The sequence below is a fragment of the Solanum stenotomum genome, chromosome 6 (assembly GCF_019186545.1).
Source record: "Solanum stenotomum isolate F172 chromosome 6, ASM1918654v1, whole genome shotgun sequence".
NCBI lineage: Eukaryota > Viridiplantae > Streptophyta > Magnoliopsida > Solanales > Solanaceae > Solanum > Solanum stenotomum.
This window is the reverse complement of record NC_064287.1, coordinates 1,787,127-1,859,215: the sequence shown is the minus strand read 5'-3', so window position 1 is coordinate 1,859,215 and position 72,089 is coordinate 1,787,127. Positions and strand designations below refer to the sequence as shown.

At 31.6% G+C, this 72,089-nt stretch overlaps 7 protein-coding genes across 9 annotated transcripts; 4 read left to right on the top strand and 3 right to left on the bottom strand.

Annotated features, from left to right (window-relative positions):
* The first annotated feature begins 14,663 nt into the window (after window positions 1–14,663).
* Window positions 14,664–16,727, top strand: LOC125867473 (uncharacterized). Its single transcript, XM_049547987.1, has 4 exons — window positions 14,664–14,912; window positions 15,378–15,547; window positions 15,878–16,065; window positions 16,404–16,727. Exons 1-4 carry the CDS (start codon window positions 14,772–14,774, stop codon window positions 16,688–16,690), a joined length of 786 nt encoding a protein of 261 aa, XP_049403944.1. The 5' UTR covers window positions 14,664–14,771; the 3' UTR covers window positions 16,691–16,727.
* Window positions 16,728–19,404: 2,677 nt separating this feature from the next.
* On the bottom strand, window positions 19,405–20,657 carry LOC125867468 (probable transcription factor At5g28040). The gene has a single exon (XM_049547983.1). The coding sequence runs from the start codon at window positions 20,577–20,579 to the stop codon at window positions 19,548–19,550; it is 1,032 nt and encodes a 343-aa protein (XP_049403940.1). The 5' UTR covers window positions 20,580–20,657; the 3' UTR covers window positions 19,405–19,547.
* Window positions 20,658–23,808: 3,151 nt separating this feature from the next.
* On the top strand, window positions 23,809–28,781 carry LOC125867462 (pentatricopeptide repeat-containing protein At1g66345, mitochondrial). 2 transcript variants are annotated; one of them, XR_007446650.1, is made up of 4 exons: window positions 23,809–24,317; window positions 25,877–26,037; window positions 27,138–27,257; window positions 27,961–28,781. XR_007446650.1 is itself a non-coding variant. In XM_049547972.1 (4 exons), the coding sequence occupies exon 1, from the start codon at window positions 24,013–24,015 to the stop codon at window positions 25,669–25,671; it is 1,659 nt and encodes a 552-aa protein (XP_049403929.1). In that variant the 5' UTR covers window positions 23,832–24,012; the 3' UTR covers window positions 25,672–25,786; window positions 25,877–26,037; window positions 27,138–27,257; window positions 27,961–28,781. The 2 variants fall into 2 exon arrangements, 1 of the variants encoding a protein (XP_049403929.1); XM_049547972.1 differs by having other exon boundaries at window positions 23,832–25,786.
* A 2,756-nt stretch (window positions 28,782–31,537) lies between these two features.
* Window positions 31,538–39,792, top strand: LOC125867461 (uncharacterized). Its single transcript, XM_049547971.1, has 16 exons — window positions 31,538–31,654; window positions 33,080–33,152; window positions 33,912–34,033; window positions 34,145–34,198; window positions 34,503–34,628; window positions 34,735–34,854; window positions 35,512–35,647; window positions 35,759–35,929; window positions 36,179–36,331; window positions 36,994–37,100; window positions 37,198–37,288; window positions 37,493–37,634; window positions 37,828–37,984; window positions 38,090–38,206; window positions 38,910–39,036; window positions 39,400–39,792. The coding sequence occupies exons 1-16, from the start codon at window positions 31,542–31,544 to the stop codon at window positions 39,640–39,642; spliced, it is 2,052 nt and encodes a 683-aa protein (XP_049403928.1). The 5' UTR covers window positions 31,538–31,541; the 3' UTR covers window positions 39,643–39,792.
* Window positions 39,793–42,428: 2,636 nt separating this feature from the next.
* LOC125867225 (putative UDP-rhamnose:rhamnosyltransferase 1) lies at window positions 42,429–43,867 on the top strand. Its single transcript, XM_049547650.1, has one exon. The coding sequence runs from the start codon at window positions 42,452–42,454 to the stop codon at window positions 43,865–43,867; it is 1,416 nt and encodes a 471-aa protein (XP_049403607.1). The 5' UTR covers window positions 42,429–42,451.
* A 62-nt stretch (window positions 43,868–43,929) lies between these two features.
* LOC125867460 (uncharacterized) lies at window positions 43,930–50,877 on the bottom strand. Of its 2 annotated transcripts, XM_049547970.1 has the most exons (7): window positions 50,460–50,877; window positions 50,265–50,371; window positions 48,778–49,574; window positions 47,480–47,612; window positions 44,362–44,969; window positions 44,139–44,276; window positions 43,930–44,035 (listed from the first exon to the last, which is right to left on the bottom strand). In XM_049547970.1, exons 1-6 carry the CDS (start codon window positions 50,761–50,763, stop codon window positions 44,156–44,158), a joined length of 2,070 nt encoding a protein of 689 aa, XP_049403927.1. In that variant the 5' UTR covers window positions 50,764–50,877; the 3' UTR covers window positions 43,930–44,035; window positions 44,139–44,155. The 2 variants fall into 2 exon arrangements, with proteins under 2 accessions (XP_049403927.1, XP_049403925.1); XM_049547968.1 differs by having other exon boundaries at window positions 43,930–44,276.
* Window positions 50,878–63,940: 13,063 nt separating this feature from the next.
* Window positions 63,941–65,619, bottom strand: LOC125867224 (uncharacterized). The gene is made up of 5 exons (XM_049547649.1): window positions 65,435–65,619; window positions 65,073–65,350; window positions 64,801–64,920; window positions 64,179–64,709; window positions 63,941–64,023 (listed from the first exon to the last, which is right to left on the bottom strand). The coding sequence occupies exons 1-5, from the start codon at window positions 65,617–65,619 to the stop codon at window positions 63,941–63,943; spliced, it is 1,197 nt and encodes a 398-aa protein (XP_049403606.1).
* Between the last annotated feature and the right edge of the window lie 6,470 nt (window positions 65,620–72,089).

The window sequence follows — 72,089 nt, the reverse complement described above, 5'->3', positions numbered from 1 at the left end:
AAATCTCTCTAAAACTCATCCTCTCTTCTTTCTTTCTTCTTTTTGTTTTTTTTTGGCTATTATATGAGGTTATGAATGACACAAAATAATGTAACTTAATATATCAACCCGACAATTCAGTTGATATATATTTTATGTTGAGTTCTTAGAAATTTGCCCGTTTTGGTCACTGTCGCTTTAGTAGTTGCTGCCGTTGGCATAAGCGCGTTGATAGATAAAGTTGACAATCAAATGCTACTCGATTTGACTGACTCTCTTTTTTTTTAGCAAAGAAGAATTTTATACATGGATATGTCAATGGAAGAGGATGAGTATCGTTTTTGATGGAAAGTTAGAATAGTAATTCTCCAAATTGGAGAAAACTATTGTTCATATTCTTATTTTAATTTTTTATTATTATTTTGTAATTAACATATTATTTTTCATATAAGGATATTAATTAAATCTTTAATATTCATAATTATTTTTAAATATAACGTAACGTTTTAAAAAATATATTATTTAATATATACTACTTTCATCCCGAATTAATAGTATTTCAAATATTTTTTAAAAAAAAAATCGTCAATTTAAGTGAATGTAATTTGATATTATTATTAATTTTCACTGTAAAGAATGCACAATGAAATTTGATATTATTATTAATTTCATTGGGCACTTATGAAATTGTGCAATGGATGGGTAGTTGGGTGAGAAATATGGATAGATAGGTACATATGTGTCCAGGGGGTTCAATGAATAATAATATAAACAAATAGGAGATAATAATTAATATTGTTTAATGAAATTTATTTGAATATCTTCCTACGGCTTTACTTGAGAATATATTGGTAAGAATTTTTGTTTTTTGTATTTTTTGCAAGAAAATCCTCAAGTAATTTACATGTGGAATTTAAATTCCTAGGTAAATTAGTTGGGGATTTTGAAATTCGCAGAAAATAATTACCTACGATGATTTTACCTTCGGATTAATTTTTATAGAAAATCCTGCAGGAAACTTATTTTCCTGCGAATTTTGATACGTAATCCCCAGTAAAATTCTCATGTAATTCACACTTTTATTGTAGTGTTTAATTTCCTTCCATTCCCATTACATGTTATCTTGAACCCATTATAACACCAGTGACAAAATTGAGATTTTTAATAAGGGAGTTCAAAATTTGAAGAAGTAAACACATGAACTAACCGAAGGGGGTTCAGCATCTACTATATATATACATACAAATAATTTTAACCATATATAAATAATAATATTTCTCGTCGAAGGATAAACCCCCTAACCATATGCTAGCGTCGCCCCTGTCCAGGACGACTCAAATATTCATTTTTTGCATTATTATTTATATATCATCGTAGTAATATTTATGTAATTTTCAGAATTACTATTTTACAAAATAATAAATTATATTATTATTATTATTATTGTGATATTTTTCATTGTTCCCCAACAAGTTATTCTTGGTGCATATTTATTTTGCACCTATTTATAACTCAACTAAGAAGAAAATGTGTATATCCTTCCTTAAATTTTTGGCTTCACAACTACAAAGAATGCGTGCTGACTTCATTTTGTACGTGTCTTAATTGTTCAGATTATGCAAATTAATTTGATCAAAAGATTTAGATTATTAACAATATTACATATAAAAGAGTCAAAATATTCTTAAACTATAAGAAATTAAATATGAATATCTTTTAGCCAAATTCGGATTCCTTTTGTTCTAGTAAAGAAATTCTGAGAATTCAGGGTAACTGTACATTAACAACACAAACTAATTCAGGCAGGGGAGGAGTAAGTGCAAGGGAAGGGAAGGGGTTCAGTTGAATCTCATTCATCGAAAAATTATACTTAGCAAATAGGGTAAAATAATCTTTTTGGTTCAGAAGTTAGAAGAACAAATCAAGAGACCAGGTCCTTGACAATATTGAGAACAGTAAAGAACATAAAGCTAAAAGTAATGAACAATGATGTTTACGTGGAAACCTCCTTGATAGGGGGATTGGAGAAAATCATGAGCTATCACATCAACAACTTCCACTAACTTCAAGCAACTTGTGACTACAAACTCCGGTAATCACAAAGGATTGAACTCTTAATCCCAATTTCCCACGCCTTGTAACACCTCTATCACAAGACTCAAATCAATAACTCTATTATCCACTATATTAACTAGACTTCGACACAACACAACACATCTAACTCTTTCCATGAACTCAATTTCACAAAGATTACAACTGAAATGATCTATGTTCCTTTATAGACTAGGAATGGATCTTACAATCAGAGCCGGCTCTATGCTTTTAAAAATAAGGCCTTTGCCTTAGGCCCCCAAATTTCGGGGGCCCCAAATTTTTGTCAAGAATAAATTATGTGTTAAAATTTTTATAGAAAAATTAATTATTTATGATAAAAAGTATAATTTTTTTAAAAATAAATTATTTTATCCACTTTAACATCTTTTGTACTTGTTAAAAATAAGAATTAACAGTGAAAAGTGTTGAACAAATGAATTACAAATTCTTTTTTATTTCTTTTTAAATTTTAGTTTCAAGCATTACTCTAAGAATATTAAAATGAGGTATACCAAGTCATCAACTTTTTGAGTCAAATTCTATGATTCTAAACTTCTAACTCTTATCTTTATTTAATATTTATCAACTTATTACTTATATCATTATGTTAACAATCATATAATAATTGTCTCACTTAAATGATGTTTTTCAATGTTCTGTTGATAAAATCTTACCTAAAACTAGTAACTCAAAAAACAATATGAAGTACTAATAATTTTCATCTTAATAGTGTAATTTTTCTTTTTTGAATAAATACGTATATGAAGTGTATTTATATTTTAGGCCGCGAATTGAAATTTCGCTTTAGGCCCCCAATTACGTTGAGCCGCCCTTGCTTACAATGTTAAGATACAAGACACTAAACTCAACCATAACAACTTAAGACTTTAGTAGATCACTCGATCAGTTCCCTTGCTATAAGTATGAGTGTAGTTGTCTTTTAGAGAGAATGACTTGTTTTTTATCTTCCTGATTGCAAAAACTAGGTTGTTTCATGTCAAAATATTCAATATAAGATGGACAAATATGTTGAAAAAGTATTACAAAAAGCGAATATAACTTATTTGTGAGAGTATTTAAGTCCAATTTTCTACTCCATCTCATCCTCTCAGAACAACAATCTCAACTTGCATTCCCTACTGAAATATCAGCACTGCCAAAGATGAGTGCATCATCTGTATTAGAATCACCATTTTCCATCCTCTCTTCTTTCTTTTTTTATTTTTTATTTTATCGTTCCTTATGTATTTTGCAGGCTATTACATGAGTGGAATGACAATCGATTGGACACAAATATTTTATCTTAATATATCAACCTGTTTAACGCTGACAATTCACTTGATATTTTATGTTGTGTAATATATTTCTTAGAAATTTCCGTTTCTATTTTGTATTGGGATCGCTTTACTAGTTTTTGGCGTTGGCATAAGCGCCTTGATATATTGAAGTTGACGATGTCTTTTTTTTTTTTTTTAGCAAAAGGGAATTTTATAGATGGATATGTCAATGGAAGAGGATGAGTATTCCTTTGATTCGTTTCTGATACAGAGTTGAATAGTAGTTCTCCAAAATGAAAAACTATTATTCATATTCTCTATTTTAATTTTTGATTATTATATTATTATTTTTATTATTTTATAATTAACATATTATTTTTTTATATAAGGATATTAATTAAATCTCTAATATTCATAATTATTTTTAAATGTAATATAAATAATTTTTTATTCGATTGCAGACTCACTTTTAAGCTTGAAGCTTTGTTCATCAATTAGGGATGACAATGAGGCGGGGGCGGGGCTGATTCAGCTTAACCCGCGAAATTTTTAATCTGCCTCGCCCCCNCCCCCCCCCCCCTCATAACAATTTTTTTCATTTTCAATCCGTCCCACCCCGTCCCGCATGAATTCATCCTGCATAATTCTTTTAATATTTTCTTTTTCTAGTTAAGTTTGATACTAAAAAATAAAATTCATAAAATAAATTCAATTTTTAAGTAGTATTAATATAATAGATGATGACTTAAAATTTCATTTTTTTTAGAGGTCAATTGGAAACATGTAAAAAATTGTGTTATATTTTATTGAACCATTTTCATTTATTATCTTGAATATTTTAGTAGCTTTAAAGAAATAATTATCTTAACGAATAATACTCTATCAGTACTCTTATAACTGTAAAAAGTTAAAATTGAGTTTGAATCCACATAAAATCACATATACCTGCAACCCGCCCCACATTAGTTTTAAAAAAATCTCACTTCAACCCGCTCCGCATCCCTCCAGCTCCACCCCGCATAGCTTTATGCCCACCCCGCTCCATTGCTATCCCTGCATCTACGGTGATGGTATTTTCAACCTCTTTCAATAACAATAAATTGATTTGAACAATAAAATGAATTAATGAGGCTCTTTATTTTCATTGAGAGGACATGGTCGTGTGTTTTTGTTTAGGGTATGTTTGGAAAGCCACGTAGTAATTGGAATTGGTGTTATTTCTAGGGTAGTAATTACCAGCCTAGTAATTATACTGTCTAGTAATTACGCTGACATGTTTGGTTGTCGCAGTGTAATTATACACATGTCATGTTTGGATCCACAGTGTAATTACACATGTTCTGTTTTGATGCACAATTGCAATCATAAAATTATATTAAATTTTAAAAATAAAAATTAATATTTAAAATTTATACTAGACAAATAAGAAACTTTATAAATGACATTGAATTAAATATTTAAGATATATATTCTTTTTTGAAAATATATTCATTAATAAACATATATTCTTTAACTAATATTATGAAAAAATATTTGATTTATATTTTTTTCAAATTAATATATTTCAATTGAATTGATCATAAAAACTAAAAATATGAAGTTTCTACGAACATCGTGAAATGCATGTGTTTTACTTAAAAAATATAATTTGGACCGGTTTAGAGTCGCCACTTAATTTTTAAGGAAAATTAAGAAAACTATTCATTTTCAATAGATTAAAACAGGAATCTAGTGAAAATCTTAAAAAGGGTTCGGGGTTCCTATTAATATTTTAGGAAGGTTTTTAAGGCACCTGGAATATCCACTAATGTGGTTATCCGACAATTAATTATTTGGCTAAAGTATTGTAACTTAACTTGATTTGAACAATTTTTTAGTTAAGACCATTTTAGGGAAAAAGGAAAAATATTAAAATATTATCTAAGTGAAGTATTATTTCTTTTTGTGAAAATTATTATTTTAAGTTCGTTTAAAGATGACTGATTTAGTTGAATCATGAAAAAACAAGATATGCATCGTTTGGGGGTTTGAATTTTTTTAACCTTAAGATTAACGGCAAACAGTGACAAGCAAATAAACATAGTAAGACGAAGAGGGAAAGAGATTTGGGCCCAAATCTGGTTTTCCTGTCCGCCTAGGCCAGTATTTGGGCCCTTTTCCGTTTTGAGCTTTTGGCTCATTTGCATTACCTGTACCTGTCCTAAGCTAACATAAAATAGCTAACAAGTGGGCTATTAGGCCCAAAGATACAATTTTTTGAAGTAAGAATGGGCCTTTGGCCCAAATTTTCAATTTTTCTCGATCTGTTGCTTCTTTCAACTTCGGGACCTGTTCGTCGATTTGGCACTTGTTCTTCCATTTCATTGACCCGGTTGACTCGATAAAAAAAAGGGAGCATTGAGCTTCAACCCAACTCGAGATGCAAGGAGTAAAAGAGAGGGTCTGATAGACCCAAATCGAAGAAGATCACGCATGAAACAAATAAATAATAAGGATTAGTAATTAATCAAAAATTGGACACTCACCTAAAATAATTAAATATATAAAATAGCAGTAGGATCAAATTTTCCTCACAATAAACTAACAGACACTGACAACCACGACAACATTTACTTTGGCATACATTTAATATTTATTTTGGCATACATCTAATAGTCAATCAGGTGGAGTTATGCATTAAGAATATTATTCAAAATGAAGATATGGAAGCAAAACATGTACCAAATTAATAGAATGAGCACGCTTGACATTAAGTCGATATATTTCATGCAATTAAATCTTAATAAAGCATGTAAAACCTTCCAGTTCGAGGGGAGACATAATTTCACTCGAATAAGCCCAAAACCGAGTAGACAATCACACATTAAGCAGTCAATTTAAACAACATTAATCGCACGAGAAGAAACTATATTTAAACTAATCAATAGGGTATTTCTCTTACGATAAAGGCATTGCTTAACACCTTAAATTGATTTGAGCGAAAACACATAAGATTAAGGGGAGGGGGCTGGACAAGAAAATCAAAAGAACCAAAAAAAATAAATAATAAAAAAAAAACACCGCACAAATTATCAGATAATACCACGGGTTTTACATTAAAAATTTGATCAAGCTATACCAAACCAATCTGGGGGCCAAACGAAATCTAGATCAACCTATTCAACAAAGCTTGAAGACTCCAGGTATCAGCTAGCATTCGAGCACGTCAGACGGACCTATATAATAGCTAAATCGAAAGACTCATGAAAAAAATTATGCCTAAAACACTATTAAGTCAAACCAACACGAAAATATATTCCCATGATATTATAACACACCTAAAATCGCCAAGAAGTACATCAATATGAGAATAGACACATGGATAAAGGTCGACTATAACACTAAATGAAATTTCCAACTTTTGAATAACAGCACTGAAATTGGTTGAACTATACTTTTACAGAACAACGTACAACAGATTCGCAGTCACATGTTGAAATCAAAACAATTCCAACCGATAACATGAATGAATTCATTTTAGAGATGAGCCATCAAGGTCTGTGACCCAGGCAGAACAAGATTATGACAAATCATAATAACTAAAATCATGAATAGACATAAAAGCAACCTGATTGTGCAGCTAATATGCTCAAAATTGAAACTACCTAAACAAATGATCATCTAGAGTGACGCTAAATAGAGACAACTAGTTTTCACAACACAGAGAAGCCAAGGAAATTAATCCAATAGTATTTTGCTACTTCGCATACAACAGCTCACCATTCTCAATTTAAAATAAACGAGGGAAGGCGAAAGAGTAAGGGGAGAATGTACCTCTTTTGGAGCAGCAAACTCGGAACAGCGACGGGCTTAAGACGACTGACTTCCACCACACAAACACCGACACAACCAGCGACAAAGAGACCTCACGCGAAATCTGTTTCAAATCCCGACTCCGATTGAAATTTGGAGGGAGCGCCGGCAACGAAAGGGAATAGAGGGACTGGTAGTATATTTAGTACGTATGTTGAATACTTTTGCTTGAGGGGTTCTGTATACTTGCTCAAAAAAAAAAAAAAACTCCTACTATTTTCTCCCAGAAAATCCTCCAACCTCACAATGAAAAAGAGGGTGGTATTTATAGGCAAAACTAGGGTTCGGATTATTTTGGGGGGAATCCGGATGGAATTAGGGCCAACTTGAATTTCAAACTCAAAATTATTTCACCATTTTGGGGAGACAACCTTTCTCTCAAGCTTCAAACCATTCCGGAAGAGGAAAGGTAGACGGACGGATGGATCGATTTCTTCGTCCTTGAGCGACGATGTGGCGTCATCTCACGCCACAAGGCGACTCCGCGTGCTGGTACTTTCTGCCTGGACAGAGCGTGAGGAAGAAAACAAAAAAAACAGAGTACTGCCTGACTTGCTCGTTGCTTTTCCGTCTATCACCGTATCCTCCGTGAAGGCGTTAAATCGAGTAGGCGTCGTTTTGTACTTCTTGGATTGTCGTTTACGCTGTTGATTTCTCATCGTTTTGGGTCGATGTGAGACGTTATTGCTCTGTTTGACGCCTTTTCTGGGAATATTTTGGGTTCTTCTTTTGTTGATGAAGGGATTGGGCCGGGTATGGGTTGGTTGGGTTGATGAGGAGACGGTTGGGCATTGTTGAATGGATTAATGTTTGCTAGCAATTGGATTGTTGTTAAATGAGTTGGGCCTGGGAATAAGCTGCTAAAGGGTGGTCCAAACTTTGGTCTATTAAATGAGTTAAAGATAAAATCTAATTGGTTAGATTTGGACTAGGCTATGGCCATATGAATTTAAATGATGGTCAATTGGAAATTACAGATGTAGCCAAACATAATTAATTAGGACAAGTTCGACTACTAATTAAATAAGACAAATCAATATTAATTAATTAACGGGCTTCTTAATCTTAACGAAATAAAATAACTAACTCAATTATAAACTAATTAATTTAACAATATAAACGACTAAATAACTAAATATTTAAATAAAAGCTAAAATCCTTTTGAGACAATTTTCGAACATTTATAAAATATACTAATTAGACACGTAATTATATAATATTTAACTTAATTATAAACTAGTTAACTCGAAACATAAGCTATTAATTAATTTAAACCAAATAGCCAAATATTTAAATAAAACTAAAATCCTTTTGAGACAATTTTCGAATGTTCCTAAAATATATATATAGACATGTAAAATATAAGTATTGTCTAAAAGTTATAATAAGTGACATAATTTATTTAAAATAACGCGCAAACTATTTTTTTTGAAATTTATAAAACCAACTATTTTAGATCGTTTAAAATTAAAGAAGCTCGATGATTAATTTATATTGGGGACGGTCAAAATTGGGTGTCAACAACATGTTTGATAAAAAGATTAATATATAAATAAAATGTCATAAATTATTAACTATTTAACAAAAAGATAATCTATCAAGTCTAATTAAAAAATGACGTGCAAAGTGAATTCAATATTACTAAAACAAATGAAACTGAAAATATAACGTAAGTTATAAATTCAAAACAAAAAAATTAACATAATACTCTTATAGCAAATTTCAACATAGCATACATAAATATGATTTATTTTATTTTATTTTTTTAAAAAAAGAAAATGTAAGTCTATAACCTTACTTAACAATAAATTCTATTTTAATTTAAAAATTAGAATATTAATAAAATTATGCTAATGAGAAAATGAGCATGGCATAAAGAAATAGATAATACGAAAAAATTGTATAGAATCGCACGTAAAGTAAGATTGAGAACAAGAAGAAAATGAAATATAATAATATAAAATAAAAAATAAACTTTTGGAATAATAAAAATAAAAAAAGAACTTAAAATAATAGAATAAAAAAAACTAAACAAAAAAATAAAAATAGAAATTAAAAAAACGAAATTAAAAAGTAATCAGCTGGTAATTACACAATGTAATTACCAACAATTCACAGCCTCTGCCTATGAATTGTAGAGTGTAATTACCCCTCGCCAATTACATCAATTACCTATTGACCAAGTAATCACCTGTTCAACCAAACAGAACATATAGTGTAATTACACCTAATTACACCAAATCCAATTACCAGGGTGTCCTTCCAAACAGGCCCTTAGTGATATTTGAAGAATGGCTAAAAATAAAGATGAATTGAAGAATACATTTTTTTTGTTTGATTTTCAATGGAGATGAAGGTTTTTTTTTATTATTATTATTCTTTTTTAAATGTCATGGTATTTTGATATGTGTCATGTGTGAGTAAATAATGAAAATTGCCGGATTTTTTATTTTTTGAATAAAAAAATAAAATCAGGTTAATTATTTAGATGATGACACGTGTCAATTTGTAAATTTTAAGGATATATATAATTCAAAAGATTAATGGTAAAGATATATACAATCTTAAAATGTAACGGATGGTATTGACATTACCATGATAGTTTAGGGGTATATTTGTCATTTTTTCCTTTATAGAATTGTATATTTTAACTCATTGTTAGGTAATGTTGAAAGGTCGTCTTTGTTAGAAAGTGCTTTAACCCCATTGTGAGACTTTCATGCGTTTATTACTCCTGATTTTTACTTGTTTGTACTTGGCACACTAAATATAATAATAATAGTTTTACTATATTATCCCTTATATATAATAAAGTCAATATTCTAGAAAGTGCATTGAGAGACCCTTGTAACTAACTTGTTTGTCAATTGAACCTCCTAGTCACCAGTTTGTTTAATAAACACTTAAATTCGATCAAATTTTATTTTTTAAACCCTCTCACTATTGACTAAACTGACATGACATTGAAATGCCTTAGTTGGACAAATTGCGTGACAACGCAGTTATAAAGAGCATGGACCTAACAATATTTATTTAAAATTATAACTAACATAAAAAAAAAAAAAAATAGAAGAAAAGATAATTAAAAATTTAAAAGGAAAAGCATAAGCAACCCTTCTTCTTCTCATTTCCTGAAAAAACAAAGAGGCACCTGTGGCCTTTACCTCCGCCGTGACCACAACCATCATCTTCCTGGATATTAAAAATATTCATATACGTGACTAATTAAACTAAGATATACCTCCAATCTATCACATGACATAGCAAATGGTCTCAAATTCTTGTAGGAGTATGAAACTCTTAATTATAATTTGAGAGAAGTGTTAAAAACAATTCTAAACTTGGTGAGAATTTAAGAGTGTATTTTATTCATATTGAAAGATCGGGGTGTATTTAAGTTCAGTTAGTTTAAATAAAATGATATTTTTAAGACTGTCAATAGTTCGGGAATAAAACTAATAATTCGGACCAAGTTTAATTAGGAGTATTTTCAATACTTCTCTTATTACGAAATAATAAAATGCATACAACCTCCATATTCTTTGCTAGACCATTGATGCTTATTGGTTAAAAATTATGTTACTATTATTTTATTTATACTCTAAATGTATAATTGGTGAAAAGAACTGGTATGAAGAAGTCGTTTTTTTTTAAAAAAAATAATAATTAAAAACGACCTCAATTTTGTAATTTTTTTATTTTATTAAAAAAAATCTCTAGTGGTCGGTAGGCATTTTCTCGGTTTTTTGTGCTAAAATAAACTTCGGAGTTTTTTTAAAAAATATATATATTTTTTAGAAAACGACCTTGTTTTTTTAAGTAGGTTTTAGGTGTTTTTTTAATTAGTGGCAAGCCTCGTGTGATGACCTAGATCGAAAAAGCATGTAGGAAGTTTCAAATCTCTGACTCTTCATTTGAAAGATCTCTTGCTCGATCATCCTTCCGGATAATTATGATTAAGAACATGAACATCGACAAGAATAGGTTCAAGCTTCATGAACATCCAATTGATTTCCAAATGTACAATAAAATAATGCATGCCTTTAATGCAATGATTGCGAGTCATCTTCGTATGCTCAAAACATAAATCAGTTTAGGCCAATGTCTTCTCTTCAGCAATCTAGTAGAGGAAAACGTTTTGTAAGTGTTTCAAGACTTCAATTTTGTGTTGTGTGTTCATAATATCAGGCCTTTATCTTGGTGTTCTTCTTCATATAAAATTATGTCCTTGATATATATTTTTCAACATGAACTCTATCACAAAAATAGCTTTTACCGACAATAAATATACATATCAATAAATAAAGAGTGTTAAAGTTTTTACTGTCATTAGTTTAATTGCCGTTAGATTCAATGTCGTCAAACCAACAAAATCAAAGGGGGTGAAACGGCTGATGAGATTCAAAGTTGATTATGTAGAGACCTTATGCTTATTTAGCAAGCTGAAGGAAGGTAACTCCAGCAATTTACCAAAAAAAAAAAAAAAAGAGAGAGAAGAAAAGAAGATGAGTTGTAGAGATATGTCGATGGACACAACAATGGACGACGATGAATCATTTGTTTATAATACAAATGCAACCATCTATGGTGCTTCTTATATTTCAGGGCGGAGTGAAAGTTTAATCTCAGGTCCCAATATTCCTAATTCGTCTTCAACGAGTGTCACCAGTAGCAGATCTCTACTGCTGGTGGTGATGATTTGATTATATCTTCATCCAATTGGTTTACGAGGTAAAGATATTTAATGTTGATTTTAGGGCATTCAGTTTGCACAAGCAGAGATTAGTTCATTCAGAATGCTTAAATCCGATGATTATAGTAGTAATCTTCAATTATACTCTGCAAGATATAAAAAACAGAGTATAATCAATTGTATCACACGATGGTGCCAGAACAGATCCGGGTTAATCAATTTCGGTTCGATTTAAGTGCATCAATCATATACCCAGCCCCAATAAAGCCGTGGATATTTTCATTCAGATGGACTAGTTTTCTTCATGACCGGTTTGTTCTGGCTGTGGAACTTCTTGGTGGCCATGAAAGTAAACTCAAAATTTTAGTCATATTTTTGTTTATTCTTTTTAAAGGTCTAATCTTGAATTTTTAGTGGCTGACCCGCAATCAATACTGGATATCAAATATCTCAAACTTATTCACGTCAAAAATCATCTGCACGTAATTAAGGGAAATGAAAATTAAAAATAAACAATGAAATGGGAGATGAAAAAAAGCAAATACAAAAAAGTCTGAATTATTTTGTTATAAAATAAACAGTAAATTGGTCCATATGAATTTTTGGAATTTTTTAAACTTTTTTTAACAGTTAAAAATAAGTGAAATTTTCAAATTTCAAGAACATTGTTCGGACTTTTTACCCCATATTTATCACTAAAAACAAAAAAAAAAATTAGTGATGGATAAAATTTGTAGCTAACCAGGAAAGTCCGTCGCTTATTTTTTAGTGATGGTTATTGAAATCTTTTTGTATTTGATAAATAATTTTCTAAAGCTCCAAAATGATTTTTCTTTGCAGATGTATCGGCCTTTTAGAAACGATGGTGCATGGAAATTTGAAGGGACTTGAGTAGAATTTGAAATTACTAAGATTAAAAGAAGTTATGTTTTCAGAGTTGATTTGATTTTGTTACATTAATTAAGCATATTTAACGTTCAATTAAAATTAAAAGGCACGACAAGTACAAATAACGTATTAAATTTGGGAAGATAGAGTGCATACATACCTTCCTTTTACTTTATAGATAAAAAAGTTATTTTCTATAGATCCTCGATTCAAAAAAAAAAATATTCACAGCCCAAAAATCAAAATAATAAGATTGAAGACGAAAGGTAATTTTAGTAAAAGAGAAAATTGCTTCTATAAAGGGAAATTCAAATTGGGTGTTAAAAAAAAATGTAGCAAAAGAAAACTAGTTTTACTGGACAAAATAACCTACTTAAGTAGTTAAATATACAAAAGTAGTGGGTATTATTGTAATTTTTTCAAATAAAATAATTTGTTCATATTGATAATTTTACAAATAGTAATTAAAACTCAAATATCTGATTCAACAATAATAATTAGTATATTACTATATTAGTCAAAGGACAAATCCAATTTTTTCCTTTCCGTCTATATATAACTAATATACATGAATTACTCAAGATCTATTTTTTCCCCTGAATTTATGGTATTCCTCCTTTTCATAATACATTTACTAATATGCCCCAAATCAATCAATCGAATAAATAAAACTAAAGTTTTTGTGATTAAGTCATTCGCTTTTATAGTGGTTCGGAATTTCAGCTATTGTTATTGGTCACAACGTGTCTTTTTTGGATTAAAAAACGTTTTAGAAAATGCCATCAATCAGTTAAAGCCAAAACCCAATTCAATCATCCATATAGTGATTTAGATATAAATCTCAAAACATTCTAGATTTTGAGCTTCATCGTCAATAAAAATATTGTATATTTCAACATACTTTAACCCATAAAAAACATTATTTGTGAGAGTAACATGGCATCGGAGATCTCAAATTGTACCTATTAAAATAGTGATAAAATGGCAGATCTTTGTTGGGTTATTTTATTCGTATCTTTTTCTTTTCTTTTTGGAGCATTTGATGCAAGTATTGGTGATATCGATCCATTGTACAGGTAACATATTTAATTTTATTCACTTTTTGTGTTAATAACGTTGTGAATCATTTATTGCTTGAATAATTTATGTGCAATGTTGTTGGTTCTTGATCGCAACGATTTGAATTAACTTATATTCGCTGACAGTATAATGAAATTTATATTAATTCAATTCTTTTTGGGAAATTGTAAGAGTTACAATATCAGTGTTGATTATACTAATTATTATTACAGCCAAATAACCTTTTTTTGTTGTTTCTTACAATACAAAGGATAGAACATGTTTGTGACTTTTTGTTCGTTTGGTCAAACTTCTAAAATTTAATTATTTTGTAAAGTGTTTTTTTTTTGTCTTAAAGAGTATCAGTTTGTATTTAGCTAATTAATTTGAAAGAAACAACTTTTGTTACTACTCGAAAATGCTTTTCTTCTTCTTAAAAGCTTGGTCAAGCGCCTCAACTCTTTCAAATAAGTACTTCTAGATCAATTAGAGATATTCACTTTCAAATGGCAGATTCAAAATTTAAACTTTATGTGTTCTGAATTCTAGGATGACAACCCAAAGTGATAATACATAATTTGGTTCTTAAATTTAATTTTTGTACATATTTACTGAATCTTTTTACATATATACATGATTTGAATCAAAACTATTGAGTTTTATCGAATCTGTATCTTTAAAGGCTACCTCTTCCTTTTCTCACTATCAAGTTTAAACACAAATAGTCATTAATTTCAAGAATTCATTTATTTGTGTGTCATCTAGCACATTATTTAAAACATGACCACTCCTAAAATTTTGAATTTTATGAGTGTAGGGCATGCATTGTGAAATGTGAAAAGACTGGATGTGCTGGAGAAATATGCTTACAACATTGCAAATACTCTTTAGATGGCTCTTTATTAAATAGCCAAAAAGAGCCTCTATACATGCAATTGAATCAAAGGGATTGTCCAACTGATTGCAAGTACCATTGCATGGTTCAAAGAGAGAAAAAAAGATCTTCACTTGGATTTGGACCTGTCAAATATTATGGTAAATGGCCATTAAAAAGAGTATTTGGACTTCAGGTTTGTAATGTTATGAATCTTGGACCTAAGCTTTATGTGTCAGAAAAAAATATTTACACAATCATGTAACTTGTTAGATAGTTATAGATAAATTTCTATGATAAACATTAATTCACAATCTGATAAAAATAATACAACTAAAATGCAGGGGTGTAGGTAGCTACTATATTGTAGCAGTTACGCCCCTGAATGTTAGTTATGTTACGTGTTACTAGCTCTATTTAGGATGAAATTTTTAGCCTTACAATAATACACTTCTAGAAATGCAAATCCTTTCAGTGATATACTTGAATTGTGTTTTATTAATATCGAATATCATCGTTAATTTGCATATTTATTGCTTTCTTTAATACATAAAGTTTGCAGACGTAACATGTTATAACTTTTATGTATAATGTCAGTGTATATAACTTTTTTTTTTTGGATGTATGACTATTAATAAGAAATGATATCTTGACTTTTCAGGAGCCTCTCTCTGTTGCCTTCTCAGCACTAAACCTTGCAAAGAATGTCCAAGGATGTTTGTCATTTTTCAACCTAGATAAGAAGACATCTTATAATTATGCTGCTTTGTGGCATATTTATGGCTTCTTGTCTGTGAATTCATGTGTTTGGAGTGTTGTCTTCCATAGCAGGTGAGTTAATTATCTGTCATAATTAAGGTGTTAAATGAACGGGTTGAACTGAAAAAAGTTAAGACTGGTTATAATGAATGTGTGTTTATAAAGCGGCGGGTCCATTACTTGTCCAATAGGCCAACGTGTCAATGTTCGTTATATATATGTGTGTGAAAAATAAGTATAGATACATTTCAAAGCCCAGTTTTTCTACTCAAAGATCCCATTGTCCAAAATTCTGAATCCGCCACTATACTGTGTGTAAGTTGTTATTCAATTTTTTTTTTCATAATAATAGAGAATTTGATATTATGAAATTTGTATTTAATTCCTTTAATTTTGTTACAGAGGCATGGAAATTACAGAAAAGCTAGATTGCACATCTGCTGTGGCATTACTTGGATTCTCACTAATTATATCAATACTAAGAAGTTTCAACATAAAGAATGAGGCTGCAAGAGTACTGGCTTCTTCTCCACTCTTTGCCTTTACAATTACTCATATTTTGTACCTCAACAACTATCAAATGGACCATGGTAATTTCACCATCTCATTATTTTTTTCTTCTTCTTTAGTGGTGTCACACAAATATTATGTAAAGTGAGTTGCTGACGTGACTATACTTACCTCCAACCAGGGGTGGAGCTAGAGTTTTAGTTGCAGATTCGACAGAACTCAGTAGTTTTGTCCAAAACTCTTTATTTGTGTTCAAATAATTCGCTTAATATGCATAAACAATTTATCCAGATCCATAAACTCAAAATTCTGAATCCACCCCTTCTTTGTGTGCATAATAAGACTATACTCATCTATGTTTCTATGAATATTACTCTTCATATTTGATATTTGATACTTATTTTGAAACTTTTCTCAGGATGGAACACAAAAGTTTGTGTCACAATGGGTGTTGCTCAACTTCTCATTTGGGCAATTTGGGCTGGAATTAGTCAACATCCATCCAAAAGCAAAATATGGATTGTTGTTTTTGGGAGTGGAGTTGCTATGTTCTTAGAGAATTGTGACTTTCCTCCATATGCAGGACTCATAGATGCACATGCACTTTGGCATGCCACAACAATTCCTCTTACTTGTATTTGGTGGAGTTTTATCCAAGATGATGCAAAGTACCAAACATTTGACCTTAATAAGAAAGAAAAATAGTGTTTTTCAATGAGTGGTGGAACTAGAAGGTAACTTACAGTTCAGTCGGGCCCAGTAAAATTGTCCTAAATCGTGTTAAGAAATTCGTTGAATATGTACAAGTTTTGAATTTAGAGTCTAGTTTTTAGCACTTGAAGTCGTTGTGGACTTCAGAACCCGTAAAGTTCAAATTGTGGATCTATTTCTATTTTTGACAAGGTTGTTATGTCTAAATGAGGTTGATAGGTTTTGACAAATGACAACTAAGCTTGTAAGAGATGGAATTGATGCAAGCATTGGACTTAAAATTGCTATGAATTGCAAGATTTACATTACATCCTATAGTACTCCTAATTCCATTTCTGCCCAAAATTGTTCCAATGGATCTCTTTCGGATTTCGCATCGTAATAGGATTAGTAAGGTAAGACATAGCCCCGTTATTTGTACTTTTTCTTTTGAGTTTTGCTTTTATAATGACAAAGTAATAGCATTAAAAGAACCATTTTTGGTATTTTATTTTGTTTGGATTGATTGTGTCAACTAATTTTAGTATGCTTGTTAGGTCATTTTGGTTGCATTTTGGTATTACAGTTGAAAAACATAAACAATGCATTTTCTTTGCTTCTCTCATAAATCCTAATCAGCCTAAGAAAAACACAAAAACTTAACTTGTAAGATCAAACTTTTGGATATACAAAAGTGATTAGTTTAGAGAGTTAAGATGTTAGGCTAAATTTTTTGAGAAAAAATTATGTGAGTTTGAATAGTAATGGGAACTGGTTTTTAGAAGTTGAAAGATAATTTCTTTCCAGAAATACTTTTTAAAAACTCGACCAAGTACACATTCTTGTTCTAAACTTCTAATATTAACAAAAAAAATAATTAAAAATTGATTAGTCAAACACAAACTGCGACTCTACAAAACTACTTTCTCGATGAGCCTGAGTTTCACGATCTACTGAAAAGTCTGAACAAATACAAAACTTAGCTCACAGCCTTTGTATTGAAAATCTTATAGATATAGGTGTGTTCGGTATGAAGAATAATAGTTTCAATGGAAAATGATTTTTCAGGATAAGTGAGATTCATATCTATTTTCTTTTGTCGGTAGGTAAACAAAAAATATTATCCTAAGAATATTTGTATATAATCCAAATAAATATTATGGAAGGTGGGGGTGGAATAGGGGTGTGAGGTGGTGGGGATGGAGGCGGAGGCAGAGGCTATAAGGATGAGGTGAAGATGAGGTGTATTCAATGGGAGAACACAATCAATGAGGAAAGCCATTTGTCAAACATGTTTTCCCTATTTCCAGTAGGAAAGTCATTTTACTCATTTTAAAGAAAATTATCTTTTTAGAAAAAATATTTTCAAAAATTTTGACCAACCAAACTTGCCTTTGCCCCCCTTCCACTCGGCATCCGCTATTTGAATAAGGTCTTAATCCATCTAAGCATTCTGGGCAAACCATAATAAGTCGCTAGTCGGAGGTTTAGACTTTAGACCAATCGCAATTTATCACCATCTTGCCACCTTCAACTGATAACGGACTATTATATAAGTATTGATCCAAGTCCCTGCACGGGGGAGTGACTCCTGAATCGTATATGAATTGTCTCAACATGAAGAAAAAAATCGTATTGATTAAGTTGCTGCGCAGGGGCACGACTCCGGAACCGTACATGAATTGTCTCAACATGAAAATAAAAATTAAACAATATTATCTTCCATACCAGACATACCCATCATTTGCCATTTTAATTTATTTTATTTTTTTGAAAATGATAACACCTTGCGCTAAAATTCACTTGTAAAAGTTTGAATGTGTCACTAGTTACATGTCTGATCCTCCAAAGGTAATGCATTTTTTGAGGATTCATCACGGATATAACAACATTTTTCGGAGAGTCCAAGCAACATAGATTTTAGCTCAGCTTTGGAAGAAGACAAGCCATATAGTTGTAAAAAATGGCAATGTCCACTTACAGAACAGAAGATAATAACCAGAATCTGGGAAGACGGATCAAAAGTAAAGAGAAGAGAAGATTCTTGTCTTGATCATAACCATACCATTTATGAAATCGTCCCGTTGAGTTACCTATTTACCTGAGGTACAGAGACGACTTCCCAGAACCTATGTTCATACATTTCGGACCTTTTACTCTAAAACTACATAAACAGGACAACTGCATAGTTTTGTATCATAATCACAGTCCAAACGCTACGGTTGTTTTTCTGGCTACTATAACTAACACTATTGTATGTTCTATATTTTTGATGAAGCGTTGAGTTATGTTTATATGTTATCCAAAAACCTTCCATCAAGCTATACCTCACATGAACACTAACATGCTGTTAAAAGGTTTCACGGTGGAGCAGTCGGAACTCATGCCATTACAGCTTGTTGTCAAACACACTAACAGTTGCAAGTGATACACAATAGGATCCATAACCACTGTCATCCTAGCGCACTCTATCAAAACACACAACACATCAATAACGAGCCAGTAACTATGTTTTCAAATTTATGGGAATCTGTGTTTCAATCAGATAACATACCAATTCAATCAATTACATGATGACACGAAACTACACCTAAACATGGTTAGTTACTGCATTCCCTTTAAACGTGTTCCTAAACGCCTTATGAGCTCATTTTAAAGGTTTACCTTTGAAGTTGCCTATGGAGATAAAAAGATCATATGCAAGAATCAAATAGTAGCAAGCCATATGTGAAAGAAATATCTTCTTTTGCCAAAAATTTACAAAATTTCTTGAACAAAAGGTAGTAATACTACTGTATGAGCGAAAAAAACTACTACGGAAATCTAAACAAAAAGTTAGCACTAAACTCCATATACAGTTTAACACATTTACTCATAGACTTTGAAGAGAATGCTCTAGAACCAACCTCATACGACTTGCCAATACGTTCAACTCCGCGACTCTTTGTTCCTTCCACCTCTCCTCAAACTCGTCCGAACTTGCTTCCTTCAAAATACCACCAAGATTTGATCTTTCTCCAACAACACCATTTCTAAAATCTTTCAAACACTCATCAAACACATCCATCACCACTTTTGCAGCAATATCCCCTGCACCAAATCCTACTCCAACCTGAACCGGACCATTCACACGACTAAATTCAACCCGTTCATCCCCTATCTCCCCTCTATCCAATTCCACATTCACCTCACTTAATTTCCCATCTTCTTCATCAAACTCAATATTACCATCATTCTCTTCATCTTCACCATGTTCCACTTCCTCATTCATTGAAACCCCATTACAGGTCGACCCATTCCCATCTTGGTAGGGAACAATACCATATCGATCCGGGTCATAAATATTCGGCAAAAAACTAACCTTAACAACCCCAACCAAATTCGATTTCTTCGATTTCTCAGCGTTAAAAGGCGACGTATCAGAAAAATCAGGATGCCATAGCTGTTTCGATAGATCATACAAAGCACGATCATGAGGAGACAACAACGACCTATCTAACCCTTTACTCAAACGAGAAGAAATAACCCGAAACTTCTTCCGAAGCCTACGAAGCTTCTCTGAAAGCTGAGATTTCGTGTAAGGCTGCGACATAGTGTTCGAAAAACGAGTATAGAAAACATTAAGATCACGAGGGAAGAAGAGATTTTCCGATGACCCATCAAGTAGACCTTGAAGAAACCGGATCTCATCCGGTTCAGTCCATATTCGATGAAATTTGAATGGTGGGGGTTTTGGGTCCGAACCCATTTCTCCGTCTCCTCCATTGGCACCACCACCTTCGCCGGCGGCGGAGGTAAAGGGGTCGTCGGTTGCTTTGCGTTTGATAGGGAGTTTATTAGGAGAAGAGGGTAAAATGGGTTGAGTTATTTGGGGTGATTGAGAAAGGGGAAGCGTGGAGTTCATGGCAATATGATTAAGGGCTGAACCATTGAAGACGAAAACAGTGCTATTGTGTTCATGAATTTGAGATTGATTAATTTTGTGATTTGGTATTAATTTGGTTTAAGCGTTATTTTCGGTTTAGGGTTAAGACTTTGTAAAAAAGGAATTAATTTTAGTTAATCACTAATCTAATGAAAATTTATTACCAAAATAGGGAGGTTAAGTAATTGAATATTATTATTTTTTGCAAATATTGAATTTTGTTATGTAGAATAGTGTGGAGGGATGTATCATATTTTCGAGAATCAATTTGGATTACGGTTGATCTATTATAAAGGTTATTGATCTTATAAAGAGGGTGTTGGAGTAGTATATAGTGACAAGAAGGGAGACTTGGTATGAAAAAAAATACTCCTATGATAGTCCTTGGGAGATCCTTTGAAGATGTTTGGAATTTAAAGGTGTATATGTGATGCATATTAGGGCTATCATGTATATGAGTGATGAAACCAAGATCTGAGTTAAGATAGTGAGAGATGACTTAGATCACTTTCTCATCGTGATGAGATTGCACTTGGAATCAATCCTTAGTTCGTTTCTATTTATTTTAGTGTTCGGACGAATTGATGTGACATATTTAATAAGAAGTGTTGTGGTGTATGTTATTCACGGATGATATAGTATTAATTGATGAGACGTGTAGTGGAGTTAATGATAAACTGAATTTTTTAAAAAGGTCATAGAATCTAAAGGTTTCAGGTTAAGTAGGATTAAAACAAAGTATCTAAAATGCAAGTACAATGTTGATCGAGACATTAGTAATACTCAAGAAAGGAAGCTTCAAGTACCTTTGTTCCATAATCCAATGAGGCGTTGAGATTGACGATGATGTTGCGTATCATATTGGAGCGGAGTGTATGAAATTGAGGCTCTTATTTAGGGTACTTTACGATAAGAATGTGTCGTCAAAATTTAAAGATGAATTTTATAGAGTGATGTTTTGACATACTTTGTTTTATGTCATAGAGTGTTGACCAATAAAGAATGTTCACGTACAAAAAATGCTCCTGCAAAGATGAGAATACTCATATGAATGTGTAAACATACTATGAGAGACATAATTATGAACGAAATTATATGAAGCAAGATGAGAATGACCTTCGTAGCAGATAAAATGAGAGGACAAAATTAAGATGACCCAAATATATGAAGATGTGTGATGATGTGTCAATAAGGATGTGTGAGAGTTGATTATAGTAGGGGTCATAACTTATAAAGGATGGATGTATGCAAAAAAGAATTGGGAGGAAGTACTTAGATAGGAAGATATTGAGAGTTGTCACACTTTGTGTAGGCCAGGTAANCCCCCCCCCCCCCCCTTTCCTTTTTATTAGTATTTGGAGTTATCATACAATTTCTTATTTTTTAATGTGTATTACTATTTATTGCTATATTTATTTTGTACCTTATCGGATTGTTGTTTTAGTCTCTTATTTTCATGCATCAAGTACATTTCTATTAAGCCAAAGATCTATTTCAAAACTCTTTACCTCACAAAAATAGATATAAGATCTATGTATATCCTATCCTCCATAATAAAAATGCGCCATAAAAATACACAAAAAAAAAAACTATTTTATCTTAAAATGCTGAGGTAAGCCAATTCATTCAAACAGTCCAGCTCTTCCTCCCCAACTCCCCGTCTCCACCGCAACGCCACCACCCCAGTGGCGGAGGCAGGAATTCAATCAAGGGGGTTCAAAAAAAAAAGTTAAGCACGCTAATAATATCCATAAATAAACGGGTCGGATCATATATGAACGGATTGAATAACAAACGGGTTGACAAAAAAAAATCCTTAGTTCAAATAATTTCTTACAATTACAACTTATCTTAAGAAACAAATTTAAAGTACATATCTATAAAATGATAATAAAGTAGCACAACTCATTCAAAAATTTGTACAAGTTCTTCAATTCCTTTAGAATTCTCTTCGACTCCCAAAAGTGCAAATGAAGAGCAAACACAAATTTAACATTAGAAGGACTAACAATAAACACAAATCAAAGCAAATACATTTTTTCTTCAGAAAAATTCTTTTTGGCATAAAATGGCTTCATTACATTACAAATCTACACAACCTTGAAGGGAGGTTAAGAAACCATCAAAACATAATTTTACATTTGAAAATGCAACTACATACATTATTACAATTGTATTCTACGAGGTTTCATATCTTGAAATGTCTTAATAATAACATCATTAGAAATATTATCAAATACATCTTTTTCATTGAAAGAGAAGACTAGGAGGAGGAAAAATTCAAATATTGAAATCCCTAGAAAAGAGGGGTTTTTTTATTGTTGACTTTTCAATTAGTGATTTAAAATATAAAGAATTTAATCCTTGAAACGTCATCATTTGGTTTATTTACTTTAATGAAAACCCTTAAAACTTACGGCCAACAAAAACGCTTAAAAATTAGGAAACAAAAATTGCTGCTTGCTGGATTCGAACCCGTGACCAAGCCCACAAATGCAATTTCCTGAACCCAGTTTACCATTGAGCTACTCCTTTCACATATGCTCAGGGGGTTCAATTTTAATTATATACACGTAAACAAAAAAATTGATAGTGTAATTTTTTTATCGAGGGGATGATCCCCTCAGTACACTGTACATCCGCCCCTGCACCACCCTACCCACCCAACATCCGCAGCGCCACCCTGCGTCGCCGCCCCTATTCTTGATATAATTCTCCTTCTTCCATCTGCATAAATTAAGCTCTGTTGTCATCCTCTTCNAGTCATTTTCCTTAAATTTGAGGAAAATGAGTTGATTTGGAAAACATTTTCCAAAACATTTAATCCAACCAAACATGAGAAAATTGGAAAACATTTCCTTCATACCAAACACACTCTAAGCCAAAGATCTATTTCAAAACTATTTACCTCACAAAAATAGATATAAGATCTATGTATATCCTATCCTCCACAAACCTCACTTATAAAAGCATAGGAAGTTTGTCTTATTGTTGTAGAATGGTGGGATCCAATATGATTTTCTTTTTTATAATCTATAAAATATTGATAGTATTGAATATTTATCAAATAAACAAAAAATTCATTTTTAAAAATATATTTTTTATCTTTTACTCCAACACAATAAAAATACGCCATAAAAATACACAAAAAAAACTATTTTATCTTAAAATGCTGAGGTAAGCCAATTCATTCAAACAGTCCAGCTCTTCCTCCCCAACTCCCCGTCTCCACCGCGACGCCACCACCCTACCCACCCAACATCCGCAGCGCCACCCTGCATCGCCGCCCCCATTCTTGATATAATTCTCCTTCTTCCATCTGCATAAATTAAGCTCTGCTGTCATCCTCTTCAATCAACCATGAAGATAAAACTACCTCTTTGAACTTCAAATTTCATCTTATGGGAAAAAAATGAACTTATCACCTCGTATTATCTCCCATTTAGCTTCCAATTTACTCACAAAAACTTCCCATTTCTTACTTCAATTCCACCAAAATCCATATTCAACCCATTCACTCCAAACTCTTCAAGATTCCACCAATTCCAACAACCCCATCATCACTTCTATATGCAATTCACTACGTAGAGGAGAAAATTGGGAAGTCTTAACAAAAAAGTTTCAATCTTTTCACTTCACTGACCCAATTGTTCAAGAAGTGCTGTTACAGCTCAAAGAACCTCATGATGCCAAAAATGCCCTCACTTTCTTCCATTGGTCAGCAAAAAATTGTAATTCTCGACATGGGGTTTTTATATTTTGCATTACAATTCATATTCTTGCTAAATCTAAGCTTGTTAGACATGCCAATGCGTTAATTGAATCTGTTTTGAGGAAAGAATCAGGGGTTGATGAAAATGTGTTTGGTGTTCTTGATTGTTTAATTGAAAGTTATAAATTAGCTGATTCGTGTTCGTTTGTGTTTGATTTGTTTGTGCAATGTTGTGCTAAGTTGAGAATGGTAGATAAGGGTCTGGATGTTTGTAAATTGTTGGATGGAAATGGATTTATGCTTAGTGTAATTAGTTATAATACTCTGCTACATGTCGTGCAAAAGTCGGAAAAGACTTCGATGGTTTGGGGTATCTATGAGTATATGATTGAGAAAAGGATATACCCGAATGAAATGACAACTAGAATTATGATTAGTGCTTTGTGCAAAGAAGGGAGGTTACAGAGATTTTTGGATGTTGTGGAGAAAAGTCATGGAAAAAGATGTCAACCTGGGGTTGTTGTGAATACGTGTTTGATATATGGGATGATTGAGGAGGGTAGAATTGAAGACGGGTTGAGGTTGATGAGGAGAATGTTGCAAAAGAACATGATACTTGATACAATTTCTTGTTCGTTGATCGTTCTTGCAAAGGTGAAGATGAGAGATCTGGAGTCTGCTTGGGGGGTTTATGATGAAATGCTTAGACGGGGTTTTGAAGGGAATGCACTGGTGTACAATTCGTTCATTGGGGCGTATTGTGAGGAGAAGCGGATAGATGAAGCGATTAAGTTGATGGACGAAATGGATTGTTTGAATATGAAACCATTTGGTGAAACATTTAATCACCTGATTAAGGTTTGTTCAGAAGTGGGAAGATTAGAAGAAAGCTTGAAATTTTGTGATAAAATGACAGGAAATGGGCTCCTTCCTAGTTGTTTATCTTTTAACAAGCTTGTTACCAAGCTTTGTGAAAATGGAAGTGCAAAGTTTGCTGATAAGCTATTGACTACTCTGATGGATAAGGGTTTCATTCCAGATCAAAGCATCTATAGTTACCTCATTGCTGGTTATGCCAACGTAGGTGACGTTGAGGGAGCACTTAAGCTTTATTATGAAATGCAATATAGGTCGATCTCTCCTAATACTTCTATTTTTGATTATTTAATTATTGCTTTGTGTCAATGTGGGAGATTGAAAGAAGCGGACGAATTTCTCTCTTTAATGATTGGTCAATCCTTGACACCAAGCACTCATGTTTATAAGAAATTGATCGCGAGACACTTGGAGATGGGTGATGAAACAAGGGCTAATCAACTGTACAGACAAAGACGTACAGAGATTGACGACATACAATAGAATATTTCTGAGCTTTCTACTTTATTTGCAATGCTATCTAGCTGTATCAGTAAGCGGATTAAAGTTGTTTCGCACAACTTTCTTTGTGATGGCATTGGTGAATGTTTGTTGGCAGGTGGTAACATGATCAATATTTATCCATTGCACATGCATATACCTTTTACCCCTTGCCTGCTTGTTCTAAATCTCTTTTCTCTTTTTCTAGCACTGGATGGATGAGAGTGATGGTACAAGTGATTCCGTACTAAAGCATAAACCTATCTGGGCTACTTATAACCAGAAGTGGAAGAAGGAGAAGAAAAGAACAGTAGAATAGAAGAAACAAGGTGATCTGCACTGCACATATGGTACCAGAGTCATTCCAGTGTGAGCGCAACAACCTTTTATCTCACGCCTTTGTCGATTGCTTATAACTGCTGTATTGATGCCACTTCTCTCTCTCTCTCTCTCTCTCTGATGTTCAACATTGCCTTCTGATACTAAATGAACACATCAGAAATATCGCTATACAAATCGATTGTACTATTTTTCTTATAACTGAGAAATCACCGAGGAGCAGTGGTGCACCGTGCAAGGTTCAATACTCGGTGGATAATGGGCCTGCTCCTCTACCCTTCTCCATTTAAATACCAAGTTTTGTCTGTTGCAGGGTTCGAACCAGTGGCATGTGCCTACTTGGGAGCTAAATTGATAATGCAGCTTTCTTTCTTTGCTCAGTGACCAATTACTAGTTCTGCTAAAAGACTTTTCTTTGATTTTCAGGAGCTTGTGTGTATTTTATGTAAACCTTTCTACCTATTGCACTGAATGGTTAGATATGATCATCAAATGCTTCTGCATTAATCATTGTATTGGTCTTTGATATTGGACATCATGGACAACAATAATAGCATATTACACTGTGCCTGTAGTTGTTTTTTATTTATGTCATGATTAAGATTGATGAATTGAAACAAACTTGTACTGCATGTTGTTCCATTTTTACATAGTTGACCTATAGCAATATTATTGCTGAATTATTAGAGGATATATATCAGAAATGCCAAAAAAGCATCGCCTTTGATATACTTGTAAAAGAAAAGTCATTGTCTTTGATACATCTCTCTTCTATTTGGCAGTTCTGATTATTTCATGTGAAGTTTGATTTTTTTTTCTTCTGTTAGTTTGACAATGAATGGAAACAAATATAAGTAAGCCTTAATCCCAACCTAGTCGGGGTCGGCTATGTGAATCCTCACTACCACTTCCGCTCCATCTAGACATATCTCCATCCAATATTCAATAAATCAAGTTCTTAACTTAAACTTTATCAAAATTAAAAAAAAAAATCAGATTCTCTACATTTTACACCGACATAAAAATCCCCCAACAAGATCTAAAAGCCTAAATTCCAGAAGATTTTTTCTCCTACTACCGCCATTGTGAACAAGAGTGCCATGCTCTAACAATCTCCTCCTTGTTTACAGGTTTGTTCTGTCTTTAGCTGATATGGATGAACATCTTATGATGGAAGACGAAAGTCTTGTTTGGACAAATAAAGATGTAGTTGTTGTACTCCAACATCAGAATGATACGATACCTTTGAGGTAAGTGAAGTTTTTACTCAGTTTTCATTGCCTTATTTATCTTGTTTGTTTTGGTGTCCTTCAGTATGACTTTCTACTGTATACTACATTCATGGAACTTTTAATCTGTTGGGGGAAGGAGGTTGCTTTCAGTTTCCTTTGTTGGTAATATTTTAGCTGCAGCAACCTCGTCCTACTGAAGTAGCTGTAGTTCCTTGGTTCTGTCTTCCTGGCCTCAAATAAATTATAAACTCTAGTAAACTAAGTTTAGATTTTAAATAGTATTTACAATTAACATTGCGACCATTCGTATCAGAGTATGTCGACAGAAAGCTGAAAGACCCTGATAACTAATTTACTCTTACCTTATTCTATTTAACAGGAGATCACTGATTTGATATAGCGTTGAGAACCATACTCTCAAGTATATAGCGAGATTTTATTTCCTTCGCCTCCCTCATATTCTCCTGTATTCGGCCTTTAGGCATCTAAAAGATTTTGCATTCAATTTCTCTAGACTATTTCTCTGCTCATCAGAAGTGTTCTTATGATTTGGTGGTGTCTAATACATTTATGAGATATGCAAAATGTGGTATATGAAGTCAACCTCAAATTATTTCATTAGGTGAACATACAAGCCTTCCATTAAATTCTTTTGATATTTATTCTCCTTGCATGCATCTGGTTTGGTGATCTTTACTTGTTTCGTGTTGGCATTTGACAGTTATGTTTCAGAAATTGAGAGAAGGCATGCTATTTCAATGCTTGCCCAACAACATATATTGACTGGGTTGGCTTCTGTTGTGGATGGTTGAGTGCTCCATATGAAAAAGGCTTCTCATGTGCATGAAAGACCTGTTGTAAATTGGCTCTGGGCAACAGGTTGCCACTCATTTGGACCGTTCTCTAACACTTCACAAGTCAGTCACACGTGTTGATTCAGCCCTTCACCGGATCAGCGAGTCATCAGATACTTCATTCGTACCAAACACACCCTATATAGTCTTGATTTCTGCATTTTCCTTATCATCACAGTCCACAATCTTAGTTCTGGTAGTCCATGAACTCTTTCATCAAACTATCTCCAGAGCCAGCATTCTTTTGGGAATCAAAAGCTCACCTCGACTTTTGCTTCGACCTTAGTCAGTTAGTTGTTAACTCTGATATGACTAGTTTGTCACCAAGTCTTTGGATGTCTGACTTACAATCCACAGAATTATTTCAAGCTATGTGCTTGGACTCTTCAAAAGTATCAATAGGTGCGGGCTGGATCCAACACGGATGCAACAACTTTCCATCTATTTTTTTAGTGTTCTTATTCTGCAGCTATATGGAGTTCCCCTTTTAAAATGGCATGGAATCAGAAGACAGGCCACAGGGTGACAAGATGAAGTGGATTTGATGGTATCCTGGAGCTTGTCAAGCTCATTATTCTGGAGATATTCTATACGGAGTCAGCGTTTGAAGTTTATGTGTTCTACGCTTATGTGTTTTTTTAAAAATGAATTCTTCCAAATTTGATGATAAAAAGTTTATTTACCAAAATAATGTATATTTCACTATACCGGTCAATTTTTTTAAAAAATTATTTTTTCATGTTATGTTATACTATGTGTTTTCAGTATTTGAACAATTGATGCCGTTGTAAATAAGTTTAACTATATTGCGCTTCGAAAGCTAAGTATTATCAATAAATACATAATATTTGACATACGAAGCAAACACGTGACCAACTAAGGGTGGATATTGAAAATTTTGATTTTTCAAAATACTAGATCATAGTTTGTATATGGTGTGGCTCGGTTGTATTTTTGTTTAATGACAAGGGAAATTCGTAGCCACTACTCTTTGGGTATGCATAGGATAAAATTCTCGCTCCTATGCAATAGCTCGCAAACCATACAGGAGAAGTAACCCACACTAGGCAAGTCTGGTGCGACGAGCTCGACCCAGAAGGCAAACCCCTTGCTTTTGCAAGCAAGGAGTTTTGAACTTTAGACCTCCAACATGAGAGTTCCAAGCCCGAACTATTTGGCCACCCCAAAGGGTATAGTTCGCTTGTATTTTAAGGTTTGATTAATATTTTGCAATATGGTAAATTGATAATCATAGTTTATTTGGCTTCAATTTACATATACACATATAATGGGGAACTACTATAACTTTATATATTTACTGGTACTATAATAAAATATTGTAAATTGCATATATAACCATATACTTCGCTGATATTCGATATATTGATAATTTTATTAGAAAATAACAAATATTATTTTTGTTAATTAAATGCATACTAAATATCATAATATCAAAATTGCAACATTAATTTTTTTGTTTCAATATCTATCGTACCATGCATACCCCTACGTCTACATATGCATATATATGTTCATTTCTTTCTTCTTCTTCCCTTTTAAATTTTACTGAAATTTAAACTCTGATCTCCCATGATCTATTCCATTTTCAACTGATACAAGTTGTAGGAAAAGAAAAAATATTTGCACACATGTTGCCAAACAAGTCCATATATGTGCCACTTATGACCAATTAATTTATAAAATATAGTTGAAAAATACACAGTACTATTTGAGGTAATTAAACAATAGATAAAAACAAAGGAAGAAAAAATATATGAGGTACAGTATTGTTGGCTTCCCTATTATAATATTATTATTATAATAATCTGTTATGTTTTTTTTTCAAAAGTACAAGTATTAAAATTGAATTAGAACAAGTTAGTTCTCCAAATTCTTAGCCATAAATGTATATTTGTAGAATTTTTTGCGTATTTTTCATGTTTAATGAATGGAATGTTTACCAAATTAAAGTTTGGGCCAACCACCAAAACAGACTTTGACAAATCCATTAACGACTTCACTTGACCAAATTGTACAACTTCCCATACATAAATTAATATTTTAATCAGAAAAAAAAAACATAGTTCCTAATTAGAAATTAAATACAAAATTAATTTTAACAAGAGGGGTTAATTACAAGTACTTGTTGGATATAATAAAATGTATTGCCAATGATAGTATTCAGAACGGGCTCCGTGTTTCATTAATTTTCTGAATCGTAGAAGCCTTCAGAACGGCCTTTACCACTTTTCGCTCTCGAGATTCAATCTATTTGAACTTTGATTAACATTATATTATTTGTATAATTATTGAATATCCAAATCTCAAATATTTTTAAAAATATTGAGTTGATAGAATCTGATTAACAAATTGATCTGACACTCGAAAAGAAAAAGTAACACTTATTTTGGAACGAAGGGAGTATCATATATATTTTAAAGTTTACATATTTTAATTAATTTGAGTACTTAAAATTGTGAAAAATTATATAGATACTTTATAATTGTGTCAAATATTTTTGGAACTTTCCAAAAAGTGAAGAAAAACAATGTCTACTAATGCATAAATTACAATAATTCTGGTATTAATTTTTTTTGTTTTACATGTTTTAATGTTTTGTAGCAACTGCCGTGTATAGAAAAAACCCTATGTCTGCGTTTTTTGCCCAATTAAAGAAATCACATTGGTCAACTGTAAATACCTAAATACCTAATACAATTAAAAGTCAACCTTCTATTCAACATGAATTAGTATTATTTTTACTATATAATATAATAAGCAAAACACACTTTTTTGGAATAGGATTCAGCTAGATTTTTCATATACTAACTGCACTATTATATTACAATAATATTAGACCATCTAAACCTATAAGCTTCGAAGCCTATATATATATAGTTGAAGATTAGTTATAAGGAATTCATTTCTATAATTGTTCTCTCATTTCTTGTGATTATTAAGGTATGCATGCAACTTTTTTTTCTTTCTTATTTCAATTCCTTTAGCATCAAATAACATTTTTTGGTAAAAACTAATTATCAATGTCGATGTTATATCAGACTAATAGATGAACGATATGTATTTGTTTGTCCACTTCTTTATTGTATTAAATCACTTGTGAATTAATATAATTCGGTGTAAACACCTAATACATAAAAGTTTTTATCATTTTTCTTGTAGGGGTGTTTCCAATACATCCTTTGAAATGCGTTACTATTTTCTTATTAGTTAATTTTTAAAATGATATTTATACACTTGGAAATAATGTGACTTCAATTTATTTATTTTTCACTTTTTCTTTGATCAATGATATGTTTTCATAGCCATGGTAATATTTCATGGTATATATATTTAAGATCATGAGTTCTATTTTTTTTTTCTTAAATTTTGTACTCAGTCATTAACGTTGACGTTAATTGGTTCTTGTACGTATGTTGCAGAGTTAAAAATGATGAATACGATAGGGTGGAAGAGGCAACTACGACATCTTGTATTATGGTTTTTTGCAATTGTTTTCCATCTTTTCTTGCTTGTTAATGGTTCAAGAACGGACCACTTTAGGTATACTTTATGATAACTTGTTCTTGTTTTTTTTTTTTTTTTCCAATATAAAGTTATGAATTTATCATCATCTATGTTAGATAATGCATTTTTTACTTACGAAGATGAGATACACATGATACTTTAGACAAATTTCACATATGAATGTGAGAAGGGAGTGAAGAGATTTATAAGAGACAATTTAAGTTTACGTAGTTTGCGCGCTTTTGGGGCTCGATATGATGTAGCACGAAAGACAAATTCGTGTGAACCTAGGCTCATTTAAGCAAACAATACGTGTTATAGATTTGGGTAGGTTGACAAGTTTCTAAAGGTGAGGTGCACATGACATCTTATTTAATTGAGATAAGTGTCAAAAATATACTTAAACTAACCATTTTTCGAATTTCATACCTAAACTATTAAGAGTGTGAATTTCATACCTGAACCATTAAGAGTGAGTTCATACCTAAACGATCTTGCATAGATTCTACATATGATATGATTAAGCATTTCTCATTTGGTTCATAGGCATCAAACATGACAATTGATAAAAAATTCATTTTACTAATTTATTTCTTCTTTACTTTCATGCAATAATGACTATAAAGTATACTATATATCCTATAAGGTAAAAAAAAAAGTCATAATTCACAATTGAAAAAAGTTCCATCCACTTAATTAGTACTATTTTCTCTAGCTAGCATTAAATTAGTCATAAGTTTTAGTCCTTAGAATTGATTCTACCATTTCTTCTTTCACATTGTACCTAGATCTTGAACATACTTAATTAGTTTTACAAATTGTAAGAATTGGTTGAACAACCTATTTCATAGGTATGGCAAGTTAGCCAACCTTCATGACAACTTGCATGCATGTTGAAATATGTGGTAAAATGGAATGACACAAGTTGGTAATTTTCATTCCACCATTAATTAAAAGTCTCGGGGTTTAAGTCCTCGTGAAATAAAGAATTTCTCAATAAGGTGTGTTTTACCACTTCAGTACGAATTCAAATCAGTCAGAACAATGTGTTTAGAATAGTAGTGATGGAGCTAAAATTTCCACTAAAGGAAATCAAAATAGTAGAAATTAAGTAAAGAAATTTTTTAAGGAGAATTCAACATATAGTATATATAAATTTAAAGTAAGAGGCGGCATAACATAAGACTATTACTTTCACATCCCTGTCTACGTAAACTAAACATGTAGTAATGGGGATATTAATTTTCATAAGTTGACTTTTTTTTTATCTTATCAAATTCTAGTATATATGTTACACAATATTATATATCTTCTGATTTTGTTTTGAAGTGTATTATTATTAGAGAAATACTACATCTCACATTAATTATGTTCTTTTAAAAGGGTTTATAATGGTTTAGTTATTTACTTAGTTGTAAACTTATATCCAATTTTTCTTTTTTTATTAAATCCTAATTGCAGGCATACTCCACTAAGAAATAGTCAAAAGTTGGCATCAACTACTCCTGTCAAACTGCTTATCTCAAGTAATTATGTAAGTATCCACTTTCACTAATTCTTATTAGAGTTTGAATTATATATACAATTGGTACAATTAAACATTTTTTATACAATTAAGTCATATTTATTTTTGTAACATGATATTACAGTCAGGTTCATTTTAATTTATGATTTACTCAATGTTAGGCCATTATATTATATTGTCTATGCTTCAGTTAACCAGCATCATGAGAATGCAATGGTACTATATATTTCGTTTCTCCCACATCGACTATAGAGGTATTAAAAGATCTCTTTATGTGATTTTGAACAATAATTCGTCTAATAGGCAAAATTCATTTATTTTTGGGAAAACTACCTAATTAGACATATATACATACTATATAAACCAATTCTACTTTTACTTTCAAATAATTTCGTATCTTACTAGTAATTAAAAGTTTCTTATTATATATTGAAGAAGATACACCTAGATACATGCATTTTTGCTACTAAATACACGAAAATAGGGAGAGAGGCGATCGAGATAGGGAGGAAGGCGAGCGAGATTTGTTATGTATCCCAGATACATACGAATCCACTTGAATACAGTGTATCTAGAACAAATTACACATAATTTTGACTCTATGTATTTCGAGATACATGTATCTGGACATTTGTAGATGCACCAAGATCTGATAAGATTCATAATATTTCAAACTAGAGTATATCTAAGTAATTAACTCCTAAACTCGCGGAATTTATGTATATCTATCTTATTTAATTGTTGAGCTAATGTTCAAAATATTATTAGGTAGTGATAGATAATGGCATTGTCAAAGTTACCCTAACTAATCCCACTGGATCCATTGCTGGGGTGAGCTACAATGGTATTGATAATGTACTAGAGACAGACTTCAAAGATACAAATAGAGGGTAAGTTAACTTTAAGCATTCCTTTTCTATTTTTTTAATATATATACTTAAATATAAGAACTTTAAAAAAGTTTGAAAATGAATAATTTAATTAATTTATTAATTATGTAGATATTGGGATACAGTGTGGGAACGTCCTGGAGACAAAGATCACACTTTTGATATGTAAGTTATTACTTATTCTTTTCATTTATGAGATTAATATGTTCAGATTTCGAGAGTCGAACTAATTGATATTAACATAAAATATTTACCTTTTAAAAAAATAAAGTTTATATATTTTTGAAAATTACGTAAAACGTATATACAAGTGAAATAATTGAAATTTCAAAATTATTTAGAAGACACGAAGAAAATTATTATCAAAGAAACACTTGTTTGAATTTCGAAATTCGAACAGTAACATCTAAATTTGGATAGAGGGGTATGATATATTCGAATTAAGCATGCAAATAAAAATATTTTGCAGGCTTTTAGGGACAAAATTCAGAGTCATTGCACAAGACAAAAATAAAGTTGAAGTTTCTTTTACAAAAACATGGAATCCTTCAAATAATGGCACTACACATGATCTTCCTCTAAACATTGACAAAAGGTAAGTTTTTTTTAATTAAATAATCATTATTAGTACCTAATTTATAAAGTTAAAATTGTACTATTAAAAAGATTAATAATTTTGATAAAATAAAATAAATTTTCAGGTTTGTTATGTTGAGGGGAAGTTCTGGATTTTATTCATATGGGATATTTGAACACTTGAAAGGCTGGCCAAGCTTAATTCTTGAAGAAGCCAGAATTGCCATTAAGCTCAAAAGGACTCTGTAAGATTCCAATCATTTATATTTTTTAAAGAAAATTTATCATATCATACTTTCTTTTTCTTTTTTTTGTATAAATTCAAAATTCATTCAGGATATATTGGATCAAAATTACGTGTAATTTGTTGTAGATATATATATTGTATCCAAATGGATTCATATGTATCTGGGACACATAGACAAATCTAATTCGTCACTCTCATATCTCACTCGCGTATCTGTTATCTCAGATACATATGAATCATATCAGATACATGTATATAATGTGTATTTAGTGTAATTCACATGTATCTGATTTGAAATTTGATATGAAATTATTAAATAGAGAGATAAAATTCAATTATTTTAAACTATATGGAGAATTAGTACAAATATGATAGAAATATTTGTATAATTAAGTAGTTTCACCAATAATAAATGATGTGCATAATTTACTATAATACTCGGGACTATATATTAGCATTTCAATAAGTCTTAGAAAAATAATCTAGAAAATTACTCCCTCTAGTCATATTTCAACTATTAAGTAAATTATTGCGATTTTTTTCATAATTTATAATAAGTGAGATATTCAAAGTTCAATATTATTGAGAATTTTTTTTTCACATTTACCCTTCATTTAATGAGGTTCGTTTTTGGTTGAATTTGGAATGTTTTTAGGTTCCATTATATGGCAATATCAGATGATATTCAAAGGATGATGCCAACAGATGAAGATCGATCTGATGGGCAAATTCTTGACTATAGAGAAGCTGTTAGACTAACAAATCCATCAAATCCTAAACTTAAGGGAGAGGTAAAAAATAATAACATAATTATTATTCGAAAATTATTTTCTTAATTTTGGTAACCAAACTATCCCTAATTAATACATTTTGTTTAATTACCTTTTTATTTTTTATATTAGGTGGATGACAAGTACCAATATTCATTTGAGAATAAGGATATAAAAGTACATGGATGGGTTTGCAATACTCCACATGTAGGATTTTGGGTTATAACACCTAGTTATGAAGATCGTAATGGTGGACCCACCAAGCTAGATCTCACTTCTCATGCTGGTCCCACCTCTTTAGCGGTAAGTCATCTTTATACGTCAAAATTAATATATGAAAATATAATTCGTTTAACTGATCATGTTAAGTTGAATATGTTAATCACCTAAAAGTTGAGCTCGCATGACTTAGAGTCTGTTTGACATTGTTGTTAGGAAGTCAAAAACACTTATTTCGAGAAAAAAACATAAAAAATTATGTAGTTGAGTGAGCATCTATTTATTTAGTTAGAAATTTTCAAATATTTTAGCAATATTCATCTTCTTTTACAGGTATTTTTCAGTGGACATTATGCAGGGCCAGAGTTGGGAGTCCAAATAAAAGAAGGAGAGCCATGGAAAAAAGTTTTTGGGCCTGTTTTTTTCTACCTTAACTCTGATTCTGGTGATAACCATCCTACACTTTGGGAAGATGCTAAAAGACAGGTAAATTCATTCATCCCGGGATATTATTTTATCTTGCGTTTGGTTATGTGTATTATTTAGTTCAAAATTATATTATTCCACCATTTTAGTATAAACGTTGGATAAGTTATCTCATACGAAAGGAGAAAGTGACAGAGGTGGAGCTAGAGTTAGGAGCTTGGGGGTTCTAAATTTTAGGATAAAAAGATTTTTTTGTTGATAGTGGGGTTCAAACCCCCAACACTAGTGTGAAAATCATTTTCACCGCCCTTTCTAACCACTAAGTTATCAATCTTTTGTTAGGGGGTTCCCAAGTTAATATGCATATATAATTATTTGATTTTTTAATAAAAAATACAAGGTCTACGAAAAAGTTATTGAGTTCGTCCGAACCCATGAACCCCCACCTAGCTCCATCTATGGGTTAAACAAAATAATCGCATAAATTATCATTATATATTCCGTAGCATACCACCAACCAAACGATTCCGATGTATTTTAACTAGCGTTAAACTATGTTATTAATTTATTTTACTTTATGGTTCAAGTTACTATATATATTAAACGTGTTATACGCATAATTACACGTTGATGTAGGTAACTTAAATCGATGATGTGAAATAACTATATATTGTCAGTATACATAAATTAAACTCGCGTGAATTCAATTTATTACCATGTAGATGGAAGAAGAAACTGCAAAATGGCCATATGATTTCCCAGAATCTATTGATTATCCTCATGCTAATGCACGTGGTACAATTAGAGGTCAATTATTCGTACGAGACAGGTACTTTAATTAATTAATTTAATTACCATGTTTATATTGTTTAAAATTATGAGGAAAATATTAATTAATGTTTGTAAAACAAATTAATTTTTTTTAGGTACATAAACAAAAATCCTGTCTATGCAAAATCTGCATATATTGGATTAGCACTTCCTGGAGATGTTGGGTCATGGCAATATGAGACTAAAGTAAGGCCCATTCGATCAATAAGTGGCAGAAATAAGATTTTCATCCTATCATGAAAATTAGAATAATCATCAATTTTGTGTACATTATGATTTTTGGATTCCTTCTATCCCTCTAGCTTCGTTTCAAAATTGAAGTAAGTCCTTATGATTCAACTAGAGGACGTATATATAATTTATCGACTCTTATATCTTGTTTCCTCTCAGGGTTATCAATTTTGGATTCAAACAGATGAGACTGGACACTTCAATATTATTGGTGTTAGACCTGGAACTTATAACTTATATTCATGGGTCCCTGGAATTATTGGAGATTACAAATACCACTATGACATTATTGTCAAACAAGGTCCTTTTCTCTTACTTTTTTTCCCCCTTTTTACTTTAAAATTATGGATTTAATATAACAGTGACAAATAGGTGAACTGAATACGTCAATTAAGACGAAACAAATTAATAAATGTGTCATACTTCAACCCTCTAAAGTTTGTGCATGTCTTTTTAGTGATCTGACAATGTAAAAATTTATCGAAATTAAGCAGGAAGTGATATAAGCTTAGGTAACCTAATTTATGATCCTCCAAGAAATGGTCCAACTTTATGGGAAATTGGAATTCCTGATAGGAGTGCTGGAGAATTTTTTGTGCCTGATCCATTGCCTGCTCTAACAAATCAATTATTCAACAATACTACACAAAAGTTAGTTTCCCTTTTATCTTATATTTGCTAAATTATTACTCATTTTTAGTATATAGTTTGATTTTATATAAATATGAATTTGATTATTGTTTATAATGTGAACAGATATAGGCAATATGGTTTGTGGGATCGATACACTGATTTATATCCAAATAAAGATTTGGTGTATAAAGTTGGTGTTAGTGATTATAAAAAAGATTGGTTCTTTGCTCATGTAACCAGGTAATTATAATTAGAATTATAATTCATATTTCCCCTTTTTTTTCTTCAAATTTTTAGTTTGTTTTAGTTACTTGATTTTGATTCATTCGGGATTCACGTCGTAATAATAAAATGAACTTTTGATCTAATTCAATCATAAAGTTCAAGTCATAAGGTGAGAATTGTCCGACACTGAAGAATGGGAGTACAGTGCACCCAAAATCGGGTAATTTAAAGAATTAAAATTTATGTTGTTTTGATACCCCATTAAGAAAATAGACTTTGGGCATAACTAAACCGCAAAAGTAAGCAAACTCTAGAAGTGAGGAGTCAGATTCAAATCCATCCCTATTCATTATTTACCCAATGTTGTACTCCTATTTTATATGTTCAGTCTTCAAATATCCAGTCCTGAGCGTGGAGAGGGAGATGTTGAGTTTCACATCGGTGCAGATGAGGATGAAGAAATTTGGATTCCTTATATGATCTTTACAATCCTCACCTCTTGCACTATCTTTTACGGTTAAGTTAGGCACAAGGTCTACTTTCAAGAAGTCTCAATTTGGAGTAAAATGCTCCCTATCAAAGGCGATTAAATTATCAAAACTCGACCTTGAGACCACTATAACCTTTAATAGACATATTTCTCTCTCTACTTTTTAGTTCAAGTAATTAAATGTGTTTTATGTTTTCCAAGTTTTTGAAATCTTATATTTCATTGCAGGAGAACTAGAAGCAAGAATTATATACCAACAACATGGCAAATTTCATTTGAACTCCCAAGTGTTGATCCAAAGGGAACCTATACACTACGTGTGGCACTGGCTTCTGCAACCTATTCCCATTTAGAGGTATAAATATATATAGCCAAGCCTCAATTGGAATTTGTACAATACAAACAATTTCCGTATACTTAATTAAAGGTCTTGGGCATGGGCCATGGTTATATGATTGGAGATATATACTAAGCAACGAAATATTAAAGAATGATAACTGAAAGCAAATTAATTAAGAAATAGAATTCAACTAAAATAATCGTATAGTCTAAGTGCATCTTTGTAGTTTAGTTAGTTGGCTATCTGAACCTTCACCATGCTGGTGAGAGTTCGATTCCCTATCTTGTAATCTCCTCCCTCGTTTGTATCACTTTGCAAATGATCTCTTTACTTGGATAACATTAACATGTTATGTTTTTTTTTTCCTTGCAATTTTAGGGGAGGATCAACAACCCCTCTAGAACAATGCCCCACTTTGAAACTCCATCAATTGGGAGGAGTAATGCAATAGCTAGACATGGAATACATGGATTATATTGGCTCTTTAATTTTCAAATTCAAGGATTACATCTACAAAAGGGAGAAAATACAATATATTTGAAGCAAATTAAAGGTGGTAATCCTTTCTATGGCCATCAATATGACTACATTCGTTTGGAAGGACCTCCACAACAAAATTAATCAATTAAGTGAATATTATACATATATAATTAGGAGGATTTTCCACTTTAAGTACATCAATATGTTAATAGTGTTTTCTTTTTTCTTACATGATATTGAGTGGGGAGTTAATTCCTTTATTGATTATCATTATTCTTTGTAATTGATTACCTTGGAAAATTATGTAAGCATATATCTTAATTCTTAATTGTAATAGGATAGTATTTGATACCCACATTAAAATCTAATTAATCCGAATTCACATTGCGGCGCCTGCATAGGCCCCATTTCCCTACTAAGAATTTTTTTCATACACAATATTCAAACCTGAGACCTCTAATTAAAAGAGAGGAGCAGTCTCATCTACAACACCAAATCTTGTGGCGGTGGCATCAAGTTCTTATAATTTGTCAACAACAAAAAATGATAATGTTAATTTACATATTAATTGAAACAAAAACATGGAAATATGGAGAAAATAGTGTTTTAGCAAAAGGAAAAAATGGAAAATATTTTTGAACAATTATTTAGAACCAACTTGTTACGTGTGATATCTACAGCAGGACAAGTAAATTAAAATAATGGATCATTAAAATAGAAAAATAATCGTATTGAGGTCGTACAACATCATTATTATTAATTCAACATTAATAACGTGTATTATTCGCTTCATTATGAAAGTCTGCCTCTATAATTGCAAAATTATAATTTATAATAGTCTTCCAATCATTGTCATTAGATCTAGTAATTCATACTATTGAGATACTCTTAATAATTTTATTGAATTAATTAAACTTTTTATTGCTTTTCAATCACTTCCATTAGATTTAGTATTTGGTATTGCTGTCACACAATTAATATTTTTTTCCTGCAATAATGTTCATCTTACTGGTTTATTTTAAATAATATAATATTCCCCTAAAGGATACATTATCTACGAGAAAATAACAAATATAGTCTCTTATACTTGAGGATAGGTTTAAAATAACCCTTGAACTATGAATAAAGATAATTATCAAGAATTCACATTTAGAAATACAATTTTTGAAATTTGTTTTTATTTATGAAGTCTAATGCATCTTTTGGTGGTCTAATTTCTACTATTTTTAATACCTTTTTAGTGTTAAGATTGTTTATATTCCTCATTTTTGGATTTGATGAGACTTTGTTGGTCTTTATAGCTAAATCTTTTTTCCACTATTTTCGTCAAATCTAGTTAATATAATTTGATAAATATATAGCAGAAACTACTGGGTATTTGGACATAAAAATTGTAAGATTTTGAAAAAAATAGCATTTCATTTTAAGTTAAACTTAAAATGATATCTGAAAATCAAAGTTGTGTTTGGAAATGAATATAAATTGAAAATGTTTTTTGAATTTTGTGAGTAATTTGACATGAAAATTGTGAAAACAACTTTTTGAACTTTTTCAAATAGTTTCCCGAAATAAATTTCAAAAAGAAAGTGAAAATTATCCATTGCTCCAAATAGGAACTTAGGGGTCATTTGGTAGGAGGTATTAGGAGAAATAATCCATATATTATGTATGGTATTATTTAGTACTATGTTTGGTAGAATTTTTGGGCCTAAGTATAATTAATCCATTGATTAGTTATACACCCTACGTGGTATTATAGGAGGTATTACTAATACCTTCCATGTGGTGGTATTAGTAATACATTGGATTTAATATCATGGGATTATCTATGTAAAGACAAAAATATCCCTCAAATCATTTTGTTTATTTTTTTGATTTTATGTTTTATATTTGTACTAGTAAATTTATTTAAATAGATTAGCTTACAAATTTTATTATTTAGAGAGAGTTGTTTGTTAATAAATAAATGCAATACATATCAATACAATATTTAAAATGTGAGTTGTTTAATATTTTTACTAATTGAAAAGGCAAATATATCACCACATGACGTTTGTGATCTTAATTGAATATATTATTTGTTGGTTTATATGCGATTTCTAATTGTTTGTATTTTGAACAATTTATAAATTGCATACATATTAAAACTACAACTTGCAATTTTTATATGTAAATGTAGATGATTTATTCGATTTTACTATTTTTACCGTCTTTTCGATTTTAAAGTAGATGGTCTATCTATTCTAAATTGAAATTAATGTTTTTAAGTGATTAATTTATTAAGATAACAATTGTTTACTCTCAAATAATTCAAGTGAGAAAATAGAAAAAATGAGCACAAAATTATTCTTCTCCTAACTAGTTAGAAGGCCATAAAAATATAATATTGTCCGGCAATTATCTACCTTGACGATTACATAAAATAGAAAATTTCATAATAATGCAAGGGTATAATTGGAAAGAAGCTTTTTGTAGAGTTTTAATTCAAACACAAGATGAGGTCAGAAGCAATTAACCAAACACTCGATAAAAAATACACCCTGCACTACTAATCCTTGCACTACTAATCCTTGCATTACTAATCCTTGTGTTACTAATCCCTGCATTATTTATTTTTCTACCAAACAACCCCTTAAAGTGTTTAACTTTTTAACAAACTTACAACAACAACATACTTAATGTAATCTCCCAATTGGACTCCGGGGAGGATGGTGTGTACGCATGCAAACCTTACCCCTACCTTGTAAAGGTAGAGAGATTGTTTCTGAAAGACCGTCGGCAAACTGAAAAGGACTAAAATTGTTCAATACTTAAGGGACTATTTTGAACCTACCCTCAAACATAAGGGATCATTTTTTTAATCATTTTCTCCATTGTCTACACTCTTTATATAGTTGTGACTATGTTATTATTAACAAAACACGGAAAAAACATACAAAGCTCTAAAGCCATGGCTAATAGAGTTGAAAACAAACTCCATATAGTCATGTTCCCTTGGGTAGCTTTTGGTCATATTATACCATATCTTGAACTTTCCAAATTAATAGCTCAAAAAGGTCACAAAATTTCCTTCATTTCTACCCCAAGAAACATCGACAGACTCCCAAAACTCCCACTTGAATATTCCACATCAATAACCTTGGTGAAAATCCCTCTTCCTCATGTTGATGGATTACCAGAAAATGCAGAAGCAACTATGGATATTCACACTAAAGATATTGTCTATCTCAAAAAAGCCTTAGATGGAATGGAACTTGAATTAACAAGTTTCTTGGAGAAAACTTCTCCTGATTGGGTTATTCATGATTTTGCACCTTATTGGTTAGCACCAATCACAACTAGGTTAAGGATTTCTAGGGGATTTTTTCGAGTTATTAACGCTTGGTTTTTGGCTTTTTGGGGATCTACAGACATGATGCTCACTGGCTCTAGTAATCCACCACCAACACCAGAGGATTTCATGGTGACACCTAAATGGATACCGTTTGAAACTAAGGTGGCTTTTCGTCACCATGAAGCTAAGTGGGTAGTCGATGCCATGCAGAAGAACGTGTCTGGTGTGTCAGACATATATCGTTCTGGGGCTACGATAAAGGATGTTGACGTAGTTATTATACGTCAGTGTTGTGAGTTTGAAGGTCAGTGGTTGAAGTTACTAGAGGATCTTCACCATAGGCCTATAGTTCCGGTGGGATTAATGCCACCTTCATTGGACAATAGTGACAACAATGGAACTTGGACATGCATCAAAGAATGGCTAGATGGACATAACAAAGGGTCGGTAGTTTACGTAGCGTTAGGGAGTGAAGTCACTATTGGTCAGAGTGAAATCAACGAGTTGGCCTACGGGTTGGAGTTGTCTAGGGTACCGTTCTTCTGGGCTCTGAGGAAGCGATCTAACTCAGGACACATGGATTACGTTGAGCTGCCTGATGGGTTTGAGGACAGAATACATGGTCGAGGTATAGTATGGAAGAGTTGGGTACCTCAGTTGAAGATACTAAGTCACGTGTCAGTTGGTGGATTCTTGACTCATTGTGGATGGAGCTCGCTAATAGAAGGGTTAATGTTTGGTCACCCGTTGATTATGTTGCCATTTTTGGTTGATCAAGGTTTGAATGCAAGAATCCTAGAGGATAAGGAGATTGGTATAGAAATACCAAGAAATGAAGAGGATGGTTCATACACAAGGGACTCTGTATCCAGTTCAGTGAAGTTGGTAATGGTTGAAAAAGATGGAAGGAAAATTAGAGAGAAAGCAAAAGATATCAGTTCAATATTTGGGAATAGAAGGCTACATGATAAGTATATAGAAGATCTAATTCAGTTCTTGGAAGATCATAGAAAAATGGCCAATGGGGCATAGTTCCTAGAAATCTATGTAATCAAAACAAAATAAATAAAATTACACAAATAATACATTTCTAGAGGAACAAAGCCGAATGACAACGGAATATGGTACACACCTGATCGCAGCAGCCATCCTGATGAAAAAATGTACAATGCCTACTTAAATTTTCTTTCAGCAATCATTCTGTGTATAAATAATTTAGCTAAACAATGTAAAAAAGCAGTTCATAAGAGTGACAAGAAAACAGCTTTGTTAAGAACCCATCTACTGCTAATTCAATACTTACTAGCCATTGGTACAATACTATTTTTGAGGAGACATTAACTTATTTTCTTCGGAATCATGCTTCATTGTTGAATCTCCACCCATCAATTCCTGGAATCCTTCGACTTTTACGGGGGGAGCCCTGGCCATTCCCATATTCCTGTAAAAAAAAAAATGGAGTATGATAATACATCATATGATGTAGTTAGACGCCTACAACTTCTATTGCATATAATATTACTTACGGTGACTGCACTTGAGGAATTTGAAGAGAAGACATTGGCCTAAACTGATTCGTGTTTTGAGCATAGGTAGATGACATAGCTGCAATTTGCTGCTGACGGAACTGCTGCATCTGCGGCTGTCTCGCAGTCATTGCATTAAAGGCATTGTTGTCCATTGGAAAATCAGTTGGATGTTCAAGCTTGACTTCGACTAAGGGCCTGTCCTTGTCGATGTTCATGTTCATACTCATACCAGGACGAGGTGTTAACTGCTGGCGCCTTCGCAATCTCTCCAGATGCTGCTGTTGCTGAGGAGTCAAATTTTGGGTATTGATCAACTGCTGCTGTTGCTGAGGAGTCAGATTTTGGGAATTGATCAGCTGCTGCTGTTGCTGAGGAGTCACATTTTGGGAATTGATAAGCTGCTGCTGTTGCTGAGGAGTCAGATTTTGGGAATTGATCAACTGCTGCTGTTGCTGAGGAGTCAGGTTTTGGGAATTGATCAGCTGCTGCAGTTGCTGAGGAGTCAGATTTTGGGAACTGATCAGCTGCTGCTGTTGCTGAGGAGTCAGATTTTGAGAATTGATCATCTGCTGTATCTGCTGCATCTGAGGATGCATTCTTAATATCTGCACATAACCCAAGATGTAATTGTAGACTATCTAATAAAAAGCCAGAATATTATCAAGTAAATTTTGAATATGGAATAAAGGTCAAGGTAAATTATCCCACATTTTGTACCAACTCTTATCCCGGATTTGTACAACTCAGCATTAGGCCCCCAGATAGATTTATCAAAGCTACTATCTTGTCCTTGGGGAAGGGAGGATGGATTGTTACAAATAGGGGTGGCAAAACCAACCAAAACCCATGTAATCCGCCAAGTTTTAATGGGTTTGGGCTAGAGTGATTTTGATGATGGGTTTACTCGGATTATGCCCATAACCCCTCACGAATCAGAATCCCAAATGGAACCATGATGATGCCAAACCTTGAACCAGAAAAACCTCAATCTTAACACTTGAAGTTCTACTTTACATCAAGTTTTTTGTCTATAAATAATCATTTTAAAATTTCATTTCATAATAGTTGATTGTACCATTATTTATTTACTTTGGTTTATCCTATAAACTAGTAGTGCTTAAACAAAAACAAAAAGAAAGTGGATGAGTTCCAACTATATATGTACATATAAATTTACTTTTGTATTTTGGTGCGGGGTGGATGAAATAGAGGCTCGCTTTCGAAGTCTTATGTGATAACAAGGTACCACATAAACTTAAATGTAAGTTCTACGGAATTGTGGTTAGACCAACAAGGACGGAATGGCCTCAGTGGTGGGCTAGACGAGGGAACTGAGATGGTTTGGACATAGTAAGGAGGTGCGAGAGGTTGGATATAGTGGGTATATGGAGAGGTAGGCCGAAGTACTATTGGGGAGAGGTGACTAGACAAGACATGGAGCAGCTTCAGCTTACCGAGGACATGATAGGAGGGTTTGGAGGTCACAAATTAGAGTAGAAGGTTAACAGGTAGTTGAACTTTGACTCGCTTCTCGGTGGATTTAGGCTTGGTGGGAGCTTTGTGTCTGTAGTAGTATTAGTTGCATACATGTATTGTATTTTCAGTTATTGCCTATGTTGCTCAGACTCTTCAAAAATGTTGTCACACCCATGTCGGATCCTCCAAACATGCACTATTTCTAGAGTATCCAACACGTACCTATCAATATTTTAGAAGAGTCCAAGCAACATAGGTTACCGTATTATTTCATTGTGTTATGCTTCTTTTCCCTGGATGCTCTGTACTACTCCCCTTATTAATTGACATGTTTACCCCATTGTTGTATTCCCTTTTATCGTAATACTTTGATTTACCACCCTAGTTACAAAAATACCAGTTGATGATGATGTAACAAGACACTTGTGCCCCTAACATGCAAAAGGCTTCAAGCAAAAACGTCTTTCCCCGTGTCTCTTCCGGTCCTAATCCTCTTTTCCTGTTCACTCACTACACTTCTCCATCAGCCCCCAAAATCTCCTCCCTCTCCTAACATTGCAAATCACCTACCGTTTAACCTTTCCCTTACCACCCCCGACCCTTTCTCCTCCAACATCAGCTACAAGATGTAACCCATCCGCCCACAACTTCAGCACCCACTTACTCTTCTACAGTTTCCTTTGTTTTCTTGGGAAAATTCAAGCACAACTTTTTTGCAACTAGTTTTTTTTATTTTTAGAAGGGACTTTTGCAACTAGTTTTCATACACTTCATATTATGTAATTTCTTGTTTCACTAGATATTTTTTACTTTTTGCATTATGTTAAAACTCTATTTTCTTCAAATTTTCCGAAGTTTTTATGTCAGTTTCTTAATAGTTCATTTGTATTCTTTATTTTGTAGTGCATCAATTTTTTTCTTATAGTTTGTCAAATATAAGTGGAAGTTTTTTTTATTGGTGATGCTTTCCTATTCAATATATGGAATTGGATCCCTGAGATGGAAAGTGAATTATGAGAAAAGAAATAGTAAAATTTGTTCCAAGAGTATTTTTGGAACTTAAAATTTAATCCCAGCATCATATTAATCACTAGATGGGACTAGTGATGAAATATCGCTAAATTAATTTTGATAATCGAGATGTCCCCGAGAGCCGATGGCAAATGGTTCAGAACTCGGTGGATAATTGGCTCGTCCCTCTACCCTTCTCCACTTAAATACCAGGCTTTTGTTTGCGACAAGGTTCGAGCCTTTGAGATGTGCCTAACCCACACAATCCTATCTAGTGGAAGGAGATATCCTACCCAGTCCAATCGCATGTAGTCACACGTACTGACTATTAAATAACCCCTAAAATTCAAATGGCTCAGCACATCTTCTTCAGTCTTTCTACTTATTTTGTCCGGTATGATAATTCCACATATAAAAGAAAAAAAAAATTAGAAATAATGCATCTCACTGCAAAGATTGATCTCCTGAAAAAGCTTTTCACTAACCAATACAAAATTGCACATGCAAACCAAACAATTGTATACCTATTACCAAAATTTTATGCCATTTGCAGAAGTGAACAGCATAATAGCAAGAATGACTACATCAATATGACTTGATGGATACCACTGACAACAAATCGACGTACCTGCTGTGACTGTCGAATGGCAGCTGCATGCTGAGGTTGCAACTGTTGTTGGAATCCATGTACTTGTTGCTGAGTTTGTTGCACAACATTCCTAGTATTATCCTTCACAAGTGCCGATAACATCGCAAGATTACTACCAAAACAAGGAAAATGGGTTAGATACTGAAAGGGATAGGGGAGAAATAAACTATTGTTCTTTTATAAGGCAATAGAGAGAGAGTATCAACATTATCAGTTATTTATGTATAAGTATATAGGAGATGCAGAGAAATCAAAACTTCCAAAAGTCATCGTTTTTACAATCTATTTTGCGAGATATAAGGGTATAATTGGTATGACTATTGTGTCATTCACATGGACGAAAACTTCCTAGAATGACGGAGCAAAAAAGGAAAATCCATGAAACAACTCAATAGATTGCATCCGTTTTAGCTAAGTTCAATAACAAGCGAATCATGTATCAGCTCCAAATTCATCCAAAGCATATTCAGGTCTCATACTATAAAGCACAACGGAACGGCAGAAATGAACATCGGACAAAACACAGAAGAGTCTCCTGGAAAGGGATGAGCTTTAACATTTTCACAGAGGAAGAAAGAGTCAACTACTGAGACCATACTTTCATAATGTATATGATTGGATTTGCAACAGACATCAAATACAGACACAACCCCTAAGAGTCGAGGATGAGTTTAAGCAATAATTCTAACACAAGCAATTCCCAATTGAGGTGGGTAAAGCCTACATTGAAATTCTTCCCATCTTGGCAAACTTTTGTACAGAAACCACAATGAATAAGTTATTAGAACAATTACAACTTTCACCTAACTATGAAGATCACTGAATAGATGTTGCTCTGATATCTTAATCATTGCAGATTTCACATACTTCAACAAGCAACAGCTTCATGAGAAATACATAATCCAAAGAGCATAAAATGTGCATGAAAGTGCACAGCTAATCACCAGGAAAGTTTTTTTATTGTTTAATCAGCAGGAACGTTGTTTTTAAAAGAAAATGCAACATTATTTTTTATGTTATTTGGCAAATATGTTACCGCAATTAGGCCTGATTTTCTTGCCTTAATACTTGAAGCCCGATTCTTTTAAGAGGTTAAACCTTGCATTGTAGCATGACAAAACCCAATTTGTCATACTTCATGAAAAAAAAATAGAGAATATAACACAGTGAAGAGAAACAAATCAAACATTTGAAAATATCATAAACAGAGATTATAACAAAGTGAAGAGGAATATATCAAACATTTGAAAATATCATATGAAGAAGTGCACACCAACCTATGTCCATCTGTATGGAGAAACATCTTGAGAAGTTCCATAGCTGAACACTGCTTTCTGTAGCTATCAGAAAGGAGTTTTAAGGTAGAACCTAATTTACGAATATGGCAACTCATGAATTTAGTCAAGACATCTAGTGGAACTTCAGATGAGCCTTCAAAACCCACATTTCCCAGCAATTGTGCCATCACCTTTTGTGATAACTTTAGTGCTTGCATTTCACCCAGACATTTCTTACTCCTCTCTGCACCATTCTTTCCAAGATTTTGATTGCTGCCTTGATCCATGCTAAGGTACTCTGGTCTAATACCAAGCCTCTCAATCATAATAGGACTCTTGGTCATTATTTGGGGTAAAGTATCTAGAACCCCGTTAAACTCCACTTTCTGGTTCTCTTTCAGTTGACTTGTCCGCAGTACTGCACTATCAGGAACACAATTCATGGCAGATATTGTTTCAGGAAAAAATGGATTGTCGTTATCTAAAATTGAGTTTGATTGCAGGTTTGATCCATCATCCAACATGCCAAAACCAATGTTCTGATCTACTTTAAAAGCTACACGCCGTCTCTTATGATTCTCAACAACTTTACGATAAAAGGACATCTGTTCAGGTGTTCGCTTTTCTGCTTCACTGTCACCAAACTGTAACCTATATGATTTACTTGCTTTGTATTTTTCAAAGAACTGGTTATACCATGTTTCAGGTAAATCATCAAGCTTCAACCTCTGAGACATTGCATCAGCTTCTGACTCGCTATATCTTGATCCAGCACCAAAATTTGACTTAGATTGGACCTGAAAAAATGTAAGGAATGTGAGTCATGCTAAATATTAACAAAATCAGAAAAAGCAACCAAACAAAATCATGGATTTTAGATCAATAGCCATCTCCACAGCTACACCTTATTTTCTCCCACACCAACCATACAAAATGAAACATTTATCTACACTCCGCCTTCTAGCGAGCTTTTAAGACTTAAGAGAGAGGTGATACATGTAACAACTAACAACAATAGTACCACCCTTTTCCTGTCTCCCTTCCTTCATGAGTCAAAAAACTATTAATTTCTCTGATTGAAAATTCTCCAGTCACCATTCATACTAACAGTAAGTCATCAAATTCAGAAAAAGTAATCCTGTTCCAGCTGCGGTTTCATACCCCCACGTATCGTGCTTTACATAGTTCTTTCAGCATCTAATAAACTAATATGACCACTAACTTCCTATTGTAGCTACTGTTCTGTTACTATTTGTTGTTTTTGTTACTATCTATTCTATTTCACATACTTCCTATTCTGGACTGGTTTGGACTATTTTTCCCTTGAGCCAAAGGTCAATCAGAAATAACCTCTCTGCCTCTAAGGTAGGAGTAACGTCTACGGCACTCTACCCTCCCCAGACTGGATATGTAATTGTTGTTGTTGTTGTTGTATGAACATTACCTACTAAAGTTAATAAATTCACAAGAAAGCAAGTATTTTTCACCTTAGATAACACAGTGCTTGTACCAGAAACACCTTCACGCTGTTGAGCCTCATCTTGCGAACAGTTGTCAAGTGTAAAATACACATCATCACCATGTAATTGCAAATCTGCAATTGCAAAACAATTAACCTACAAAACTCAAAAAATAATAATTAAAACACACAATGCAATTCAAATGCTTATGAAAGTGCGTACAATTTGGATTGAGCTTCGAAATTACAGAAGCAGTATTAATTGACGACGGCGGTTTATCGGATCGGAGGAAGAGAGAAACAGATGCTTTATCAAACAGGAGAGCACGAACACGAAGCTGTAGGTGAATCTGAACCCTAGTTTTTGCAACGTCTGTTCTCATGAAAGAATCCCAAGTAGAAGGAGAAGAAAGAAGAGGAATGAAATTGGTATATAGTGAATCGCTGAGCCATGAACGCCATACGCCGTGACTCTCCAGTTTCAGAGCTAGCTCGTAACCTCGGCCGTCGTCGCCGAGCAACGCCATTTTTTGGTTTCTCAGTTACGGTTTCGATGGTGATCGGGCCGGGTGGGTTTTGTTGTCGGGTTTTTTGGTTTAGAATGTGAAAAAGGAGAGGAGAAAATGGTCAAAGAAGCTCATTATGTACATTGTCGAAATATAGGAAGGTGTTATTATTTTGATTTTTTAAGAGTTATTAGAGTATAGTTTAGGTGACATAATCTTATACATTAGTTTAGTTTTTATAAATAATATGAGAATGTTAAATTATTTAATTTTGAATTGATATATAAATGAATGAATTGAATTAGCTGTTTTGTTAATAGAAGAAAAGAAGTTATTGCAAGGCTTTTTAGGAAATAGTTGCAAGATTATTTAGAAGTTGCTTGCAATTTGATTGGTTGAGTTATTTACAATCTATTGTTTAAGTTACTTGTAAGTTATTCGATTGCAAGTCTGGAAAAATTAAGATAGGCTTTTTAAGTAGGTTTGTTTGAGTTGTTTGCAATATGTCTATTTGAGTTACTTGTAAGTTATTTGTTTGATTGCAAGTCTGATGAAGTTGTTGTAAGCCTTCTCAAGAAATATTCTTCTAAAATACACTTTTTAAAAGAAGAAATTTCATAAAAATCTATAGTTTAGAGCATAATTATCAGATGTAGCTATATTGTGTCTAATTGTGATTCAAAAGCTATTATCTTGGAGTTGTATATGCTCGTTTTGTATTTGTTCGTTTGGATTTGTTGTATCTATTATATATATTCATTTTGTATTTGTTGGATACATTCTAATTGTCGCTAAATCTAGTTGAACACATATAATTTTATTAGATATATTAGACCCGCACTCAAACAAGATATATTATACACACGTTATGTATGAGCTGTATTAGCACATATAATACACCTCAGTACACATATAATTTTATTAGATATACTGGACTCGCACTCAAACAAGATATATTATACACATGATATGTATGAGCTGTATTAGCACATATACTACACTTTAATACATATACAATTTTATTAGATATACTAGACTCACACTCAAACAAGATATATTATACACACGCTATGTATGAGTTGTATTAGCATATATAATACACTTCAATACAACCCCATAACACCACACATATAATGGGAATGCATACAATATACACTTTATATTTTACATACATATAACACACACTTGTGTATGTCACCATATTTAAGTGTATCATACTTGTATGCTATGAAATACATTTATAACATAACCAAAAATTATCTCAATATAATTATATTCATCACCAAAACAATCACTTGAATATCACTTAATTTGATAGTAAAAACAATATCAACATATATTTGAAAGAAAACGATTACCTATAGAAGATACATTCACTAGGAACGATTTTTACAATGTCATTTAGAGATACATTGATGGAAACAACTTCACAAGAAATTCAAAACAGGTAAACAAACCAAAGCAAGCTTCGATTCCATATCCACAATCGTAAATTCAATCAACAAAATTTTGAACATTTTTTGTATGACATAAATCACATTAGATGAATACATTGCAATACCCACAAACAAATCAAAAATCTCTCTAATTCACAAGACAATGGCGGAAAAATAGTTGTTAAACTGATAAATACAGAATATAAAATGTGACTTGAAATAAGGGTACACAAGTGTATTGAGTATTTGCTAGAAAATTCAAAATGTGATTGTTTGGTAATTTCTTTTTTTATTTTTCCACTCGATGTCCAATATATACATAACACACACTTGTGTAAGTCACCATATTTAAGTGTATCATACTTGTATGCTATAAAATACATTTATATCATAACCAAAAATCATCTTAATCTAATTATATTCATCACCAAAAAAATCACTTGAATATCACTTTATACTTAATTTGATAGGAAAAACAATATCAACATATATTTGAAAGAAAACGATTACCTATAGAAGATACAATAACGAGGAACGATACATTTTACAATGTCATTAAGAGATACATTGATAGAAACAACTTCACAAGAAATTCAAAACAGGTAAATAAATCAAAGCAAGCTTCGATTCCATATCTACAATCGTAAATTCAATCAACAAAATTTTGAACATTTTTTGTATGACATAAATCACATTAGATGAATACATTGCAATACCCACAAACAAATCAAAGATCTCTCTAATTCACAAGACAATGGTGAAAAAAATTATTGTTAAACTGATAAATACAGAATATAAAATGTGACTTGAAATAAGGATACACAAGTATATTGAGTATTTGCTAGAAAATTTAAAATGTAGTTGTTTGGTAATATCTTTTTTGTTTTTTCACTCGATGTCTGATACATACATATAACACACACTTGTGCATGTCACCATATTTAAGTGTATCATATTTGTGTGCTATGAAATACATTTATATCATAACCAAAAATTATCTTAATCTAATTATATTCATCACCAAAAAAATCACCTGAATATCACTTTATTTGATAGTAAAAACAATATCAATATATATTTGAAAGAAAATGATTACCTATAGAAGATACATTCACGAGGAACGATACATTTTACAATGTCATTTAGAGATACATTGATGGGAACAACTTCACAAGAAATTTCAAATAGGTAAATAAACCAAAGCAAGCTTCGATTCCATATCTACAATCGTAAATTCAATCAACAAAATTTTGAACATTTTTGTATGACATAAATCACATTAGATGAATAAATCGCAATACCCACAAACAAATCAAAGATCTCTCTAATTCACAAGACAAGGCGAAAAAATGAATTGTTAAACTGATAAATGCAAAATATAAAATATGACTTGAAATAAGGGTACACAAGCATATTGAGTATTTGCTAGAAAATTCAAAATGTAGTTGTTTGGTAATATTTTTTTTTCTTTTTCCACTCGATGTCTGATACATACATATAACATTCACTTGTGTATGCCACCATATTTAAGTGTATCATACTTATATGCTATGAAATACATTTATATCTGTAGATATTGAAATTTTGTGGGATTCTACAAGACGTGTTTAATTTGAATTGAGAGTCTAGAAGGTGTGCTCAGTTTCAATTAGAATGCTTGGAGACTACTCAACCCTAAACCCTTGTTCATGTCTATATAAAGGGTACTAAATTCCCTTAAAAGGCATCTCGAATATTCCACAAAAGTCATGCAATATTCATATAGAGGTCAAATATAAATCATCCTAGCTCAAAAAATACGCCACTAACGTCCCTCGAATCATGGATAAATCTTAGGAGAGTAGAATCAAAGGAGGAACAGAATTGTACCCGCACTATTATCAATAAAATATTTATGTTTCTTCAGATTTTATTTGTGTGATTTATTTATTTTTCATATGTTTAAAATTTGTTGCAAACAATATCATAACCAAAAATCATCTCAATCTAATTATATTCATCACCAAAAGAATCACTTGAATATGACTTTATTGATAGTAAAAACAATATCAACATATATTTGAAAGAAAATAATTACCTATAGAAGATACATTCACGAGGAACGATACATTTTACAATGTCATTTAGAGATACGTTGATGGAAACAACTTCAGAAGAAATTCAAAATAGGTAAATAAACCAAAGCAAGCTTCGATTCCATATCTACAATCGAAAATTCAATCAACAAAATTTTGAACATTTTTGTATGACATAAATCACATTAGATGAATACATTGCAATACCCACAAACAAATCGAAGATCTCTCTAATTCACAAGACAGTGGCGGAAAAAATGAATTGTTAAACTGACAAATACAAAATGTAAAATATGACTTGAAATAAGGGTACACAAGTATATTGAGTATTTGCTATAAAATTCAAAATGTATTTGTTCGGCAATATCGTTTTTATTTTTTTCATTCAATGTCTGATACCTATATAGAAGTGTGACTATTTCATATTTGTGCCGGATAGAACCCCATTCGGGAGATACACTACCTACCAAGAATTTTCCATATCAAGACAATTATTTGGTAATTTATCAAAACTATTATATAGTGTATATATTTATTTATTTTAAATATATAATTGGGGATAGGGAAAGGGAAACAGGGAATAAGATCACAAAGTGGAAAAACGAACTCTGACCAACAAAGTGAAATTTTAAATAGTCAACCAATTGAACTAATAAGATTTTCTATATAAGTTTATCTGATTTGGATAATTTTCCTTTTAAAAGTAAGAAAGATTGGCTAACCATTTATATGGACTGGTCTTTAATTTTTAACATTTAGTAATCAATCTTATGCGTTATGCTTAGTGAAGCATAAGTTCTTTGGAAACTTAAGTCTTGCCCAAGCATAACTTATAGGATATTAAGATACGAATATATAAACTTATACCCCATGAAAAAGTTTTGTTATAAAGCGCAAATGTGTAAATAACCCACTAGATTACTGTTGTTCCAAACCATATAGTGAAAATTACAGAAATATACTACTTAAGATTGTTATTAACAAAATATCAATATACTTATATTTAATTACAAACTAAGTTTTTAAATTACATACATAAAAAAACATTTAATTTTTGTATTTAATTGTATTTTATTTTACAGATTTTTCTCTCTCATACGATTTTTCTCTCTCATACTTTTAGTAATTCGTGCCTTTTATAGGGAGTATAATTAGGATATTAATATTTATCAAATATTCTCTCTCCTAAACAGTTGCAAATTCACACGTTTCATTACTTTTTTTTTTTCCTTTTTTAGGCATAGTGGACCTTTTGGGAATCATAATTAGTTTTTTCTTTTCTGATAAAGCTATTTTTTTACCAAGAAAGGGGTGTACTTATCAATGTGGAGTTATTGTTTCAAGAAATCTTGAAAATATTTTGGGAAGTCAAAAGGGTTTCTCTTCCATATTCTTCTTCAACTTTCTTAACCTTTAATCTTCTCACAGAAACGTTTCACAAGCCAACTAACTTAACAAATTGCCATTGTTCGATGAAAAAACTCCACGTAAAAGTCCTAGACTTAACAAATCTGTGGTAATCGTTGATAGCCCGCCGATCAGTTGTTCAAGACCATCTGGTAGATCTAATGAGTGTATTGTTATCAATTCTTCATCATCCTACAAAGTTCAACAAAAAGATGATTATGGGGCTGATACAAAATCGAAGGGTAAAGAAAAATTGGTAGAAGATCATTATCCACATGACAGCGATTTTGAGGACGATATCCCCCTCTCTAAAAGATTAAGAGTAAATAATGATCAGGATTCAAAGGTATTTATTTATTTGATTAATTTTTTGTTTTTTTTTTTTACATGCAAGTGTTGAATCTTATTCTTATTAGAAAGATTTGTAACATTAATTAATTTTTTTCTGCCCTAGAATGTTGATGGGGGTTCGGTGAGCAAAGGTATGAATGGTTTAAGTCAAAAATGGACTAGGTTTGTCAATAATAAAAGGAAAAAGGCATCACAAGTACCACTAAAGGTATGTTTTTACCGTCGTTTTCTAGTAATGTAATTTTTTATGCAAATATTTCTTTGCTTATATTATAAATTTTGCATTTTATGACTATTATAATTTATTGATTTTTAATATATTTTTTTTAGAACAAGAAGAAACAATCGTGTTGGAGTTCTTATGTTAATGTCAACGTTTTTGTTGATATAACAAAGCTACTTGAAAAAATTGGCAGTGTTCATTTGTTTAAAGAGTCTCCTTTTGGTTATCTATTAGGCTTGTCCCAACTGAAAGTCCAACCTCAGATTATTAGAAGTCTTGTTCATCATTTATCTAACAATCGGGATGACATGTTTGTGTTTGACATAAATGGTAAAGAAATGCATTTTGGGCTCAGAGAATTTTTGGTAATTACTGATTTAAAGTGTGGTGGGTGTATGGTTTTTGATCATGATCAGAATAGTACATCAAAGCTACTTTCTCGTTACTTTCCAAATACTGTTGATAAGGTTTTGAAAGCTGATTTCATAAGAGTGTTTAAAGAAGATGGGTTGATTCAGGAAAAAGACTTTTTTTAATGTCTATGATTTATTTCATTAGTACATTCATATTGTCATCTCCACCACAATTGTCACATATTTCAAAAGATCACTTCTTATGTGTTGAGTCGGGACAGTACATTACGTACCCCTGGGACAATCTCTCCTTTTTTAATTTTCGTCATTCTATATCGAGTCAAATGGCAAAAGATTCGGATTATGTGAAGTTTGAAGGGTTTCCGCTCGCGTTGCAAATTTGGTTTTATGAATGTTGTAACAAAGTTGATGGTTCAATTGCAATTCATAAATTCAATTGAACGCCTAGAATATTCAATTGGGATATATCAAAAAACAAGATATATTTTGACCATCTCCATAAAGGAATGTTTAGAAAATACGGCAATCAGGTAATAGAAATTCTTTTGTTATTATTAATTAATTTTCTTTTTTATGAGTAGTGTATATTCACAATTTATTATTATTGTGTTAGTATACATTTGAAGATCTTGTGTTCATGGATGAGGAGCTTGATATCATTAAGGCGGAAAATCTAACTGTTTTGACTGATATTTCATTCAATAAGAAGAGTAAACGTGATAGATCTGTTAGGCAAAATGATAATTTACAGACTCATTCTGTCGTTCGACAGAATGTCAAAGATTTGTCTCATAGTTCTGCACAAAAGGTTGGAAGTGATCCGAGTTTGTCATTTAATAAGGATTTGCAGAAAATTGCAAGAAGTTGTGAGGGTATGATTATAAATTTTATTTACTTACTGTCAGAATTTTGGTTGAAGAAACATTAATGTCATTTTAATTTTTGTTAGATTCGTAATAAGTTGGAAAAGTTTGAAAAAAATGTAGATGCTAAGTTTGTTGAAATGAAGGCTTTTATGGATTCATCATTCAAACATATCATTCAAGAGTTGAAATCTCTTCAAAATGATGTTTCAACCAACAAAGATTTAGGTGGTGAACGGGTTAGTCTACTTATTAATATATGGTCTTATTATTTACTTATAAACTAATTTTTAGATCAAGATTAATATAAATGTTAATGTGTATACTTTGTGTTGATTTTAAATATTATTAATCTTCTTGTTGATTACATATCCGTAATTAGCTATATTGTTGTCTTATTGTAATAGTTGAATGACTCAAAATTTTATTTTTATTGTGAACATTAAGGTTGTTGTTGAGGATCAAAGAAAAGGAAATGTTGATGTTCAAAATGAACATTTGCAAGATTGTGGAGATAAAGATGGTGTCCAGACACCATCTTCGTTTCGTAATAATGTTTTTGATAACAATTGTAAGTTCTTTTTTGTTAGCTTAAATCTATTTTTTATAACTATTTTTAGTTCATTTCTGATTTGTGTTTAAAATTTCATAAAATATAAATACATAAATGATGTTTGTATATCTTAATAGGTGGTGTATCTGTTGATTTGGAAATAAATAGAAAAACTCCTACACTGAATGACTTTGTTATGCCAAATATGCGTGAATCACAGTTGGTTGCTCTTGAAACTAGACAAACATACATGTCATCATTGGTAGAAGTTGAATCTGAAAATATTTGTGTCACACCTTTGGAAGTTGCTAAAGCTGGAAAAACAAAGTTCAATCAGTTTGGTGTTATTGAGGGTGAAAACACATTTATCTCACCAGTTAAACATGTTCGTACGAAGATTCCAGGAAAGTATGCCCAATCACCATACACAAACTTAAGTGAATCAGGTGGCACATCGGTGAACACAGTAAAGTACTGTTTAAGGAGGCATCCTTTTGTAAATTACAAGGGGTTTGATATGTACAGTGAAGTTATCCTTCATTTTAAGAAATGGGTTGATAGCAAATTATCCAAGAAACGTGGAAAGTATGTATTGTTGTGTAATTGTATTTTACCATTTGTTCATTCACTTTATATGCTATAACTACTCATTTTGTTTTATAGGAAAACCAGTTTCTTCACTGCTGCTTCAAATCCAATCGATCCTCCTTTTGAGTTTGGTGTTGGTAGGGTGGATTTGATGGATTGGTTTCACCCTTTGGCTTATCTAGGACAGCCTTGGAGTAATTTAGTAATTTTTTACGGTGTAACTCTATATTAAAGTAAGATTTGGTATTTGTTTTTTGTTGTGATTTTTAGTGATTGGTAAGTAAAATTGGCTTCATTGTAGTCACTGAAATCTGTGATTTAGTTCTATGGAGACAGTTGTTTTTGGTATGTATGTTAGGAAAATAAACTACTGACACAAACATAGATTTCTAATTATAGTTTAATTGTTACAATGACACAAACATATAATTTTAAATCTAGTCCAATAGGTAATAATCAGATAATGGTGATTCTTTCAATCAAGTTGTGATATTATTTTATTGTTTGGTGCTAACTAATAAAACTTGATATGCAGCATGTTGATGTGATAATGTATTATCTTCGCAAGTTTTGCAAGTATGGTCCTGATAATAGTGCAAGAGTTACTACTACTGACCCTTTTTTCATCAGTTGGGTTGTTCAAATTCATGATGCGTGGGAGGCCAATTGTCACGACCCAAAAATGGATGTGATGGCACTCGTCGTATCCCACCAAGACAAGTCAGCCTAAAACCCAATCATTTCTATAAAGTGCGGAAATAAAGCAAAGTGCGATAACAATTACTATTACGAAAACAAGTCAACTTAATTCAATCCCCAAAACCATGTTGTCACGTGCACAAGCCTCTAATGTAAATACTAGAATTGAAATAAAATACGCAAGTCTCAAATGATGTTATCTTTCAAGTAAAAACAAAATCATAAACAGGAGTAAGAAGGTTCGCTGAGATGACAAACAGCTACCTCTCAGATCTCCACAGAAATCCTTAGAAACGAAGATAATGGAAGGTATCACGAAGATCCAGGCTCGTAACCTACAAAAGATTGTAGAAGCAAGGGGTGAGTACCAAACCACACGGTACTCAACAAGCAAACCTCTAAACACAAGCTAAGGGTACAGAATACGGGTACTCCTTACACCCCGTCCTAACCTCCATAACTACAACCTGCATAAAACCAGCCCAACCTAACAATTCACAGTTTACAAATCATACAGCTCAACAACATCACTCTAACAGATTATATATTCTCAATAACAACTCAATATTCATCAATAACAAGTTTCACAGAAAGGCACTCACAAGATCAGCAACACACAAGATCAAGTTCATCAATAATAAAAATAATGCAATGCAATGAAATGCAATGTCAAGTATAGTGATGCATGTCTGACCTAATGATACACACCCGCTGTCTCTCAGTCCGGGACCCATGGGGGACATATCTGTCCATGCATCCATCGCGGCGCGCGATACGTCCCTTGAAATATAATATCTGTCGTGGTGCACGACATGTCCCTCGAAATATAGTATCCATCGCGGCGCGGATACGTCCCTCGAAATGGTACATCCTCTTTAATTTCTTATTCTTTCTTAATGCACATAACACTTGTCACAACCATGTCTCAGAACAACGCAAATGACATGTTCACACAAATAATGAGGAGATGACCATTTTCATAACATTGCACAAATCAGAACAATAGAATCATGATACAACTTCAACAATGATTCAACAAGTCTTTCAAACAATTCTCAACACATCACAAACACAATTGATCACATTACTCCCAAACATATACCACAAGGAAATACACGAATTCCATACGCTTAACAAGGGTTTAGAAATCCACTTGCCTCAAATAACCGAACAATCACTCCTAGACTTGAGCCTTCCCTTTTCGTTGAGCTTCCAAATCAATACAATCTATTCAAATAAATAACCACAATAAGATTTCGAAATTAACAATATTCATATTACTCTATGTCCAACTAGACCCAAGAGCTCACCCAAACCTAAAATCAAGTTCTTATATCTTGGTGCCAATTAACATGTCAACTCTCATATTTCCAAATTTCAAGTCTACGGTTAAGTCTCCATTTTAAAAAGAAATTCTCAAATCTTAAGACTAATGCAAAAATAGAAACTGGCCAAATATCAAAAGTCATCAACTAACACCTATTTATCAAACTTTTCCAGTGATTACACCCATCATTACACCATCATTATTATCCAAATTTCTTGACCACCAATCCTACATACCACCACCCCTAATTTGAAACAGAGAAAATCATTAATACCACCCCACCAACTTATAAAGGAAAATCAATAGCAATTACGTTGTCCTTCAAAAAGTAAACAATTTTTCCCTTAGAATAATGGCGTCTCACATGTGGTACAATTTTCTTATAAAATTTGAGAGATAACAAGGCATCTCAAGATGAAAGCCGATTCCAAACTTTCCAGATTGCCAATCATCACTCCATTAATACCAATCCATAATTGGTAAAGATTTAAGAGTAAGACAAAATAATACACTGCACCTATCTTATCTACAAACTTATGAAGCAATCATCCCTTTCCTACCTAATATAGTATTATTTCACACATATACATATGTAGAAATTAATGAAGAGCATGCAGAGCACTTGATGCAGTACCTGAAGCAGATCGAAACTCACGATGCCAAAATCCTACGCCCTTTTCTTCTTTTCCTTTTTCAGTTATGACTCAAATATTAAACCCCAAATAATTTAATTCATTTTAACCCATGGTCAAGTGGTATAGAGTCTTTGATAAATGATCACTTTAACCCACTAACTATCGATTAATTAACTTAAGTTAAACGAATAGTTCAAAATTTCCAAAAATGACCTTCCGGGTCATCACACCAATGGCAAAGATGAAAGTCTGATTAGTATACATCATGAGGTTGCACAATATATAAGAGGTGATAGGATTCTTGCTAATACTCCATGGGTGGATGTTGATCATGTATGCATTCCAGTCAATAGTAGTGTTGCATTCCACTGGTATCTGGTTGTTTTTTCCATAAGAAAAAGGTGTTTATATATTTATGATTCTTTAAATGGTTATGGGGTTAAACATACCAATGCAGTAACAAGTTTGGTTCAAAAAATATCTAGAATGATACCTTTGTTTCTAGTTGCTACTGATTATTATGCTTTAAGGAAAGACATTGACTGGAATACAAATGTGCATTATGCTGGAAGGCCAGTTGGTGATCCGTTGGTATATGGTAATCGTGAAAACATCCCACAACAATGCGACAATTCAACGTAAGTATAATGTGACTTTTTTGTGGTTGATTATACTATGTATTGTACTAATTATATTGATTGGGTAATATTTATAGGGATTGTGGTCTGTATACCTGTGCTTTTGCTGAATATGTGTGTCGTGGAGATAGGAACGTATCTATGTCGGGTTTAAATGCTGAAAATCTTCGGTTGAGATTTGGAGCATTACTATGGGAATATGGAAAGATGAAAATTGATATTGAATTTGTTAGTGAAGATGAAGCTTCTAACCAAGGTGGTCGGTCTAATCGGAGGGACAAGGAGTAAAAAGTGTCATTTATTAAGACAGAATTTCATGAATGTGTTATGGTTTTGAATCTCTTTTGTAATTTTGGATAGTACTTTAGTTGCGTTTATGGTCTTGAGTTCGTTGGATATTGTCTTTATTTTGTGATTATGCATTTATTTGGTTGTTTTTTTGCTTAAATTTTATGATAAATTTATAGTGTGAGTTTGGTTTGTACATGTATGAGTTTGGTATAAATTTAGGTATAAATTGGGTTTTATTATTATTGAAAAATTATACTAAATGCTTGTATATGATCGATTGGATTTCTTTCAAAGTTGCAGGTTGGTATACATACCAATGTGTTTACCCAGTTTTGTACTTTTTTTTCTTTCATATGTAAACCAATTTTTTTCTTTAACATAGTGTGTGTTTTTTTTTGTTTCAGTGTTAACCAAGATTGTAGTCATAAGCCATTTATTGAAATATCGAAGTATTTTACCAAAAATTTAACCATTTAATGATCTTAAAAAAAACAATCAAAGAAATACCAAAGTATTTTATCAATATTTTAACCATTTAATAAACTTAAAAAAAAACAGTCAAAGATTACATACCCTTAAACCAATTTTTAAAATTTATGATTTTATCAGGTTATCATCAATAAATGTAGGAAATATTTTTCATATTATTATTTACACCAATTCACATACTTAAAATACACTAAAATATGTACCATATTTTTATTTACGAGGTTCTAATTATATACAATAGATCGTCAAACTTGTAGTTTTTTACACCACCAATTACACCAAATAATTTATTAATGCACTCATTTTAATTTACGTATGTTCATATGTAAGATAATATACCATCAGCATTATGACATTTGGTTTTTATATATACCATCATTTATACCAAGCTATGTACCAGTTGTAACAAGAGTAAACCAATTTTACAGTAATTGAGTGTTAATTACTGTAGCGTCCAAACTAATATACTAACATTTAATACTTTTCAATTTATTGTTTTAGGTTGGTGTAAACTGCAAACATTTGTTTTACTATATACACAAATATTATAATCCTTTATTTTTACCATAAATTTGTTTTTATTTATCATAATTTTACCAAGAATTTCGCTTATTTACCATATCAAATCAACAGCAGAATATCATCAAATAAGTTCATTTTTTATCAATATTTCTGCATATGTGACAACACGTAATCCAAAAGAGTTCATGATATCTACTATATACAACCATTTATAACAACTATGTATTCAAAAATATGAATAAGATAACAAAAAGTAATCAACTTTGAAATAAGGTAATGAAATTAAAAAACAGTACATCTAATAAAAGTAATATAGTTCAACTGTATAATTGCAAAGTAAAAATAACAACAAAAATATCACAAAGCTAATTATCGTGAGTTTTTTTTGGGCAAAATCTTCTTGTTATGCCCAACTATACCACATTCACTACAGGTTACTTTCCTCTTCTTCCCCTCTCCTTCGGTGAATCCCTTTTTGCGATCATTTTTTGGAGGTCTGCCTGGTTGCTTTCTTGTAATTGGTGGTAATACTACCTCTTCCAAGACATGTGATGGAACATCCCAAGTGCTTTTGCAAGGGAAGGGTTCAATTGGTATTGCATATGTATCTTGATAATTCTTATTACTATAATAAGTTGAACAATAATCATCGCGATATTTATTCCTATGTCTGATTGCTGCAAGTGCATGACTACAAGGGATCTCATCATATTAAAATCTGTCACAACTACACATTCATGTATTCAGACATACCGTAAACCTCTTTGCACCATCTGTAATGGTATGAAGGTGTATTGTTGATGCGCGTACCTTCATTTAAGAGCATGCATTATCAATAATAAAATCAAAACATACTATGCATAGTAGAGAATTGTTAATATTTACAAGCATACGATGAGACAAATTTCTATTGTCCTCCAACATTTCATTGTATTTACATGTCAAGGTTGTTGTAGTATTTCTACCTTCTTCGTTGTGTTTCTCATTCCAAGCTTCAATTGTTTTTCTAACAAATTCCAACAATGGTACCTCTGGTAACCTTCTTCCAACAAGAATACCGTTATTTAGTGACTCTGCAATGTTACTTGTTAGTGTCCAAGTCCTTTTTACTGGTGAATGTGCGCGTGACCATTTCTTATAATTTGCTTTTTGTAGATAAGCACAATATTTTGGATTAATTTGATCCATCATTTTCATCAATTCATCAAACTCTTGAACAGTGTAAGCATTTGCTAAACTGAAGAATAATGTTCTTACCTCTTCTGTATCTCTGTATGTTTTCTTTAGTAAATTGGTCCATAGATGGTATATGCATGAGTAATGTCTGAATTCGGGATAAACAGCTGCAGTAGCATTCCAAATGCTCTTATTTCTATCAGAAACAAAGCACATATCTTCCCTTTCACCGAATGCATTTTTAAAATTCTCAAAGAACCATAACCATGAATCATCATTTTCTGAATTAACTATTCCGTATGTAAGTGGCAAGATGTGACCTATACAACAAATATCTTCAAAATAAATACATCATAAATTGATTATATATAAAACAAATCAATTTAGTTGCGGTAATGGTATAAACAGTACCTCCTGGATCTAATGTGCTAGCTATCAACATTGTGCCTTCGTATGTTGATTTTAAATGTGTACCATCCACGACTACTATTGGTCGACAATACTCCCAACCTCTTATACTTGCATCAAGTGCTGTAAATGAATATAAAAAATGGTTTTCATCTGTTTTTTTATAATTCACAATTGTCCCTGGATATGTCTTCTCCAATATATATAGATATGTTGGAATTTTTCCATATGATTCGGCAAGGTCACCTCTTAATGTCTCGAAAGCTTTTTTTTACCTCTCCATGCTTGCATGTATGTCAATGAAATACCATGTATCCTTAGCATGTTTGCTTGTATGTCTGTTGGTGTGTAAACGGTCTTCAGATCGACATACTTTTCAACCAACATTGCCCCAAGCACACCACTTGTTGATTGTCGCTTTGATTGAATCCGGTCCTTCAATGGACAAGAATGTGTATCATAGAATTTCCTCACTTTGAATAACTTTGAATTATTCAAACATGAGGATTTAAAAATCCATGAACAGTTTTCTGTAGCACACTTTAGATAGTAACTGCAAAAACTCATGCATATTAATACATGGTAAGTTGTTAAAATATATTGATAATTTTTAAAATCAACATATATAATAACTCACCAGGTAGGACTTGATCTTTTTGCAACGAAACAAAACTCTCTTACAAATGCATATCGCTTCATAACTTCCGATATAATTTGCTTGTTTATATAAACTTGATCCTCGGCCACCAAATAGTGTTGAGGATTTGAAATTATTTCAGTTCCTTCAGATTCTTCAATATAACCTTCCAAAATTGGATTCATGTTAGTTAAACATAGTGTGTTGGATCCCAAAATATGTTGACGTGTTGTTTGGACATTTGTTTGGTACTCAATGGATTCCATAGCTTTGTCCACACATGTCACACATAAAGGATATTTTGAAAAGAAATTTGAATTGCATCTCTTTTGATCTAAATAAACTTGCACTCCCGTATCGTTATGTATCTTCATTGGTGGAGATGGACCACTCACGAAATACCTTAGTACCAAATGATAAATTGTTGTGTCCACTCCCAATTGTGAAGATATAGCTGTAAGCAAGCCTTCGTATTTGGTGGTTGGATCATACATAACTACTTCAATATTGTAATCCACGTAATTGCCTGTTTAAAATAACAAATTCTTTGTTAATATTAAAAGGAACTTTCAGAATTACTTACAACAGTCATCAACTTATTTAGCTTTGTTTTTACATTGATTTTCGTTGGTATATAAGCCATTTATTGAAATACCAAAGTATTTACCAAAATTTTAACCATTTAATGATCTTAAAAAAACAGTCAAAGAAATATCAAAGTATTTTATCAATATTTTAACCATGTAATAAATGTAAAAAAACTGTCAAAGATTACATACCCTTAAACCAATTTTTAAAATTTATGATTTTATCAGGTTACCATCAATAAATGTACGAACTATTTTTCACATTATTATTTACACCAATTCACATAATTAAAATAAACTAAAATATGTACCATAAGGTTATTTATGAGGTTCTAATTATATACCATAGATCGTCAAACTTGTAGTTTTTGACACCACCAATTACACCAAATTATTGATTACTACACTCACTTTTATATACGTATGTTCATATGTAAGATAATATAAATTTGACCAAAACAATACACCAAATCATGCATCAGGCTATTTGTTTGGTGTCAGCTATTAGTGACAATTATACCAGATCACATACCTAAACAAATACGGAAATACATATTGCAAACTTATTGATATAAAATATTTGCTACCATACGACACACATCATACCAATTAAACCTAAACTTCTTCAACAAACAAATTTGACACATCAGTGTACAACAAAATCATATGAAATTGTTGAAATTACACCAAAATTTCGACGATCCCGAACATCAACCAAATTGTATGAATTAATTTACACCAAAATTGACAAAATAAACAAAACGAATAACTACCAAATAGTACAAAATAGATATTTGTGAAAAATCAAAGTCAACCATGTAATAAAAACTCATGAGAATTATATTTTATATAATTACCTGTTGAGTCCCATCGCCCGTTGTGTTGAATTAGAATTGAGAAATTATTGGTATGCATATTTTTCAATAATCGTTCTTTGGCCGATTTTTTAAGTCAGAGAAAGGAGTTATGTTTTGATAGGAAACCTCTATTTATGGGAGATAATATATAGCATATTTAAATAAATTAGGGAAGGTAAAATTATTGGAGAAATTTATGGGAATTGGGATAAGCATGGCTGATTTGGAAAATCTTTTTTTTTTATTTAAATTCTACTTTTGAAAAAAAAAGTATTGCTATGTTGGTGTAAATACAATTGTTAATTTGTATACTTAAAAAATCCGCCCACCATTTATAGCATTACAAGATTAAATGGGCCTAACATCGAATACAAGACACGAACTATTGTTTGAGCCCAAATAAAAGTTGAAAGTCCATTTTGCGAGCAGTATATTCGGCCCAGTATTGCATAATGATACAAAAGGTAGGAAAAGTTAGCGTTTATTGATCATTGTTTGCGCTATAATTAAAAGAATTATTATTATAAATTTCACAGTTAAAACTTAGTGAGTTTCACCTATGAAATTTCAAACTCCATAATAACTTCGATTATTAGATGTAGTATTTTAAAAATATTCTATTATTCTCTAGGAATTGTGCTTATTGGATGTAGTATTTTTAAAATATTGACCTATTTTATTTTAATATTAAAAAAAATGCAATTAGGTACAATTGAAGATTTCATGCTCATTTTATAGAACCAAACAAAATCTTATGTTGTCCATAAATCTTAATACCAATAATTGATAGAAAATCTATAAAATTCCTATGCCTTCAATAAAAGTTGGACCACTTTGATAGTAGTCAATACAACAAACACAGTTTTTAACGGTAATAAATAGGCATATTAATAAAAAGTATTAATGTATTTACAGACATTAGTTAATTGTCTTTAGTTTTCAATGTCGCTATAAGTTTTGAGAACACTTATAAAGAGTGTTATTTGCCGCTAAAAATATATATTTAGCGACAATGAAACTCTTATTAATAAATTGCTACTAAAGATTATTTCTGGTATAGAGCGTGTAAATCTCTTATTCTTCAATATGTATTATTATCTATGGTTTGTATTATTATTTTATTGTTATATTATTCCAATAACAATCATGCTTGGGAAACATTTTTTCTATTCCATAAAAATAGTAAGATATGTGTATCCTATTATCATCAAACTCCACTTATATAATTATATTGAATATATTATTATTGTCGTGAATAAAAATGGGACCACCATATATGTGATGAATCCAAATTCTGTCTGTTTACTGAGGCTGGCAGAGGATCCTATCCTATGTTAATTAATTAAAATAGACCCAATTTTAACAAAGTTAATAATTAGTAAGTATTAAATAAGTAGCCTATTATAAGTGGTGTTAATTAAAATAATAATTTGAGTTGTTCCAAAAAGACAGAAAGTGCACGTGCGTGTTTGTCCCAAGAAGCATCGAGATATTTGAGTCAAAGATGCAGTGCACGTGCCTTTTTGGTCAAAGGTCAAATTACATTTGAGTCTAATGGACATAAAGATATTTATCATCTCTTTAACTATAATTATGTACCCATAAACAAGTGTGAGGAGGAGGAGGGAGGGAGGATTTTAAGCGGAGGTAAAAATATTAGGTGATTTTTTTAAAAAAACAAATAATTAATAAAGTTATCGATTCAGTATGATTATATAAGTGGAAGATAATAAATATCTAGTAACATAATAAAGATATAACAAGCCTGATTGGAAATAGCCGGTGAAATTACCAAGGAATACACGTAAGTATATATATAGAGTATATATGAGAATGAAATACTTAATTTTTTTAAATAACTCAATATTCAGTTAAGTGTATCATTTAGTTTTTTTGTTATATGGGTGCTATTTGCTACCAGAAAATCATATCATTTTAAGAAAAATAGACATAAATATTTATTTTTCTATAGAAATCACGAATTCATGTACTTCATGTTTAAGCTTATAAATTTGCTTATGAATAAAGTATATGTGAGTGCTTTCTTTTCATCTGAATATAATTTTTTATGGGTAAATTATCTGAAATAATTATGTAAGTAAAAAATAATAAATAAAGTTGGTTAATTCAAACCTCCATCGATAGAAAATATATTATTTATATATGTGATTAAAATTATTGTTTGTAATATATATTAGATGTTAAATTTTTTAGTAAATTATTTTTTTTATATTTTAAAGTTATATAGTGAAAATTCTGACTCAATCATTTGAAAAAAATGATTGGGAAAGGATAATTACTAGTGATGAATATACAGGAGGTAAGTAATTGCATGTTACTTCTGTTCAGTTCATTTTTAACTTTTGCTGGATTTCTTCCACATGGAAGAAAAAGTTAATTAACGTTAATAATTTCGTTCACAGCTGTTTTTTTTTTAAAATAAAATAATAATATTTGTGTTTTTTTCCTTTATTTATTTGTTTTTGTTTTCTAAAGATAAACTTCAAGTTGGATTAATTATATATGATTATATTTAACGTGTTTAATTAACTCCAAGTGGGCACTTCCAACTTGTTGAATGAAGCTATATAAGATTGCGTGTGCCAAAGACCAAAGTTCAATTCACTCCATTTTTTTAATTGTAAGTTGTAAGGGGGTTAGTTATTTTTTAAAAAATAATAATATTTGTGTTTAATAAATTAATATTATAATTTCATTCTTTTTGTTGGTAATAATTCACATTAGTAGTCTAGTATACATCCACGTCTGTTGTCACATGGTCCAATGACATGGATCATACGAAGCAAAAGAGGATATTTATGTATAAATCTATGCTTCCTCGCTAAAATATTGTGTTCAGATAAATCCGACAAGGTAATGCGACATCAATTCTTGAAAATACACTTAAAATTGTTTACAGAAAAAGAAAGGAATAAAAAAAGTATAGTTATAAGGAAAAAAGACAAATTGCAAAATGAAATGGAGAGGGAATTTGAGGTTTTTCTTAGAAAGGGTATTTGTGGAAAGAAGAAAATGAAAATAGGGATAAGATAGTAAGAAAATTAGTCAATTTTACAAGAGTTGAAAAGCGGAGTGAAAAAAAAGTGTGTGACTGTCAAAATATAACAAAAAAGAATTGTGCTATTTGACGTTCAAATCTGGAAATCCTTCATTCAAATGGACATCTCCACTACGTCAAAGACAGACTTTTGTCAAGAATGTCCAATTTTTAATATATATATCCTTTAAATGTAGAATTTAACATATATATACAATGTAATTTTTCGACGAAGGGTGTCCGGTTGGACACCCTTGCGTGGCTATAGCTACGTACCTTATAGAAAGTGTATGTAGACCTTATCATAACCTCATAGAGGTAGATAGACTATTTTCACCTTAATTTATAATGTAATAACGATTGTAATTAAATACTACAAGTTTTTGATGGTTGGTTCAAACTTCAAACAAAAGCAAATGTATTTATTTATTTATTAATATTAAAATATTACTATTAAATATTGGGTTCAAAACCAAAGGGACGTAAAAGGTGCAACTTGGTCCGGGTGGGTCGGCTCAATGGCAAACCCGAGGGGGGAACCCATTTTCCTAATTCCAAGTATTTTTATTGGATCAACCTCCATTTCTCCTGCAAATTAGGTTAACTTAATCTTATACATATTATTATAATCAACATTTAAGAGTTTCATTCTAAAAAGTGAGAAATTACAGGAAGATATATATACATAAATAATTCTGAGATAATTTAATTAAGTAATTTGTTATTACAAGAATGATTCATTTGAAAATTGTTGATATTCAAATTCAGTTAATTTAAATTGGGATAGATCTCTTGATCGTTGAATTAGATATATATCTCGAAGATAGATAGTTACTTGTATAATATATTATTTTAGTTTGCGTGATAAGTACACAACTTGTTGTTTGTATGTACCTGTTTTGCTTTATGAAAAAATAAGATAGAGGTCAATATCGAACCTCATTACAACAAAAGGTGGAATCCTGAGTCGATGACTTTAATTAAGAAAAAAATGTTATGATTAGATTTTTCATAATTAAGTATACCTTGTTTCTAATGTGAGTGCAACAATTTTGCTTGTTTATCATCATTTTAAATAAGCTATATATGGTCATATATAAGCTTGTGACTTGCATAAACATCTCACAAGAAAAGCCAAAATTTCTCATACTCAATTTGTTTTGATAAAATAAACCTAGATGTATATTGTATATAATTTTTAAAAAATGATAAAACTTTTCTAGGTTAATGTTTTTGAATGATTTTTTATGAATAGAACGAGTCTAATTAATTAACCAATGAATTCTAGATCGTATATCTTAGAGATATGATAATTAGTTTCAAGAAAGATAAAAATGCATTAGTGCACCTGTTTAGTTGTCATGGTTTTATTTTTTAGAGTCAAATCAGTAGTGGAGCCAGAATTTTCAATAAGGGAGTTTAAAATCTGAAAAAATAGACACACGAGGTAGTCGAAGGGGGTTCAACATCACTATATATACCTAAAAATTTATTTTAACCATGTATAAATTATATAATTTTCCGCCGAGGGGGTTCAGATGAACCCCCTAATAGTAAGGTGGCTCCTCCACTGAGTTAAACGATAAGAATTTTGACTAACATTTGATGATGTATTTTTTCATCATATTGGTATGCAAAAAATTGCAGTATTTTTCGTATAGTTTTTGAATATCTAATTTTTAGTTTAATATATCGAATTAATGTAATCTAATTTAACTTTGAAAAATAGTGAAATTGACTTTCAAAAAACGCAACACGACAACTAAAAAGTAACAAAAATATAATATTTTCTAGTACTATAAGTTAATTAAGTTGAATCAAATACATTTTATATCTAGAACAAATTAAAATTTCTTTGCTGGATGAATACTCAAAGAATTAATAAATAATATTTACATTCCATGGGGATTAGTTCATCATCCCATTTCTTAGGACGATCACAATGAAATTTTGGAACTTGAACTATATAATAACATGTGGAAAATACTTGTTGCTTTGAATGCAAGATTTTTTTTAGCTATGTAAAATACTTTCTATTTTTAAATTTGATGATTGTTCGAGTTTTACTTTGCTAAATTCATGTAAATAAATATAAAAGTATTTAATATTTTTGGACTGAGAAGTTCAATCTTCTATAGTAGGTGTTTGGTCAA

What these genes read in the sequence shown, in the direction of transcription:
- LOC125867473 (XM_049547987.1), top strand. Translation starts at nt 14,772, where the DNA reads ATGCAATTGAATCAAAGGGATTGTCCAACTGATTGCAAGTACCATTGC. An exon ending in AAAGAGTATTTGGACTTCAG is followed by an intron (nt 14,913 to 15,377) that starts GTTTGTAATGTT and finishes TTGACTTTTCAG; the next exon opens with GAGCCTCTCTCTGTTGCCTT. An exon ending in AGTGTTGTCTTCCATAGCAG is followed by an intron (nt 15,548 to 15,877) that starts GTGAGTTAATTA and finishes ATTTTGTTACAG; the next exon opens with AGGCATGGAAATTACAGAAA.
- LOC125867468 (XM_049547983.1), bottom strand. Translation starts at nt 20,579, where the DNA reads ATGAACTCCACGCTTCCCCTTTCTCAATCACCCCAAATAACTCAACCC.
- LOC125867462 (XM_049547972.1), top strand. Translation starts at nt 24,013, where the DNA reads ATGAACTTATCACCTCGTATTATCTCCCATTTAGCTTCCAATTTACTC.
- LOC125867461 (XM_049547971.1), top strand. Translation starts at nt 31,542, where the DNA reads ATGATGAATACGATAGGGTGGAAGAGGCAACTACGACATCTTGTATTA. An exon ending in ATTAAGCTCAAAAGGACTCT is followed by an intron (nt 34,855 to 35,511) that starts GTAAGATTCCAA and finishes GAATGTTTTTAG; the next exon opens with GTTCCATTATATGGCAATAT. An exon ending in ATCCTAAACTTAAGGGAGAG is followed by an intron (nt 35,648 to 35,758) that starts GTAAAAAATAAT and finishes TTTTTATATTAG; the next exon opens with GTGGATGACAAGTACCAATA.
- LOC125867225 (XM_049547650.1), top strand. Translation starts at nt 42,452, where the DNA reads ATGGCTAATAGAGTTGAAAACAAACTCCATATAGTCATGTTCCCTTGG.
- LOC125867460 (XM_049547968.1), bottom strand. Translation starts at nt 50,763, where the DNA reads ATGGCGTTGCTCGGCGACGACGGCCGAGGTTACGAGCTAGCTCTGAAA. An exon ending in CTCCATACAGATGGACATAG is followed by an intron (nt 47,613 to 48,777) that starts GTTGGTGTGCAC and finishes TTGTTTTGGTAG; the next exon opens with TAATCTTGCGATGTTATCGG. An exon ending in ATTCCTCAAGTGCAGTCACC is followed by an intron (nt 44,277 to 44,361) that starts GTAAGTAATATT and finishes TTTTTTTTACAG; the next exon opens with GAATATGGGAATGGCCAGGG.
- LOC125867224 (XM_049547649.1), bottom strand. Translation starts at nt 65,619, where the DNA reads ATGAATCCAATTTTGGAAGGTTATATTGAAGAATCTGAAGGAACTGAA. An exon ending in AAAAGATCAAGTCCTACCTG is followed by an intron (nt 65,351 to 65,434) that starts GTGAGTTATTAT and finishes GAGTTTTTGCAG; the next exon opens with TTACTATCTAAAGTGTGCTA. An exon ending in ATACATGCAAGCATGGAGAG is followed by an intron (nt 64,921 to 65,072) that starts GTAAAAAAAAGC and finishes ATTCATTTACAG; the next exon opens with CACTTGATGCAAGTATAAGA.